This window comes from Prionailurus bengalensis, chromosome B2, assembly GCF_016509475.1.
Source record: "Prionailurus bengalensis isolate Pbe53 chromosome B2, Fcat_Pben_1.1_paternal_pri, whole genome shotgun sequence".
NCBI lineage: Eukaryota > Metazoa > Chordata > Mammalia > Carnivora > Felidae > Prionailurus > Prionailurus bengalensis.
Genome location: NC_057349.1, coordinates 49,940,842 through 50,011,639, shown reverse-complemented (window position 1 = coordinate 50,011,639; position 70,798 = coordinate 49,940,842). Strand labels below are relative to the sequence as shown.

Below are 70,798 nucleotides of genomic sequence, written 5' to 3'. Positions count from 1 at the left end.
ATACCATAATACCACCCAACAAAATTAGCAGTTCTTTACTAATATCTTAACAGTCTGATTACCTCAAACAGGTCTTTTTATAGTAAGTTTATTCCAGTCTGGATCTATATCATGCCCACACATCGCATTTGCTTAGGTTTCTTTCAGGATTTTTTAAATCTGTAACAATTTCCTCTGCATTTTTTAAAAATAAACTTTATACTTGGGAATAATTTTAAATTTATAGCGAAGTTATGAAGACAGTACACAGTGTTCCATAACAGCCATTCAGTCCCTCCTGATGATATCATCTTACATAATCATGTCAAAACTAAGAAATTAACGTTAGTGCATGACTAAACTACAGACTATTTGAATTTAATTAGTTTTGCCAATAATGTCCTTTACTCTTCCAGGATCCCACATTATACTTAGTCACTATGTTTCCTTAGTCTCAACCTGTGACAGTTTCTCAGTCTGTCTTTTATTTCATGACCTTGACAGTTTTGAAAAGTATTGGTCAGGTGTTTTGTAGAATTCTCCATAGTTTAGGTTTGTTTGAAGTTTTCTCATAATTGGACTGGGGTTTGGGGTTTTGGGGAAGAATAGCACAGAGGACAAGTGCCTTTCTCATTGTATCATATTAGGGCTGATATTAACATGAGTATATCACTGGTGCTGTTAACCTTGGTCATTTGGCTAAGACGGTGTCTGCCAGGTTTCTTCATTGTAAAAGGATTTGTTCCCTTTATTTTTTGGAAACGAGTCATTAAGTTCAGCCCACGCTTAAAAGGATGGGAATTAAACTCTACCTCCTGGAGGGGGCGGCATCTGTGTTTAGAATTCTTACATAAGGGAGATTTGGGTTTTTTCTTGTCCATTTATCTATTCAATCATTTATTTTTATCAGTGTGGACTTTAGTATTTATTTTGTGGTTTGGGTTATAATCCAATAATGTTTTCTTGCTCAAATTGTCCCACTTTGGACATTAGCTCTTTCACATTGGCTCCTGCGTCACACCTGTGCACATGACTTCATCCTCCCTTTTCTTTTTTTCCCTTTAGCTCTTCCTTACTTTCTGACACTACAAGATGCTTCAGGCTCATCTTGTATTTTCCTTGCCCTGGCCTTAGAAATTGGTATTCTTCCAAGGAGCCCTGGTCCCTTTTATTAGCAAATGGTATTAGCAACCAACAGCTGAGTGCTAAGTGTCTGCATCTGTTTTTAGTGCCATTTATTTGTGGAAGAAACTACCCTGTAGAATTTCCCCCATTCTGGATTTGACTGACTTACCCTCATTTCAACATATTCTTTTATTCTTTATGTTTCCTGTAAACTAGTTAGACCCAGAGATATGATCAAATCCAGGCTCCTTGTTTTCTTTCTATCTCTAAATCTTTTTTTTTTTTTTTTCCTATCAGACTCCATCACAGGGATACTGGGTGCATATTTTTATTATACGACATCAAGGGATGCATGATGTTTGTCTCCTTTTCAGCAACGCCGGCTTGATCAGTGCGTTCCGGTGACATCAGGCTGGATCCATGCATAAAGTTTCCTCCATCACCTTCTCAACTAGTGGTTTTAGCAGCTATTTTCATCACCATTGTTAAGGATAACAAAATGGTGCTTTTTCTATTTCTGTCTATCATTTTATCTGAATTTATTAACTGTGTTTCTTTTCTGAAGAGTAGTTTTTCACTTAACTATTTAATTACTTTGAACTACAGCTCATATGGGAAGAGTAAGGTAAATGCTTGATATAGTCTCTTAATCGATTTTCAGAATAATTAGGCGTTACCGTAGTAACCTCCAAAGATGATACATGAGGGTTTTGGGGTTTGCGGTTTTGTGTTGTTTGGTTGGTTTTAGTTTTGGTTTCTTTGCATATCATTATAACTCACCATACAGTGTTTTACAGTTTTCTAAGTGAGTTGATATCACTTTTATTTACAAATTCTGACTTCTGACTTCTCTTGAGAAATTTGAAGATCTGATTGATACTGGACCCTCATTTTCAGAGGGCAAGTAATTACTAAGTCTGACTAAGTAAGGAAGGACTGCCACCATAGATGGTCCTTTCTTGTTCATCACAGTCCCCATTATTCCCCCATTGTCTCAGGATATGTTTTCTAATTATGTTAAGAAGATAGTGAAAAAAATTCTTGGTCCGGTGACCTGAACGTGGTTGGCTTATTGATGTCACCTACCTTTTCCCTGCATGCTTCTGAGTTTGCAGTTCTGTCTTATTGAATAGGTTTGCAATGGTTATCTTATTTGTACCTTTAATATAATCTTTTCCCAAATCATCTCTCTTTCCAATCCTCATTCTACCTCATGCCTCCTACTCTCCTATGTATGAGTCAAGATTCTTGGTGACAGCAGTAGAAAACCAACCCTAAGTAAGTTCTACAAAAAAGAAAGTGGGTCACATAACCTACCTCCCCTAGACCAGTCGCAGTGGGCAGGCAGGTGAGGTAGAGGAATTAGCCCAGCAGGTCCCGAACCCACCTTCCAGCCAGTGTGGAGGGAAACTGCAAAGAAATGTATAAAGGAGAAACTGACTCGTGAACTCCCACACAACTTGGTAACCAAATTCCATCTAGAAGAATTATCAGAGGAGGGCTACCTAGCTAAAGTCCAATCTCTTAAATAAAGATTTGTCCTTGGAGAATGGAGCTCACACTTTCAGTTGGGAAGTGAAAGTTAGTCTAGGAAAAGAGAGCCAGGTAAGTGGTAAAGACTGCAGAGTGGGAATGGCAGAGGCGGATCCCTCGAACCTGTTCTCAGATGTTGCATGCTCAGGCAAAACAAAAGGAAACAGGTTTTCTGTAGGTTTGAAAGAGTCTCAGCCATTTTTGTTACAGAATACCCTGCGTCCTGGATTTGCCTGATTTTCACCTTGCAGTTAGATCTGGCAGTATTTTTTACAGTGTTATTGTGCCCTTCTCACTGTCACAGCAGGAAGCACACAATGTCTCAGTGTCCCCCAATGGGGAGCTAAGTTTGACCACTTGGTTAGATAGATGGTGTGATCTCCCAATCTTTCCACCACAAAGATGCTTTTTTCCTTTGTCATAATTAACTTGTGGGCTGATACTTTAAGGTTGTTTGAATATTCTGTTCCCCGAAAGGCAGTGATTTCAGCATCCATTTTGATCCTTTTCAGAATCAGTTGTTATATTGTAGGTTACAAATTGGTGATTTTCTAATTGTATCATTAGCACTAATTCTTCTGTTAAAAAAAAAAAAAAAGCTTTTCCTTCTGCCTTGTTGAATATCATCACTTAAGGACACAGGGATTTTTTTTATTAGAGTGTGTGATGATCCTTAAGTGACATTACCCGTCTGATGCTTGAAATGTCCCTAATTTGGCTAAGGACTCCCCTTCAGGTAGGGTCCTGCCTGCCTTTGCCTTTGCCATATCTCATTGGTCTTTGAGCTCTTCCTTGCTTTCTGATGTATTAGCATCAATCTTTTCTCCCAGGAGTCCAGGTTTCTTTTAGTGATACAGGGAAACCAAGATGTGGGTGCTAAGTGTGCTCCTTCTGCTTCTGAGACAGTTTAACTTGGTATTTTCAGTACTGATCCTGTAATGATATGTGCCTTCATGGGGGATATCTTTTTTTTTTAATTTAGTTTGATGAAGAGTTCTTAGAAACAAAAGAACAGTTACAGAAGTTGCAGGATGGTGAGTATGGAAGTGAAACAACTGTTTGGTAATGCTGATTTTTCTTTTAAGAACCGATATTTATGTGGAAGGTCAAAGATGCTGCTTACACTGAACTCTCAACAGTATCCTAACACCAGGGGGGGAAATAGCTGAAATTGCTCTTCTCTGAGAGCTAAAGGGAGTGAACCATCAGGTGAACAGCCTTTCTCCATCCCTTTCTCCTCTCTCTGCCCCCCTCTTTTCCCGCTTTTTTTCCTCTCCTTCATACCTTCCCTCTTCATCTTCCCCACCTAGCTCCAAATTATCTGAGCCATCAGTGCCTGCTTGAATATGCAAACAGAAGTCCTCATTTAAACTGGGCCGCATATTTGCAGTGAATACTAAACAGAAATGAATTCAGTGAAAGTCCCCCCACCTTTAACTCCTGACCGGCCCCACTCCCTCTATGCCCAGGCTCCATAAGGAATACCTAGTGACTCTGTAAGTAGCCTCCCTCCCAGCCATCAGCAGGGTCTCTAGACCCAACTGAAGGCTGCCTCGAGAGGGACCAACTGTAATGTCACTCTTTCTGTGTGACACTGGCCTCATGTCACTAGGCATGTGTTGAGTAATCATTTTCCCCAGACACTCATGTACCCCCAATCTGTGAGCCCCTTGAGGGCTAGGCTGTATCCTACATTTGCATCTCTCCCCAGGGCTTAGTATATGGAAAGTGTTTGACACAGTTTTTGTTGAAAACAGCAAGTGGTTGGTTTTTGATCCATGACAGCAGACTTGGTAGTATGTGGTCTGTGGCTGTGGAACAGAAAGCCCGGTGAGTACACAGGAGTCTCAGTCGGTGACGTAGGTTTTATGATCAGATTGTTTAAAGCAGTGCAATCGATAGAACAGTCTACAGTGATGGAAATGTTCTGTTCCCAGTCTGGTGTCATAGCCGCTAGCCATACGTGCCTACTGAGCACTTGCAATGTGTCTAGCATGCTTAAGGAATCGAATCCTAAATTTGTCAAAATTTTGATTAATTTAAGTGTAGGTTTAACTAGACACATGCAGCTACTGACTACTGACTGGGTTGGCCAGTGCAGCTCTGGAGAAATATCTTCCCCACATTCTCTCCCGCCCCTTGTCATGACTGTTGGGCACTTTTGCTGGTGTGAACATGAAAAGGGAAGGTTTTGAACAGGGCTTGTTTTCAGGCTTCTTTGGCAGTTCAGTCTGCTACCCTGCATGAAGTTGATGTCATCTGTCATCAGGGAGCTTTCCACTGTTCTCAAGGCTCTGGCCCCACCGTCCCTTTTCATTCAATAGGGCATGTTCAGGGGTTGGGGGACAGGGAAGAGATCAGTTTTAACTCTGGGCTTCCATTCTCAGGTAACCACCTGCTGTTCCAGCAAGTGCCAATGGTTGAAATTGACGGGATGAAGTTGGTGCAGACCCGCAGCATCCTTCACTACATAGCAGAGAAGCACCACCTGTTTGGCAAGGATCTCAAGGAGAGAACCCTGTACTATGGCCCTCTCAAGTGTTCTCGATTGTCACTTACTGAGACCTCAGCCGATTAGCAGTCTCTACAGCACGCCCCGTCTCCTTTATGTCTTGTATCATTAGAGTAAACCGGGAACAAAAACCAGTTGGAAAATCAGCACAGAGAGTCTGGGCAAAACAATAGAGAAGAATTGAGTTCAGATACTAGATCCTCTATTTGGGGTGTGATTGTTTCAGGTTTCAACATGTTTAAATGCTTTGATATTGCTTTTTACGTTTCTTGCAAATTTAATATCACAGAGTATTAAGAACAGGAGGCTGCTATGACATTCAAGGTCAGGAATACTGTACCTTGATTATAATTTGGATTATATTTTTGAACTCAAAGCCTGATCGTTGTACCTTCTAAGATGCGTGATCCAAGGCAAAATGCTGAGTTCCACGGTCCTGCCAAGTATCCTATACAATATATTAATATCATATGCCTGATAATGAAAGCCAATTAATATGGATAATAGACTCAATGAAATATTGGGTGGAGTGTTTAGCACCACGCCTGGTACATACCAAGCATTCCATAAATGATAGCCACTGTTTTTATAAATGTGAAATTCCACCCACACCAAGCGTGGGTTCTGGAGTAAGGATAGACAATTAGGGTCCCTGGAGAGGGGGATGTCATTGCTATTTGCTTTCTGATCTGTGACAGATTTTTTTGAATTACAGCTAAAATTGGCTTTGCATCTTTGCTCTTGAGCCAGGTATAGATAAATGCTCCCGGGTCCTTAAGTTGCCAGAGCCTTAAGAGAAAAGCACTCTGAATTCTTAGTTGTGGAAGCCGATGAGTTCAAAAAAGGGGAAACTGAGATAACTTTTTTTTTGTTGTTATTTTAAGGATTGACATGTATGTGGAGGGGACGCTAGATCTGCTGGAACTGATTATCATGCATCCTTTCCTAAAACCAGATGATCAACAAAAGGAAGTGGTTAACATGGCCCAGAAGGCTATAATTAGATACTTTCCTGTGTTTGAAAAGGTAGGTGGCAGAGCAACTCACGAACACAGCATGACCAGACTACAAGAGAGCTGTCACTGACGCCCCGCTCTGCGCTGGGCAGTGGAAAGGGGAGCCTGCTGGACTAACCTCGGGGATTCCCGAGAGCTGACAGTAGCTGTCAGAGCAAAGCCAGGGTGTCTTGAAGCCCCTCAGGTTCTACTTGGACCATGTTACTCTGGAAAAAACATGGGTTCACCACATGTGCGCATTATTGTTCACCGGGTGCCCACCCTGTGTAAGATGCAGAAAAGCAGAAACTGCCTAATTCCTACCTTCTTTCATCCCATGAACATTTGGGGAAGGGCCATTGTATACCAACATCCTACCTGATAGTTTGGTATGATGAGAAGACCATTGTTTTATTTTTCTCCCCTTTGCTCTCTTTGCTTCCTGTTTTGTTATTTTCCTCATCTTGTTAATATATCTGCTTTCCTGGGCTTCAGACTCCTGTTTTTCTCAACTAAGAGCAATTGTTTTAAATGTTTCTGTTAAAAAAAGAAGAGAGTGTAAACGTACGGAATTGGCAAATCTCTGGCCATCTTTGTAGAATTAGATTTAAGAAGGAGAGGTATTCTCTGGGTTTTTCAGTCACTTGGTTTCATGGTCTCTCACCCACAGGCACTTTGCAAATGTAAAATATGATAATGTAGAAATGTGGTGTGACAAGGGAGGAAGAGGTGCCTTGGTGAGAGGTCACTGCTGGTTCTTAAATTCCTATGGCCCAGACTGAGTCAGCTCCTAATACATACATGAGCTAAAAATTTTTAGCTTTATTTTTTTTAATTTTTATTGTTTTTTACACATAATGGAATGGAATCACAGAGAGACTGAACAACATGCCTAATGTGGGGAGCCGGGATTGGGAACCCTGGCCTCTGACTGCAATTCTGGATTCACTGTGCTCTCCCACTCTGGCTCCAGTAGCTATACTTGATTGGGAGTTGTATGTAGAGCCCCTGTCTGACACCCCCCCCAACCCCCCCCCCCTCCCAAACACACCTTGCATGCATTCATACTCACTTATGGGCATCCAAGAGTTCACTACAAAGGAGATCCCTCCTTTTCTTTCTTCTCTTTTTTCTTTTTTTTTTTTTTTAACTTTTATTTATTACTGAGAGACAGAGAGACACAGAGTGTGAGCAGGGGAGAGGTAGAGAGAGGGGGAGTCAACAGAATCTGAAGTAGGCTCTGAGCTGTCAGCACCGAGCCTGACGCGGGGCTCGAACTCACAAACCTGGAGATCATGACCTGAGCCGAAGTCGGTCGCCCAACCAACTTAGCCACCTAGGCGCCCCAATCCCTCCCTTTTTTACCACTGTTTCCTGCTTCCTCCTCCTCATCATCTATCCCTATGAATCTCTGAAGCAACATGTTGCCCTCACAACAGGAGTCAAGATCAGCCCTTGTGCTTTTAGTTTTCTCTGTCTTGGAAGTTGTGACAGGAAGCCTGCTTTACTAAAAAAATTTTTTTGGGGTGCTTGGGTGGCTTGGTCGGTTAAGTGTCTGACTTCGGCTCAGGTCATGATCTCACAGTCCATGAGTTCGAGCCCCGCGTCGGGCTCTGTGCTGACAGCTCAGAGCCTGGGGCCTGTTTCAGATTCTGTGTCTCCCTCTCTTTCTGCTCCTCCCCTGCTCATGCTCTGTCTCTCTCTGTCTCAAAAATACATAAACGTTAAAAAAAAAAAATTAAAAAAAAAAAAAATTAAAAAAATTTTTTTTTTCAATGTTTATTTTTGAGAGACAGAGACAGGTTGTGAGCAGGGGAGGGGCAAAGAAAGAGAGAGGGAGAAACAGAATCCGGAGCAGGCTCTAGGCTCTGAGCTGTCAACACAGAGCCTGACGTGGGGCTCGAACTCATGAACTGTGAGATCATAACCTGAGCCAAAGTCGGACACTTAAGGGACTAATCTACCCAGGCACCTCGGAAACCTGCTTTTTTTATGGTCATGTCTAGTTGATGACTGCAGGTCCCCATGATTGTAGAAATACGGAGTCAGCAAGTGAGATTAGAGTCCTTGGAGGGGACCTGTTGCTGACTTACATGACATCCCCCAGCCTCCTGCATCTGTCACCTCTAATCATTTCTGTAGGATACATTTATGGAATAGATGTGTCCTTTTAAAGCACTGGATGCTAAATCTAGAGTTCAGATTTTCTTCCCCTTTTCAGTGTTTGATATAAAGCAGGTATTTAATAGTACTTCTGTGTCTACACCTTTTGTGTGTTCTCTCTCTCTGATATAGGGATCCTCCTCTTGATATTACTTATATGCAGAGATACTGCACTGATTCAATAGTTTCATCAGTTTCTCTGTGTAAAGAATTGTTAGCAATGCAAAACATTTATATCCTGCAGGTTTTAAGGGATCATGGGCAAAGGTTTCTCGTTGGTAACCAGCTGAGCCTTGCGGACGTGATTCTACTCCAAACCATTTTGGCTCTAGAAGAGAAAATCCCCAATATCCTGTCTGCATTTCCTCACCTCCAGGTAAATAAAACTGTGTTTTAGAAGATTGGTTCAGATCTCTTAGACCTTCCTTCCTTCAATGTCTGTTAGTTGGTTGGCTAGGGGTGCATGTGTCCTTTTTTAGATTCTAGTTAGTAAGATGAAATGAAAGTAGAAACTTGAAATGGTTTTTCTGGTTCCCAGATCTTACGAGCTGAAAGATAACGTATCTGTGAAAGCAGTTTTACCTAAATTTTATCCCATAACTATGCTCTTGAAAAAATATCGCATACACAGTTTGCTAACAAACTTGCCTTAGGGGTAATCTCAGGGATGAGGCGTTCCTCATCTGTCCGTGCTGTATATATACTGACAGGAGGGCTTCAGGGTCAACACCAAAAACAGTCTCTTTGTCAGGATGTGGCTCCCGATTTTCAGAAATAGGTGCTCTTGAATTGGAAATGTCCCAGCCTGAGTTCTGAAAACAAGTAAGAGGCTCGCTGAATATCACTCTAGAGAGTTCCCACCATACATTCCCCTTCTTGGAAAATCCAAGGAGAGACTTGTGTGTGTCTCCACTTATTCCTCAGTATTATTCTGGTAAGACTGATCATGGAACTTCAAAGCAGAAAAGGGCTTTAAACAACTAATCTCATCCAGAACCTTTGGTGTAGATACGAGGAAATAGAGACCCAAGGTCAAGAAGTCAGCAGCCAAGATGGCCTAGTTAGTGAGCCTCAGTTCTGTCTAGGACCTTAGCCTTTTATCTCCAGGTCCAGTGGGTTTCCTCTATATGGGGGTTTGGCAAACTGCAGCCTCCGGGTCAAATCAGCCCTGCCACCTGTTTGTGTATGGTCCCTGAGCTAAGAATGGTTTTTACATTTTTTTTTTTAAAGTTTTATTTATTTTTAAGAAATCTCTACACCCAACATGGGGCTTGAACTCATGACCCCAAGATCAAGAGTCACACTCTCCTCCAAGTGAACCAGCCAGATACCCCAATTTTTACATATTTAAGTGGTTGAAAAAAAACATCAGAAGAATAATATTTCATGACACATGAAATTATATAAAGTTTGAATTTCACAAAGCCATGGCTCATTCATGCACACATTGTTTACAGCTGCTTTTGTGCTACCACAAGAGTTCAGTAGTTCTGATAGAGACCATATGGCTTGCAAAACCTAAAATATTTACTAACTGGTCCTTTATAGGAAAAGGTTGCCAATCCCTTATATACCCAAATGGGCACATATTTGACTAATTTACCAAAAGTGAAGAGAAATACACTAGATCTCCAAAATCTCCAATGCTTCTTAAAAAATGATAATAATTTTTCCAAGCCTAGCAAATACACTTTGATATACTTACGAGGACAACAACCCTAGTTAAATACATACACCTGGAAAAGAAGAATAGAAGTCTTCAACAAGCCAGTAGCCATTATATTGTTTAGCTGCCTGTTCATTTCCTCTTGTAGACACAGGGGCGAACATTCTTTAACCTGACTTTCATACCAGTAGGTCCCTGAAATAACTCAGGGACCTGTTGGCATTTTCCATCCATGACACTAACGACTTATTTTTAAACCCCAGGTACATCTGTATAAATGTAATTTTTTGAAACGTGGGTCAAGGTGTTTTTTTTCCATATTGAAGGATAGTTAACACACAATGCCATGTTAGTTTCAACACCGTGACCCAGCAGCTCCACACATCATGCTATGCTCATGACAAGTGTAGCTACCATTTGTCCCCATACAACGCTATTACAGTGTCATAGACTATATTGTCTGTGTTGTACCTTTCATTGCCATGATTTATTAATTCCATAACTAGAAGCCTTTATCTCCCACTCCATCCGTTTTGTCTATCCCACCCCCACCCCACCACCTTCCTTCTGGCAACTGTCAGTTTGTTCTCTATTTATGTGTCTGTTTCTGTTGCTTGTTTCGTTTTTTAGATCCCACATATAAGAAAAATCCTATGATACTTGTCTTTTTCTGACTTATTTCACTGGGCATAATACCTTCTAGATCCATCCATGCTGTCACAAATGGCAGAATTTCATTCTTTTGTATGGCCAAGTAGTGTTCCATTGTATATATATAAATACATATCTTATATATCCACATCTTCCTTATCCATTCATCTATGGGTGGACACTTAGGTTGTTTCCATAATCTGGCTATTATAAATAATAGCACAATAAGCACAGGGGTGCATATATCTTTTCAAATTAGTGTTTTCATTTTCTTTGCATAAATACTCAGTAGTAGAATTACTGGATTGTATGGTATTTTTATTTTTAATTTTTTGAGGAACCTCCTTACTGTTTTCCGTAGCAGCTGCACCTAAATACAGTTTTAATCTCTGATGAGATTGGGCATCAATATTAAAACACTTTTTTTTATGTTTATTTTATTTTTTGAGAGAGAGAGAGGGACCAAGCATGAGCAGGGGAGGGACAGAGAGAAAGGGAGACACAGAATCTGAAGCAGGCTCCAGACCTGAGCTAAAGTCAGACACTTAACTGACTGAGTCACCCAGGGACCCCTTGGTATTAAAGGACTTTAGAATCTAACACCAGATCTAAGTTGAAATGAGGATCGTTCCTGCATTGATTAAAGGGCATAAAAGTCAGATGTCACAAAAGTTTTATTATATGTGACAAATATGAATCTCAGGTAAATCTTTAAATGATAAATCCTATAGAACAAGTTTCCAAATGTTAGTATAGTATTTGAAATTAGATGATATAAAGAGTTAAAATAAGGAATAAAAAGAGAAAATTGTCATTTACATAGCTTTAATTGACATAATTATTAGCTTTTGTTAATAGTGAAATATGTATGTATGTTTCTGTATTTCTGTGTGCATGCTTAAGGTTATGCTTTGTATATTATTAACTTTTAATAAATAGTAACTTTTTGAATAAATGACCTCTTTGAAAAATTTTATTAGAATAATTATATATGATAGATATATACTTTTTCATATGGTTCAAAATTTTTATTAGATCGAATAGACTTTTCTTCTCAATTACTGAGAATTGGTAAGATTTGACTGTATGAATGGAAAATATGATTTCCGTAAATATCTGGTATCTGGGGTCTGAACCCCAGGCCGTAAAAAATGCTACTGTCCGTCTCCCGTTCATAGCCATAAAGAGGATCCATTTGCTAATAGGAGTAAAACAAGTCCAAGGAAGCTGAATTTCAGTTGTGCCATATGATGACTTTTTTAAATACTTTTATTCAAATGACTCATTCATTTTCTCTGAGTAGAATAGTATATTTAAGGTACTGATTTTTCCTTCCGTTTTTCTCTTTAAGCAAGCATTATAATCCTAATCTAAGTATCTTTTTTATTTTTCTATGTCTGAAAAGAATTCACATTTTGGTCTGAGCTCTGAGTTTGCGTGAATAAAGCCTGGATAGATCCCAGCCATTGTGGGCAGAGATTGTAAATAGTCACACCAACACTTCTGCTTGGGTTCCTGTAACAAATATGTATTGCAAAAACTTTCATGGGCCATTTTGCACAACTGTATTTTCACAGTAACTTATTACCTTTGCTTTTAACCTTGAATTGTTGTGTTTTCCTTTTTCAGGAGTTCACAGTGAAAATCAGTAATATCCCTACAATTAAGAAATTCCTTGAACCTGGCAGCAAGAAGAAGCCTCCTCCAGATGACATCTACGTGAGAACCGTCTACAACATCTTTATGCCCTAAGACATCACACCCATCTGTGAGTGCGAGCTAGTCCCTAGAGATTGCTGTCTCCACAATAGCATCTTCACTGATGCTGGGCCACTGCGATCCCAGCTCTGTCATGGTGCTATGTATGATTGTTCTTCAGTTGGGTCTTTCATGTCAAGATCTCTTTTAGAATCATTGATTTTTTTTTTTTTTGTCCAGTGAATAATTGTTAAGTGACCTTTTTCTGAAAACCTTTTTGAAGAGGCTGACATTTAAGTTAGATCTGATGTGGTTACTCATTTCCTGAATACCAAGGATGGGCAGGACCTCATGTTCTCCTCTGAGCTTCTTTTCTCCTTTCCTTATCCCATTCTAAATGCCCTCCAATCTTTTCCTAATGTTTAGTGTTTGATAACAACAGAATATCTAGTGAATAATTCCTCTCTGCTATAATAAGTCTGTGGTAGTAATGAAGGCAGTCAGTATTAGCCAAAATAAAGAATTTATAAATCATTGCCCTGTTGCCAGAATTTTTTTTTTAATTAATTTGTTTGGAATTTATTACACACTCTCATGGTTCAAAAATCAAAAGAGCGTAAGAGGGTATAGACTTGGAAGTGTTCTTTTCAGCCCTGCCCCCAAGCTACCCAGTTCTGTTCCCCATAGGTAAACACACTTATCATTTGTATATCCCTCCAGTTGTATTTGATGCATGTATATGAAAATATAAATATATATTATTTATCTTCTTACTACCCAAATGGTTATTTGTAGACTGGTAACTTTTTGCATTTCAAAACTAAAAGTACTGTTTATTAATACTCCTTTATTTTTTTTTTTATTTTTAAGTAAACTTTTTTTTTAAGTTTATTCATTTATTTTGAGAGAGAGAGAGAGAGAGCAGGGGAGGGTCAGAGAGAGAGGGAGAGAGAGAATCCCAAGCAGGCCCCACACTGTCAGCACAGAGCCCAATGAGGGGCTTGAACTCATGAACTGTGAGATCATGACCTGAGCTGAAACCAAGAGTTAGACGCTTAACCGACTGAACCACTCAGGTGCCCCTATTTTTAAGTAAACTTACTAAAGTATAATACACACACAGAGGTAAGCATATTGTAATTTTAAAGTGTAATGAATTGTCACAAAGTGAATACTCCAATGTAACCACCATTCAAATCAAGAAATAAAACACAACACCTCAGAGGCACCCCCAAATGTCTCTTCTCAATAGTTTTTGTATATATAGTGCAATCATATGATACACATTTTTCTATTTACTTTTTATACTTAATAATTTTTATGCCAAGAACGTATACCCTTGTTAAACCACTGTATTAATACTGCTTTAAACATGTGTTGGTTTTTTAAAAAAATTTTTTTTTTCAACGTTTATTTATTTTTGGGACAGAGAGAGACAGAGCATGAACGGGGGAGGGGCAGAGAGAGAGGGAGACACAGAATCAGAAGCAGGCTCCAAGCTCTGAGCCATCAGCCCAGAGCCCGACGCGGGACTTGAACTCACAGACTGCGAGATCGTGACCTGAGCTGAAGTCGGACACTTAACCGACTGAGCCACCCAGGCGCCCCTGATATTTCAAGAATTAAAAAACTAAGGAAAAGCAAGTTTTTGATGAGAGTCTTAGAGGGGACAAACTCATTTCTTACTGCAGAGGAATATTTGTCCAGATGTAAAAAGCAAACAGCAGCCATGAGGTGATCATTAATGCCTATCTTAATCAATGCCAGTACCTCAGTGTTTTGTTAGAAGAAAATCAAGTACAGCCATCAGGGTGATTATTTGTGTTTTCATGTCCACAGGGTGGGCTTCTGTTATCACTATGATATTTAGAATTGCTGGAGGAGCAATGGCTTGGTGGCAGGCATAGTGCCGGGCAAGCCTGAGGAGTAATGATGGGCTAGGCTGCTGCTTCTGAGGGAGAGGCCCAGGCTCCCTCTAGGCTCCTGAGAGCAAGAACACAAGCCAGTAAGAGGAAAATGGGGGAGTTTATAGTACAGTATCACCTCACCCAAAGACAGGTCTGCCCTTTGCTTCTGGGAGTTGATCTCTAAGCCCTTGGAATATCATGCCTGATGGGAACGCCTGTTTGTCTGGAGGAATTGGGCCAGCCAGATCATAACTACATGATTTAGGGTGAGACCCTTGAGCCACACCAACAATAGAGTATAGGGTGGGGTCACATGTCTACTCAACTATGGAGGGGCTGGAGACAGATCAACCATATGGACAGTCAATCATGACCATATGATGGAGCCCTCATACCCACCCCCAAATTCTGGACTCAATGCTTCAGGAGCTGTCCTGGTTAATTATACTCCATTGTCACACATGGTTGTCAGGAGGAGTTAATGCTCTCCACGACTACATAGGACAAGGACATCCGGAAGCTCCATGTTGGGAACCTTCCTGGATTCTGCCCTGTGCATGTCTTCCCCTGGCTGATTTTCATCTGTACCCTGTCCTTATAATAAACTACAGCTGTGAGTATAATAGCTCTCAATGTGTTCTGTGAGTTTGTCAGCAGATTGTGGAACTTAGGCTGGTTTGGGGGCACCCTTCAACTTGTAGCTGGTGTCAGAAGTGAGGGTGGTCTTTTGAACTACTCCTTCTAACCTCTTCAGAGAAGAGAAACATGTTATACTCATGTGTAGATTAATTTATGCATAGGAACCAGACATTGACTTGATAACACCCAGGGTCTGTATGATTGGGTTTTGTGGGATGGCAGCAAATTTGCACTATTTTGTACTATTATTGTGGTGTGATTTTACTATGCAGTGCCATTGCCTGGTGATATGTAGACCTCAAGCCTTTTTGTAACCGGTGGGTTTTAATTCTTCAACACTAGAGGGCCCTCAGGGCTCTGAGAAAACAACCAGAAAGAAAGGTTGGCTTCTGAATTAGAGGATTAGAAAAAATAAATACAAGAGACCATGTGGTGTCAAATGAAGACAGGTTCCTGTTTCTTTCCTGCTCAGGGCTACATGACCTTAAGTTGTGTGGTTCTCTTCCTGTATTGAAAACAACTTTCCCTCCTCCCCTATTTTGCCTCAGGTGGCATTACCCATTTTGTCACAGTCCATTTTTGGTCCAGGCTCCTACCCTTTGGTCTCAGCCCACAGCACTCCACCCCCATTTTCATGAGCCACGAGACTCTGGTAATAGAGTAAGAGGTCAGGAACAAGAAATCGTTTATTCTCAAAAACAGCAGTATGGTAGAGGGTTCAGGGCTGACCCCAAGCCCATGGAATAAGAGGCTCACCATCTAAAGCCTCAGCAGGTGAACGAACAAGTAAAAGTGCCTAGCCCTAAATGGGCCAGTTACAGAGGCTCTGGTGTCTGGACAGAGGAGAAGGTGCAGCACTTAATGAGCTTGGGACCCAGCACAAGCCACTCAGAAGGTTTGCAATACAGATTTACAACTATGCAAAGACCACTTTCAAATAACACTATACTGCCCGATGGGTAGTGCAGGTATCTTAGAGTATTCCCGATTCTTTCCTCTGGTCCCTTATAACATTTCTGTCATAGATGTCACTTATCCACAAGCTATAATCATCTGACATATTGTTCCTACTATTATTTTTAACACACTACATTTACTTGTTCATATATTTATCCTGCCTGTCTTTCCCAACTAGAATGTAAGCACCACGAGTGCAGGAATTGGGGTTATCATGCCTGCCACTGTAGACTCCAGGCCTAAACCACTGACGGGCACAGAGCGGTACTCAGTAAATATTTGTTCAATGCACCAGTGGAATCTTACTTTCTTCTTACTTGGGCAACCTGATGCACTCTCAAATACACAAACAATGGATGTAAAGTGAAGCCCCAGAGGTGTGTACAAACTGGAATGCTCGTTGGCTAATCCCTTGAGTTGGGTGGAGCATTCAGTGGGAAAGGAAAGGGTCATAAACCCTCACTTGAACTTCCTGCAACACTCCAAGACAAGAGCCACGAAGAGGTAAGGATAGTGGTGAATTTCTTATATGATGTTCTTGGGTTTGGCTGGATAGTTCTATTTTGTGGCCAAATTTGCAGCTTACAGTCAGCAATTGTTTTAACTTTGTGGTTAATTTAATGCCTAGGATTTTAAACTTGCCTATATCAAATAAAAGGAACATTTTTTATGCAGAGTAGATCTGTACATGGAAAAGAGATAGCAAATTTTCATCTAGACAGGCCTTTTAGAGACTTTCATTGCCTATGTATGACATATAACATATCACACATTGAAATGCCCCCCCCCCAGGCCCATACTGCACATTAAATGTAATTTAAAAAATAAGTATGTAAGAGTCAAGTGGTATTTCAGTTGATTGGCGGAAATAACACACTTAAGTAGAATTGAAACATTTACCAATTTTTAAGCCATTGCTTCTTTTCCCCTCAGGCAAATCTACTTTTGTACACAGTTGAAAAGAACACAGGTGCCCCCACTCTGTGCCATGGTGGCTAACAGAGTAAATCTCTTCCATCTAGGTGTCTATTCTATGTAGGCTTGGAAGATGTAATCATCCAGTCTGACACAGGGGTCTTCCTCCGAGGTCCTGCATCCCTGAGGGTCTGTGCTAAGTTGAAAAACAGGTGTCTCTCTCTAGTCAACCCTGACACAGTTTTTCTAGGTCTTGCCCAGATCTTTAAACAGCAATCGGCCAGGTGATGGCCTACTTTGTTCATTCCCTCAACAGCCTGAATCACCTGGGCAGCTGAATGTCTCTTCCTTGGCTCAGGTATGTATTTCACCAAGATAAATTTATAAACCTGGGGCGTGTAAGTCGACCTCTTATTAGTTTTGGCAACATGAACCAATCCATTAGGCCCATTAAACCCTAATGGAAAGGAAATACAGTTTCTGAAATATTTAGGAAATATGTATTTCTGAAATACAGGGCTCTTTGGAGAAACTGCTTAGCATGTGAGGTTGGAATAGAGCTACCTTCCTAACCACCCTATTACAGAAGTAACTCCCACCCCCACCCTACCCAGGAATGTGGTTTGGTGGTTTGTGTATTAAAAATGTCAGAGAAATACTTGAGCTATTTTTCGGAGGGGCTAATTCCATGTAAGAGGCTTACCTTTTGATAACATGTCAAATTCAACCAACGTGTCAAATCAACTAATTAAATATTTTTCTAATATGTCATGTTAGAAAAATAGAAGAGAAATAATTCCTACTCAATTACAAATGGATTGTAACTTTAAGCCTATATTTAACTATACTTTAAAGCTACACTGAAAAGTCTTGGTTATGCTGTTAATATTGCTGTTTTCCAACTTTAACATATTCTTTGTCTGAAACACTGTCAACTTAAGGCTAAATTATGCTACATCTTTCCAGTCTAGCAAATTTAAGTTCTGTGGGTGAATACAGGGTTATGTGGGAGAGATTTGGGTTTGTTCTGTTTTGTTTTGTTTTTGTCTCAATGATACATTTGGATCTACTGGTTACAATGAAGATAGGCCATTCAGATGCACTGGAGAAGCCAAAGTAAATGTTACAGATATTTCCATTAATAATAGATTTAGCATCAACATCTTGAATTCTGGCCCAAAACATCTGCTAAAATTGGCAGCTTCTTAAATTAACCACTTAAAATTTTCATTATCCTGAAAATTCAATAAAAGCCTGCCTTTTGCCTAACTGTTCAAATAACTGAGAAAATCGTGTGCTGTTTTGCCCCAGTTATCCAGAATGGCTGTTAACATTGTCAGTAGAATTTCACCTCAAAAAGATGGCCTGTTTTCTCAAGGCATGTGTTCGACAGTTAGAGGAGTGTAGGGCAAAGGATGAAGACAAGTGAAGAAAAGATCAGAAAGACTGTTAAAACTGAAAGAAATGAAGGATTTTATCAAATTCTAAGCCAACTCCCCGTTTGATAGTTCAGGCAAGTGACATTTCTTCCAGACCTACCCCAGGATTGGAGGAAAGCTACACATCTGGTACTCGGTTAAACTTGGGGATGGAAGAAGCATTATATCTCTTCAAAGGGGGTCAATAAAAATTTATTTAGCATGGGAAATTCACTTACAATTATCCCAAACTCCCTTTGCCCTTCTTTTTCTCCATTCTTAGCCACATGCCACTCCAGCACTTCACCATTTGCTCACCCTACTTTTTTAAGTATCTGCAATTTATGTCTGCATGACAGTTCCTGAGAAGAATGACCTAGGGCCACACATGGAGCCCCAGATGCAGTTGTGTTGGGTGTTCACTCCAGACCTGGCTTCTCAAAGTTCATTAAAAAAAAATTTTTTTTAATGTTTATTTTTGAGACAGAGACAGGGTGTGAGCGGGGGCAGGGCAGAGAGAGAGGGAGACACAGGCTCCAGGCTCTGAGCTGTCAGCACAGAGCCCAGCGCTGGGCTTGAACTCAGTGATTGTGAGATCATGACCTGAGCCGAAGTCGGACACTTAACCAACTGAGCCACCCAGGCGCCACTCAAAGTTCATTTTGATATACAACTGAATTGTCTAGGTCTCTTATGAAAAACATAGACTCTGATTCAGTAGCTTTGACCCAGGAATTTAGAGTCTACATTTCTAACAAGCTCCCAGGTGAAGCTGATGCTGCCAGTCCAAAATCCCACTTGTGGAGAATGCCTTCTTTCAGAAGCAAATTTGACTTCTTTTCTCGCATGTGAATGTTACTACAATCTGGAGATAGGGAATGTATATGTGCCTATGTGTGTGTGCGCATGCATGTGTGCATGTCATTTTTTGAGTCCTTACTATGTTCAGCAATTTGCACACATTATCTCATTTCCCTCTCATTAACTACCCACATGAATTAGGAACTATTTGTCTTATTCTACAAATGAGGAAACTGAGGCTCAGAGAGGTTAAAAAACTTGCTTAAGTGAGAAACAGAGCTAAAATTTGAACTTAGGTCTTTGCTTTTATTGGTACCCAGGGCGTAACTCAGATATGAGTTCTTCCACATTTTCTAAAAGATTTGGGGCATATTTTTTACCCAGGTCCACACTCTGACTATGCAAATGTTGTGATGTCATCCCATTACTGTCTTCTGCTGACCCTGTCTTAGGCATGGGCCCTCGGGGCTCTGAGTGGGGGGAGTGCATCCAACGGCTCATCTCACAGGTGAAGTTTGTGAGCCCGAAAAGGTGGCCCTCAGTTCCCAATGTAATAAGCCCTGTTTGGGAATCTTAGCTGGTGCACCAGGTTTGTTTAATTAAGGACATACATGTTGGTCAATATTAGCGGCACAAAAAGCAGACTTGAAGACTGGGGTTTGAGTTTATGGTGAGTTCAACACCTCGGGTTCTGGGTCTTCCAGCAGCTGTGTTTGCAGAATGTCTGCATTTTGGGTGAAATCCAGAACACACTGCTCCTTTGTTCCCTTTATTTCGCATGAAAGGCACAAATATTTCCATTGCACCTGTTCCTTTCAGATTTGACAATGTACTTTTACTTTTTTTTAACAATGAGAATAATGGAGTTTATTTCTTGAAGCACAAACAAACTTGGTCTTCTATATTACCAAGCTGTGACTTATTCTAATCTTTGTTGAAATTCATTAGAGGTCAAAGCAAAAGGATTAAAAGACTTGGTTTAGGCCCTTAACCTATAATGTCATGGGACTGGAAGGGGCAGGGCTCAGAAAAACTTATATTTATATGCTCATTCTGTACGGCTCTGTCCAATTCTTATAATACCATATTGTATTTTTTTTAAACACTATTTACTTCTTACAACTTGGTAGTCTGGATGTTTCCATCACTAGGTATCAGATTTGTAAGGGTTTTTTTTTTTCTTTTTTTTTCAGTTTATTTTTTTATTTAGAGAGAGAGAGAGAGGGAGTGCAATCAGGGGAGGGGCAGAGAGAGAGAGAGAGAGAGAGAGAGAGAATGAGAATCCCAAGCAGGCTCTGCACTGTCAGCGTGGAGCCCAAGGCAGGGTTTGAACCCATGAACTGTGAGATCATGACCTGAGCCAAAACCAAGAGTCAGACGCTTAACTGATGGAGCCACCCAGGCGCCCTTGGTTTGTAAGGTTTTTGATTGCAGGAACTATATCTTATTTATCTTTGTATGCTTGGAGTACTTTACCTAGTACTGTATTCATAATAGGAGCTCAATAAATGTGTGATGTTGAAAGAATGAAAGATCAAACAGACATTGTGGCGAGTTTAGAAACTGGCATCTCAGAGTGGCACACTGAGGTAATAACTATATTCTGTACAACCGCCATGTGTCTGGGATAGTAGTGGGTTGGTTCTCTAGGAGATGGAAGGAAGACACCCTGACCCCTGCCTTCCAAGAGTTTGCCACCTTGTTAGAGTTTTGCAGTGCAGAATCTAGGGGGAGCAGTTGGTTCTTGGCTGGGGTGAGATTGTAAGCAGTATTGGGCTCCTTCCCTGTACTCAACTCTTCCAGGAGAAACAGCTGTTCCTGGGAAGGGTTGGGGATAGGGACTGGACCCAAGAGCCCACTTTAGAACACCAGAACTGAGGCTGAGAGGTGAGTCATGGTGGCTGGTTGGCCAGAACCAGCTGTTCATGGGGTGCACAAACATCAAGATTTTTACAAGAAGTGGTAACGGGTTATCATTTGAGTGCCTGGTTATTAATAACTAGTGGAAAAAGTTTCCTTCTTTTGGACTGGAAAGGGAGGGTTGCAGGCTACAGTCCTCTTTTTCAGAGGTGGGGTCTCCATTGTAACCCTGAGCTTTTAGGGCTCCCTTGAACAACAGGGAAGGTTTGGAGGTGGTGGCAGGGAGGGGAGTGATCCTGTCCCTTGTAATTCAACTCTGGATTCCAAAGATTCATCCTTCAATCTCCCACGTGCCTTGAGAATGAGTAAGAGCCTGGCAGAAGTGAAGTGGGGGAAAGTGATGGGCACAAGGGCATCACATAAAATCCCCAAATTCTCTTCCATACAGCAGCAAACCACGAAAAAGCTCCAATGATGCTCATAATCAAAAAATGAAGGCAAAAGTCACATCCTAATTTGCTTTTAAAATGTCTTATATTGCAATATTGAGTCAAATTTACAAAAGTCTTGTCTTAGCTCCCTTTTACAAAATATCAGTATCATTTGCAACAAAAACTTACAGATCACAAATAAAACTAATAGAGAAGCCAACCAGCATTAGAAACTCTAAGAAAACATTAAATCTGTTTGTAATTCATTTAAAGAAGCACAGAGGACTCTGTTTATGGACCAGATACTGTAGTATGTATTCTATCCATTATTTTGTCCTCGATCCTTGCAATAGCCCTCTGAAGTGAGTAGTACAACCACCATACCCATTCTAAGGATTAGGAGACTGAGGCTTACAGGGGTGGAAAAAAGTTGTACAACATTAGTGAGGACTTGTGACTCTGCAGCCAAGAGCACCTTGCTTTGAAAGATGGGGATAGTAACACACACACGTCATCTCTGTTTTGAGGACTGGACATAGTTGGGTACCATGCCTGGCAGAATGGGATGTAAATGAATGGTACTAGATCCACATCTGAGCCCTCAACTTTTTCGGTGTTCACTCTCTGTGAAGCTAAGGTGGCTTTTCTATCTATATTTCTTTCTTCTTTCTTCTTTCTTTCTTTCTTTCTTTCTTTCTTTCTCTTTCTTTCCTTCCTTCCTTCCTTCCTTCCTTCCTTCCTTTCCTTCCTTCCTTCTTTCTTTCTTTCTTTCTTTCTTTCGTTTGTTTTTTAGAGATAGAGAATCTTAAGCAGGCTCTTTGAGGAGTCTGGAACCCGACTCAGGGCTCATCTGGGATCATGACTTGGGTCAAAATCAAGAGTCGGACGCTCAATTGACTGAGCCAGCTAGGTGCCTCAAGGGTGGCTATTAATCCATAGTCTTGATTATATACCCTAAGGAGCACAGCTTTCCCTTCTTACCCATTGACAATGCCCCTCTCAGCAGAAAACATCACATTCCATCCCTGGTACCTAGACTCCTGTGCACCTGATGTTGCTGGCTCCCATTGTTTCATTCCAGCACCTCCAAAGGCTCATATGCCTGCATCTCTTTGAGTGTTGATTCTGCCCATGCCACCAAGAAGCTTGCCTTTTCTTGATCATTTTAGGAGTACATTTTGCTGCCCCTCTTTTCATCTGAGAGATTTCACCATTACTGGTACCAGGCACAGTACCAGTAATCTTACTCTTACTCTTGACTAGGTCTCTGGAACAAATACAATGTCTGGAGCCTCCAAATTATGACACTCAGTAGTTGTGTTAGGTATCTGTCTCTCATGGGCAATCTGGGGCCAGAATTTTAATCTCTGTAGATTTCAAGTAACTAAGAGAATAATCAGAAGAAAGACCATCCAGCCAACATTTTAAGTGATAAAAGAAACAGCTTTTAGAGGCTACCAGAGATGACCTTTTCTGGATCCAAGGTCTAAATCAAAGGATAACTTTCAGCCTTGTCTAACTGGGGGTAGGGGGGTGGAGGGTAGGGATGTGGGGGGTAGGACAGAATCACTATAAAAGGGTGTTAGCTGGGGCATCTGGGTGGCTCAGTCGGTTAAGTGTCTGACTCTTGGTTTTGGCTCAGGTCATGATCTCATGCTTTTGTGAGTTCAAGCCCTGTGTTGGGCTCCACACTGACAGTGGGGAGCCTGCTTGGGAGTCTCTCTCTCTCTCTCTCTCTCTCTCTCTCTGACCCTCCCTGACTTGTGTTGTCTCTCTCTCAAAATAAATAAACTTAAAAAAAAAAAAAAGGTGTTAGCAGGAGTTCCTATGTCCCATATTCTTTCACCATAAGATTTATTTCAAACAGAATTTGGACTCGTTGAAGGTTTCAAGGAGATGAAATGACAGGAATTAACCTGAGACCAGCCACAGCTAGATTCACAGCCTCATCTCCATCTCTCAGAGCAGGTGGAGAGGGGTCAAACTGGTTAGAGCTCCATGCACTAACCAGAGTGGAAAGATGAAGCTCCTCAAGCTAGACACTGATGTTTAACTTCACCAGTGTTGCTTTATTTTTGTCTGAAGGCAGCAGGACAGACAGATACTTGGAAGGGGTTCTCAGAGGGCTTGAATCATTTGTCGGTCACCCAGGGTTTGCTGTTGTTAATATTGTTGTTGTTTGTTTGCTTTGCTGCCTTCCTGACATCTGGTCAATACCTGAAAAATGGCCCATGTGGGTGTGAATTACTCTAGTGCTGACACCCACTGGGCATGTGTCCTGCCGTGTCTTTAGCATGCTGGTGAACTGCTATGCCTCCTCTTTCTGACTTCCAACAGCACTTGCATTGGCTCCTTAACCATCCTACGTGGGACCTGTAGGAGACCAGAGAATTCAAGAGCTATCTCACTGGGGAGAGGTTAAACAAAAAGGCACCATTTCCCTTCTCCCTCTTGCCATATTCTTTCCACGCTGATTTTATTGTAAGGCTCATTCTAAGTTGTGTTAGTAGTAAGTTACTAGACCCGAACATGTTTCTCTAATCAGGGAATTCGGGTGCCTTTTTAATCATTGTTTCCCAAGACAATAAAGAAGTGGGTTTTTAGGAAGCTCCTGACACTTTCAATACTCAATAGCTAAAGAGGCAACTTAAAAGAAATGAGTCTTAAAAGCAACCCAACATGGGCAGTGCCCAAGAGGTGACAAGACCACAACAAGAAAAGAATTGGTGTGGCTTTGGCAGCACATACGCTAAAATTGGAAGAGAATACAGGGATCAGCATGGTCCCTGTGCAAGCATGACATGCAAATTTGTGAAACGCTCCATATTACAAAAAGAAAGGGATTCAGCTTTTCCAAGAGTTAAACTGTAAATCCAACGTAGAGGAAAATAGAATGATTGAGGGCAACACGGCCTCAAAACACCGGCAAGATTTTGTGAACCTGAGTGACTTTGTTATCATAGGATATAGGGTATTAACAGCCAAATTCTTCATCATGAACCGAGCTACTGATGTTCTGATTTTTTTTTTTTTTTTACTTTCTTGTGAATTTTCTTAGCACAGGCAGCGTCCTTGAGTGGAATCCTGGCTAGGACATGCTGTTTGGCAGTCTGGGGGTTGGTGGGCAGAGGACTATGGTGAGGGCTGCCTTGGGAAGTTGAGGTCGGTCTCTCTGTCCAGGTCATCTGAGCACCCTCCCAGCCACAGCACCATGAGCACTGTGCCAGTAGTTTGGCTTTTTTTGTTGTTTCCTTGGAGCATGCATTGTTACCTATGGGGTCAGAGAGGCAGATGTGGGAGAAGGAGACCAGGCAGTTCTCTGAGTTGGTATAGAGTGTTAACATTCTCAAAGCACGTTCAATAATCCTGTGCGACAGGCAGAGGTCACTAGCATAATAGCCACTGTGGCCCTTGCAGCAGTGAGGTAGAAAGTGCTATCACATATGCCTGCGTTATCATGATACTTTTCTTGAAAAGGCTGCAGGTCACCTAGTGTAATCCTTCCCAGTTACAGATGAGGACATGCAGGTGGACAGACCTACTGAACTGGGCCTAAGGTTGCCCGGCTCCCTGGTGGTCACGCAAGGACTAGAATCCTGGTCCCGACTAGGCGTACATCTGTGCCTGTCCCAACACTCAGAAAAGCCTTGTGACAGAAATGAAAGAGTGTCCCAACTCCCACAGAACATCTCAGTCCAAAATGGCCCAGCTCCTTGCCACTGTTAGAAAAGATTTTCTTTTGCAAGGTTGTTCATGAAACCACCATATTAACACCTGGATCCTTTCTCAAAATACCACAGACAGTCTCTCAAATCTATGGATACCTTGATACTTTGATAAGTATAGTTCTTTTTTCTTAAATTGTGAGATAGAGCATACATACAGGAGAGTGCATTTATGTGCAGTTTAAAGACTAATTATAAAGACCAATTATTAATTCTGTTTAAGAAACAGAATATTGGGGCACCTGGGTGGTTCAGTCGGTTAAGCGTCCAACTTTGGCTCAGGTCGTGATCTCATACTTTGTGAGTTTAAGCCCCACGTCGGGCTCTGTGCTGACAGCTCAGAGTCTGGAGCCTGTTTCAGATTCTGTCTCCCTCTCTCTCTGCCCCTCCCCTGCTCGCTCTCTCTCTCTCTCTCTCTCTCTCAAAAACAAATAAGCATTACAAAAATTAAAAAAAAAAAGAAACAATATTAATAGCATTCCAGACTCACCCTCATTCACCCCCCGCCATCACAACCCTCATCTCCTCCTTGGAGGTAACCACAATCCTGCTTCTATGATCATTGTTTTCTTGCTTTTCTTACTTTTCTTATTTTGCCCTTCAGAAAACCCTGAGCCAGGAGTCATGACAACCAAGCCCAAGCTCTGCTACTTTCGTGGCAGGGGCAGGATGGAGTCGATCCGCTGGCTGCTGGCTGCAGGTGGAGTGGAGGTTGGTTCCTTCCTGGGAAAAGGAAGGAGGGTAATTTGGGTGGGCTGGAGTGGTCCTCTTCCCCACTTCATAATTCAGGGTGGTCTTTAGAGATGGATCCACTCTTTCCCTTTCCATCTGTCTTCCTTTGTAAGAGGTGAGGGAGGGATCATAATCCTCTGTTTAAGCAGGGTTGGGAGGGTGGAAGTGTAGGGAGGTGTTCTGGAAACTTTGTAGGGGCAGAGAGATCATGATGACTCATAAGACAAAGGAGAGAGAGGAGACCCACATATGCATCATTGTTTTCACTGGAACGAACTGATTTCCTGGGGTCTTTCCAGCTCTGGCCTGGCACCATGTTCTACCCATGGCTACCCACTGAAACCTTACCTCCAGCTGCGATCTGGTCTCCTCTTGAGACCAGAAAAGTCTGCCCCACTTGGATCTGTCCTTAATTCTGAATTCCTTAACCACTGACTTTTCCATAGATTTTCACAAGTGCTTTGAAACTGTTTGGTTTCATGCAGGTGTAGACTTCATTTTCCCTCTTTGAATGCCATCTTCTTTAAAACGAGGACTCATGCATGACCTTCTTTGTTTTGTTCACCTTATCCTACCCCCATCTCAAGTCTTAGGGACAAAAAGTCACTCTTTCCCACTGAAGCTTCAGAGATTCCATCAGTAAATGATGATAACCCCACCTGAGTAATAATCTTCAGATCCCTTTCATTGAATGTACAAGTATCGAAGAGAAATTTAATTTGACCTGATACAGAGGGAGAATGGCACAGAAGAGAGAGAAGAAGGGAAAGAGAGGAATAGGAGAAGGGAAATTATTGGGGGAAGTTAGAGAAAAGGACAAGAATTTGGAGAGAAAAAGGAGCTAATGTGAAGAAAAGGAAATAATATGAACGGGGCTGGGGATATCCTGTTAAGTAGACAAAACCCCCTACACACACATGCCCCCTTGCCCCCTACACACACATGCTGGAAGAATTTTCAGCTGTGTCTAAATTGGTAACTTTGTGGTTCCTTTTAAAATTTTCATTCTGGGGGCACCTGGCTGGCTTAGTCAGTGGAGCTTCTGACTCTTGATCTTGGGGTTGTAAGTTCGAGCCCCACATTGGGTGTAGAGAATACTAAAAAATAAAATCTTTGTTGCTGTTGTTGTTTATTTATTTGAGAGAGAGAGAGAGAGAGAGAGAGAGAGAGAGAGAGCACTACCACAAGCAGGGGAGGGGCAGAGAAAGAGGGACCCAAAGGCTGAGCTGTCAGTGCAAAGCCTGACTTGGAGCTCCAACACATGAACTGTGAGATCACAATCTGAGGCACCCAGGCACCCCTACTTAAAAATGAAATCTTGGGGTGCCTGGGTGGCTCAGTCGGTTAAGCATCCGACTTCAGGTCAGGCCATGATCTCACAGTTCATGAGTTTGAGCCCTGCACTGGGCTCTGTGCTGACAGTTCAAAGCCTAGAGCCTGCTTCAGACCCTGTATCTCCCTCCTTCTGCCCCTCCCCTGCTCATGCTCTGTCTCTCTCTCAAAAATAAATAAACATTAAAATTAAAAAAAAAATAAAATCTTAAAAAAAGTAAATAAAAATAAAATTTTCATTCAGGAAGCCATTGGACATTTTATACTGTGAACATTTCTCCCCCTCTCTCTCTCTCTCTCTCTCTGAGGACATTAAAGTTATAACAATGTTTCTTTTATCTAGTTTGAAGAAGAATTTATTGAAACAACAGAACAATATGAGAAGTTGCAGAAGGGTGAGCCTAGATTTATCCAATGCTATCTTACTAGAAAAAAAAATTGTTTCTGGAAATACTCATTTCAATACAAGAACACAAAACTCTACAGTGACAACTATGAGGACAAGGACTGCTAACACTGATTGAATGCTCACTGTATCCCTGTCATAGAGCTAAATGTATCATCTGCATTTCTCCTTAGACTTCATAAAAGCTTATCAAGTAGACTATGACCCTGACCTCAATTAGATATGATAGCATGGGCTAATTGAGCTAATTGGTTCAATACTCCCCACCCCACTAACGAATCCTTTTAGAATTCTTAAATACTGATCCAGTGGGTTGGAGGGGAGGGAGTAAAAGGGAAGAGGAATTTGACCAAAGATATTCTTTAGTTCTCATGGCTCATATCCACTTCCTCTTAATGGTTTCAGCAGGTTAACAGACACCATTTTTTATCAGGTTACAATTATAGAACCAAGACTGTAGAAAAGATCAAAATTTGATTACATTTGGAAGAAGTCCTTCATCCTTACAATGCCCTAGAAAAGTCTCTCACACCAAGACAAAAGACTAGTACTTTCACAGAGCTTCTTAAACTTCTAACCGCCACAAAGTTGTTTTCCTTATCTAAGGAAACCTGGATGTTCCCATTATTGCTGATAAACAGTCATGAAACGAACACAAATTATTTTTTGGAAAAATGTTCAACTAGTAATCAGCAGACCTACCATTTACAAACTGTATGACTGCAGAAGGCCTTTAACTTCTCTGTGTCCTTTCTCCTTACCATAAAATAAAGATAATCTCTGTGGTCACAGATGCAGGATGCCAGTAGCTCTCATTAAATGGGGAAGGCCAGCTAACCCCTCCCCAGTTCTTGTCCAGAAACTTTAATAAATCCCTGAACCTCCTCTTCCTCGTTATTTCTGCCCTACTCCACCCCAAACAAGGCCGGTCACTGGTACATAGTAGGGAGTAAATACATATGTATTGAATAAGTAAATGAAATGTATCTTCAGAAACTCTTCCATGATCATTCTGGCAGGAAGTCCTCCCTAACAGCCTAGGAGATCCTCCATTCCTCTCTGAGTCTGTGATGCTACTCTTGTGCTTCTGATACCCTCCTGGGCATTACTATTATTAGCGAATAAGAGGCAGAAAAGGACAGCAGAGAGGGCCCTCGGCAGAGAGTCGGGAGACCTACTTCTGTTGGTTTAGCTGTCTCCTATGAGTGTGAGCAAGTCACATTTGCCCTCTTGGCCTCCATAGTGCCATAGTCTATAATATGAATGAACTAAATGATTGCAAACATCCTTCCCTGCACTGTTGATCCTAGATTTTTAAAAATCCTTCTGAAGAAGATCATCAGTTCCTAGAAGCATGGATCATTTTTAATGGACTTCTGCATCCTTAAAAGCAGTAGCACAGAAACCAGTTTGGATGATCATTCAGTGTTAGACAAATGTAGCACTATCTATAGGAAGTGGAGATTTTTCAGTCTCTCCATTAATAATTGTACTAATATTTCCAAGGCATGGTCACAAGCATGATTTTATTCCTGCTCAAGGAAACCCTACAATGGGCAAGACAATACTGCTACAGATCAGAAAATAGGTTTAGGGAAGACAGAGACTTGCCTGAATCATCCAACTAAATAGGGACACTGGCTCCCTGAAAAGTTCCTGCGGTGGTTTTCTCTCCACCATCTTCTACTGCCTCTCATTAAAGCAAGCAGCAACAATATTGGAACTAGGGAAATTCATTATGGTCTTTGCCAATGCACTAGTGAAGTCTGGTTCCTATTCTAGATAAAGTTCCTTATTCTCAGCAATGTGCAGGTAGTAAAGGAAATTTAAAGGCTATGTATTTCTTCAAGACCCTATCCTATGAAAAGAGTACTAATTATAGTACACCTTTAAATGCATTACTTTTATAGGCAGTCACTCACAATGAAGAAAATTTAATTTTACTGAACACTGATTACTGACAGTATTCAGTGCTTTTTTAAAGCTATCTCATTTAATCTTTTCAAAAATCCTGCTTGATAGGTATTATTACTGTTTTAGAGAAAAGGAAGCTGAAGCTCAGGTAAGTCATTTGCTTAAAGACACATGGCTGGGGAGGGCTAAAGCTGGCATTTGGACCCAGTCTTCCTGGGTTCTTGTTGTCACATCCGTCCTGCTGCTGTGTAGACCTGGAGTGATACCTGATGTGCTTTTCAAAGAATTCGGGCTCCCAGCCTCCAGCCCTGAATCAGAATTATCTGGGGAGTGGGTGAGTATTTTTAACAATCCATCTCCCTGAGATGATTTTCATAGTATTTATATTATAATACAGTCATAGTAAATGTATAGTGTCTTAAATAGTCGTGATTAACCAATGCACAAAAATGCATGAAACCATCAAGCGAGTCTCAGATTTTCCATAAAGCAAATGGTAGGAATTTCCTCAACAACTGGCATCGTTAGCTCACCACTTTGGATGAAAACTAAAAACTACTCAACAAAATTAGAAGGGACCCTCCTGCAGGCTTACCACAACCATGGAAGGAGAGTACCCTAACCTCTCTTTGCTCAATCCATAGACGGATGCCTGCTATTTGGCCAAGTGCCTATGGTTGAAATTGATGGAATGGTGCTGACACAGACTAGAGCCATCCTCAGCTACCTTGCTGCCAAGTACGACTTGTATGGGAAGGACCTGAAGGAGACAGTCAGGTACCACAGTGTTCATGTCTGTACTTGACTCTTATCCAAGCTCTGTAGTTTTGCACCAGCTGAAATTCAGTTCAGATGTAGACGTTCTGCCTGGGCTAGGAGGAGAAGGCAAGGGGAACAAAGGGGAGATGCTCTTGCTATACCCACATGTGCTGTGCATAACTCTGAATACTCCAGGTTTCCCCTTTTACTACTCATGGTGGTCTGCATTCAACATTCGTATCCTCTCCCCACTCCTCACAAAATAGGTTCTCATAAAATGACCTAGTAAACTTCATTCTATGTAAGGTGGAAATGACTGATTCAGCAAACACGAGCATTGTATCAATGATCTATTACCACAAATACTGTTGTAAAACATACCACAGTGACTTAAATCAGTAGGCATTTATTCTTCCTCACCAGTCTATATGTCACGTGGGCATTGGCATATATGGACCAGGCTTGACTCCTCTTGGCTGGACTTACTCATTATGTCTGTAGTCAACCAGTAGTCAGTCAGGGGGCTCTGGTTTAGGGTGTTAGGGTGTTGACTGTCTACTGAGGGGTAAATGGGCCATGTGTCTCTCATTCTCTCATGCCAAGCTTGTTCTTGGAGCAGCTAGGGAGGGTTCTAAGAGAGAGTAAAAGCATACAAAGCTTCTTAAGTTCTAGGCTCAGAACTGGTCATCAGTTCCGCCTCATTCTATTTGTCAAAGCAAGTCATGAAGTCATTCCAGAAAACGGGCCACAACTAATGATGGAAGGGACTGTCAAGTTTTATCACAATTACTGAATGGTGAAGTTTTGTGTCCATTGTTTTGCACATATATACCACAAGCATCTCCTCCATGCTGGGCACTATGCTAGGCTTGGCTGAGGATGGCTGGAGTATTACTCCCAGGAATACATAGTTCAGCTTCACATGAGATAAGTAAACTACAGACAAAACAAAGACTTATAACTATAAAGGTTTTATCTGTATTTGGGGTCAAAGGGCCATTTCAGTGGTCCTTGAAATCTTATCCCCACAAGCATGAACACTATGGGTGGTCTGTACATATACATAGAAGACATGGTAGGACAAAGGCCTAAGTTCAGTTGTTCAGAAGAAGGAGAGAGAGTAGAACATAGGAACGAAAAAGTCCATAACCAGAAGCAGTGCACCCAACTCTTCTCTAGATCCACCTTTAAAATGAATTTAGTCATCCTAACTTGCAGTCCCAAAGGTTTACGGGAAGAGAAGCAGTTTCAAACAGTGTATGAAAAGCATCCTTTTGTAACAATGTAAATGAGTAATACCATGCAAAAGCCATCTGTTTCTCACTGTTTTGATGCATGTGTTTGTTTTTTACAATTAAAGGTGACAGGCTAGGTGACAGTCGAACATGTAAGAAAAACGATTTGTAATTCAGATAGACAACAAAGTAAATTATGCTTTTATATAGGTTGAAAATAGAGATGATCACTGAACCAAATCTGTTGGGCAGTTAGCATATAGTGGGGGATACACAGACACACAACCCTTAATGTTTGCATACTGGTTGTAGAGAGAACTTGCACAGCATAACTGCACCAATAGTCTAATAAATAATGGTCATATATCTACCATTCTTAGTTTTTTGGTTTTTTTAACCTTTTTTTTTTTTTTTTTTGCGTTTGTCAATGCAAGGGAAAATTTTAGAGAATGAATCAAGGTATTTGTCTGATCTGACTAGGAAAGCAAACGTTTCCTTCTCAGTTGCCAGGTCAGGGGAAGACCTGCTAAATTATGCATCTTTCCTAAACAACTGAAGAGGTTCTGGTGCTAATAGTTTCACACTTCCGGTAAACTTCATTCAGTTGGGTTTTTTTTTTTTTAATTTTTTTTTTCAACGTTTATTTATTTTTTGGGACAGAGAGAGACAGAGCATGAACGGGGGAGGGGCAGAGAGAGAGGGAGACACAGAATCGGAAACAGGTTCCAGGCTCTGAGCCATCAGCCCAGAGCCCCACGCGGGGCTCGAACTCACGGACCGCGAGATCGTGACCTGGCTGAAGTCGGCGCTTAACCGACTGCGCCACCCAGGCGCCCCCAGTTGGGTTTTTAAAACCACAATAATCTATTTATTTATGGCAGATATCAACTTAGAGGCACTTATTAATTTTTTTCACACATCCCTTCATTCAATAAACATTTCCAGAGACGCTAGCATACCCTGGTCACTAGGATGGCTCTGTTGGCAGAAATCATTCCTGAGCATGGAATCTTAAGGGAGGGGGCATGAAAAGTCATTTGCCCCAATATTGACCTACACCACCACTGTGGCGAATTAGGGAATCCCATACTGAAAGGGTCGCGTCGGAATGAGAGTCAACACGCTGTTTTGTCAGGATCAACATGTACGCTGACGGCACCCTGGACCTCATGATGATGACCGCGCAGGCTGCGTTCAAACCCCCTGAGGAAAAAGAGGAGAATCTTACTTTAATCGTGAAGAAAGCTAAAACCCGTTACTTCCCCGCCTTTGAAAAGGTAGGGGGATACCATTCCACTTTGGACCTCACTGAGGCCTTATCCTGGCGGGCCAGATGTGCCAGGGTGCTCTCGCGAGAGGCAGGCTCGCCCTCCGAGACGGCTGCGCGCGCAGGTCCTGCTAGGGGAGCAGGGGGCGGGGCTGGCGTCTTCAAGAGGCCTGCCGGTACCCCTTCCTACGCCAGAGGGGAACTGGGGGCGGGGCGGACGAGAAGTGGGAAGCCGAGCGCGGGCAAGGCAAGTTCCCACCTGCACTTTCAGGATGCAGGCATTCCGGACTTACTTCCTGTTGCTAAGAAGACTATTTCAGGCGTGAATATCTGTTAAAAATGTTAAAAAGACAGAAGCTGTGGTAGAGCTTTACTGCACCTGGAGCAAAACTTTAATAAGGGTTACGTAATTATGGAACCTCTAACAAAACTGAATGGGAATAAGCCAAATGCAATGAAAGGTACAGCATTTCTGTTCTGATTTTTTAAAAAGCCATCAGCCCAAGGCATCTTCGCCTTAAATTTCCTGTCAGATGTTTCTTTACGTGTAATACCGGTGGGTAATCGTGCCTCAGTAAAAAGATAAGGTCTCTTAAAGTTACAACTTTTCCGAAGTCATTTTGGAGTGAATCATTAGGAATGTCCTGGAAATACATCTGGTAAGGTACCATGTATGCATAGGGTTCCATAAATAAAGGCTTGTCAGACAGAAGAATTCTGTGGTATTTCTCCTCAGTCTTAGTCTTGGGGAAAAATTATTTATTACTGATTAAACCACAGTGAAGGATTCTGGCAGTACCTCAGAACTAGACAAGCAAGCTCCTCTTTATCTGGAACAATGTACAGTGTTGTTGAAATGCCTTTCATGTAAAACAAAACAAAACAAAACAAAACAAAACAAAACTAGTGTGATTACTTGAGTTATAATGTTAAATGGACATTATCATACTACAGATTTTGAAATCTGTGTGGCCTAATCCAGTACTCCTCAAAACACTTAAAATAATGTATTTGTTCAAATCAGGATCAGACTCAAGTTTATCTGAAACTAATGTAACATTGTGTGTCAACTGTATTTCAATTAAAAAAAAAAATAACCCCGAAAACAATGAAACAAAAAATCCTCAAATTCATTCTCTGTCATTAGTCAATTACATTTTTAAGCTTCTTTTAATCTATAAGGTCCCTTCCTCTTTTTTTCTATTTTTTAAATATTTATTTATTTTGAGAGAGAGAGAGTGCACAAGGGAGGGGGGCAGAGACAAAGAGAATCCCAGGCAGGCTGCCTGCTGTCATCACAGAACCCAACTCGGGGCTGGATCTCATGAACCATGATGTCATGACCTGAGCCAAAATCAAGTTGAATTGGACACTCAACTGACTGAGCCACTCAGGCTCCCTTTTTTTCTCTCCTTCTATTCCTCTTGTATTTATCTTGTCAAATTTCCCATAGCCTGGATTTTACTAAATGCAGCATACTCCTTTATTCTCTAAAATTCCTGTCAATTGGAAGTTAGAATTAGAAGCCTAATCGTGTCCAGGTGTGATGATTTTGGCCAGACCGTCATAGGTGATGTTGTGAAGGTCATTAGGAAGCAGACATTATCTGGTTTTCCCTCTTCTCACAACTAAATGCGACTGATGATTAATGCCTAGACCCACTGATTTATTGGTGAATGCAAAATGCTGACACCCAAATCTGTTAACCCCTCTTCATTTATTAGCTGGAATACTTTCTATAAAATGAATCTTCCCATCATAATATATTTAGTTACTTTGGGGTGTGGTTTATGTTAGGAAAGGAGGATAAATCCTTGATTCTTGCTCTGTGTTCACTGCTTTTCAAAATGATTTAGTTACCTAGCATCTTCAAAGGGGACTAATGAGTTTATTGATTTTTCCTTCTTGTTTTTGTTCTTTAAATAACATGATGATACTGTTTATTGCCATGAATTTAAACATTGGCTGTGCTTTGATTAATGTTAGAGCTCTTCTTCTTCTTCTTCTTCTTCTTCTTCTTCTTCTTTGAGTATAGGGGTGCCTGAGTGGCTCAGTCAGTTAAGCATCCGACTCTTGGTTTCAGCTCAGGTCATGACTTTGTGGTTCATGGGATTGAGCCCCATATCAGGCTCTGTGCTGACAGCTGGCAGCCTGCTTGGGATTCCCTCTGTCCTCTCTCTGCCCCTCCCCCATGCATGCACATGTGCACATGCATGCCCACATGCGCTCTCTCTCTCAAATAAATTTTCAAAAATACATAAATAAAGTAAATTTGAGTATAGGTGACACACAATGTTACATTAGTTTCAGTAATTATGCAAGTGATTATAGAAGCTCAAGTATCTTATCTTTTGGACAGTGGTAGCTTCGTCAGGTTTGCTTCTGGTTTTTGACATGGTCCCAGCAATCTTTGATTCCTCCCTTTTTTTTTTCAGTCTGAAGAATCTCCCTCTTTTTTTTGTAAATTTTTTTTGTTCTCTTTTTTTTCAATATATGAAATTTATTGTCAAATTGGTTTCCATACAATACCCAGTGCTCATCCCAAAAGATGCCCTCTTCAATGCCCATCACCTACCCTCCCCTCTCTCCCACCCCCCCATCAACCCTCAGTTTGTTCTCAGTTTTTAAGAGTCTCTTATGCTTTGGCTCTCTCCCACTCTAACCTCTTTTTTATTTATTTATTTTTTTTCCTTCCCCTCCTCCATGGGTTTCTGTTAAGTTTCTCAGGATCCACATAAGAGTGAAAACATACGGTATCTGTCTTTCTCTGTATGGCTTATTTCACTTAGCATCACACTGTCCAGTTCCGTCCACGTTGCTACAAAGGGCCATATTTCATTCTTTCTCATTGCCACATAGTACTCCATTGTGTATATAAACCACAATTTCTTTATCCATTCATCAGTTGATGGACATTGAGGCTCTTTCCACAATTTGGCTATTGTTGAGAGTGCTGCTATGAACATTGGGGTACAAGTGCCCCTATGCATCAGTACTCCTGTATCCCTTGGATAAATTCCTAGCAGTGCTATTGCTGGGTCATAGGGTAGGTCTATTTTTAATTTTCTGAGGAACCTCCACACTGTTTTCCTGAGCGGCTGCACCAGTTTGCATTCCCACCAACAGTGCAAGAGGGTTCCCGTTTCTCCACATCCTCTCCAGCATCTATAGTCTCCTGATTTGTTCTTTTTTAATTTTTAAATTTTACTTAAATCCAAGTTAGTTAACAAGAATGTCCTTCTTTTTAAAAAGATTCTGGAAAATCCTCCACCAAATAATAGGGAAAATGGCTTCCTCCCTATTCTCTCTGTTCTGTCCTTCTGGGCTCCTCTTAGACTTAGGTTGGAGCTTCCTTCTATATTACATGTCTCTTAACCTCTCTCTCATATTTTCAGTATCTTTATTTCTGTGGGTTTCCTCAGATCTTTATGCCAAATTATTTTTTTCAATTTTTCTATTGAATATTTTCATACCATTTATATTTTTCATTTAATAATATTTATTTCTTTTTCAAACCCATATGCTCTTTTTTTTCCACATGCCTTCCTCCCCCATTTTCTCTTTGAACATTTTAAGCATTTTTAACTCCTTAAAGAGTCCACTCTTGAGGCACCTAGGTGGCTCAGTCAGTTGGACATCTGACTTCAGCTCAGGTCATGATCTCATGGTTCATGAGTTCAAGCCCCGCACTGGGCTCTGTGCTGACAGCTCAGAACCTGAAGCCTGCTTCAGATTCTGGGTCTCCCTCTCTCTCTGTTCCTCCCTTGCACTCTCTCTCTCTCTCTCTCAAAAATAAATAAAGATTAAACAAAAAAATTTTAAGACTCCACTTTTACATTTGGCTCTGTGACCCAAAATTCTTCTTTGTCAGCGTGCTGCCTCTGTCTTATAAAAGAGTTATCTCAGGTACAAATCATGTGCTTTGTAACTTGTGTCTGTGAGCTTGTCTTCTGCAGGAATCATTTTCCATATATTTGGCATATTTGATATATTCCATCAACTGTTTTTATGTTTGCCATGGCTGGAATACTCTAGAATTCACTGATTCAAGTCATTTTATTCATCCATACTAATACTTTATTTTTATTCATGTATCACAGGAAGAGATGTGGTGCCTGAATTTATCTTTGTTCCTTACCTATGGAGTAAACCCATATTTTGTACATCTGCCACTCAAAGCTACACCTGAGGGATTTTTATATTCACTTTTCATTGGATAGTAAGAAGGCTCAGGTTTGGGCTTCTGATATCCCATTGATGATTTATTTCTACTTGTGGGATAGTAGCCAGATTCTAGTTAATCATGACCTTAGTGTCTCCCTATACTAGTGGGTTCAGTTTTACTTAACCAGCTCTAAGCTTATAAGAGAGAACTCCGTTCTAACACTTTACTACCCCAAATATCTTGATAATCACTGACAATTTTCCAACAATATTGTGCCAATTTGCAGCAGGTTTAAGAGTGTTTAAGAGTTGGTTTCATCTGACCCTTTCTAACATTCTTGGAGATTATCAAGAAAAAGATTCTTCAGTACATATGATCTTTACAAAAGAGTCTCTGCTTTTATAAGTGTTTAGCCAGGCAAAATAGTCTTTACTTTTATATGATATTCTTTGTCATCTTTCTTTCTGCAGATTTTGAATGACCACGGAGAGGATTTTCTCGTTGGCAACAAATTCAGTTGGGCAGACATACAACTGTTGGAAGCTATTTTAATGGTGGAAGAACTCGATGCTTCTGTTCTTTCTGACTTCCCTCTACTGAAGGTAGTGTATTAATATCCACATGAAGCCCAAGAAAAAGTGAATAGAAACAAAGACTAAAACAAAATGCATCTCCAGGTCATCTTAAAAGAAGACTGCTAAAAAAAATTTTTTTTAATGTTTATTTATTTTTCAGAGAGAGACAGAGGATGAGTAGGGGAGGGGCAGAGAGAGAGGGAGACACAGAATCGGAAGCAGGCTCTAGGCTCTGGCCTGTCAGCACAGAGCCTGATGCGGGGCTCAAATTCATGAGCTGTGAGATCATGACCTGGCCTGAACTCTGAGGCCTAACTGACTGAGCCACCCAGGGACCCCAGGCATCTGATTCTTGATTTCAGCTCAGATCATGATTTTGCAGTTCATGAGATCAAGCCTCACATCGGGCTCCATGCTGCCAACTGCTAATGCTTGGGATTCTCTCTCTCCCTCTCTTTTTTTGCCCCTCCCCTTTTTTCCCTTTAAACTAAACAGTGCATTCTAGAGCTCTTTCCCTGTCAATACAGGGGTCTTCCTCTTCTTCTTACATATTATATCATTTTAAATTACTGAACTGTATACTTTGTAGGGATGTACCATAGTTTATATAACCAGTTTTCTGTTCTTGGAAATATAGGTTATTTCTGACTTTTCACTGTGCTAACATTCTTATCATTATTTCTTCACTCATACATTATGTTATTTCTTTGCTCACCCTTATAAGAAATTCCTAGAACAGGAATCAGTAGGTCAAAGAGTATGAATTTTTTAGAGTTTTTAATATGAACCTCTTTGAGACAATGATTTTTTATTTTTTCAATTTTTGAGAGAGAGTGTGTGTGGGGGGGGGTGGGGAGGGGCAGAGAGAGAGAGAGAGAGGGACAGAGAGAATCTTAAGCAGGCTCCATGCCCAGCATGGGGCCCAACATGGGGGCTCCATCTCACGACCCTGGGTTTATGACCTGAGCTGAAATCAAGAGTCGGACACACTGACTGAGCCACACATGCACCCGAATGATTGTTTAACAAAACAGTTTATTCAGGCTAAACATACTAGCAATTGTATTACCATCCTGGGAACATCCAGCAAACAGGCCTTAAGAATTAATTCAGATTCAACACACTGAGCTCCATAAGCTGGCAGCCTAAGCACTCTCCTCCCATGACAAAGTTATGATTTTCTTAAAGGTTGTGGCTGCTATGGAGGCTTTCATTTTACTGGTTCTCATTTCAGGCATTTAAAGCAAGAATCAGCAACATCCCTACAATTAAGAAGTTCCTGCAGCCTGGGAGTCCGAGGAAGCCACCCTCAGATAGCCACTATGTGGAGGTAGTCAGGGGCATCCTGCAGTTCTGATGAAAGTAGGTCTTACAGTGGCAAACAGCCATGATCCAGTCACAGGATCAGTACGGGCCTCTGCAAACTGAAGCAAACTATAGATTCTAGGAGTAAAGTGTCTGAAAAGAACAAAACCATACTACTAGGAACAGCAAACACTAAATGCAATACGAAACCATTCTGATGTGTGAAATTTTTTTGAGCTTGTCGATTGTGGATGATGGTTACAACCTTTATGAAATCGGTGTTGTGTGTAAATAAATAGGAGGCAGTATGGGCGCCTGGATGTTTCAGTTGGTTGAGCATCCGACTTCAGCTCAGGTCATGATCTCGCAGTTCATGAGTTCGAGCCCTGCGTCAGGCTCTGTGCTGACACCTCAGAGCCTAGAGCTTGCTTCTGAATCTGTGACTCCCTCTTTCTCTGCTCCTCTACCGCTCATACTCTGTCTCTAAAAAAATAAACAAATGTTAAAAAATGTTTTTTTTTAAATAAGAGGCAGTGTGTATTTAGGGCAGCGGCCTACATAAGGCACTGTTCTCGCTGTCTGTACCAAGATCAGGACCACTGTTGGAAGAGTGAACAGAGAGATTTGGGGGCCAGGATCTCTCCAACACCCACACTGACGCCGAGTACTTGGGTTAGATAAAAAGTGGCAAAAGACAAATCAGGAGTGACATGATGGCTGATGCTAGTGAATCCTAAGAGGAAGGATGGGGGACAGAGAATGTCCAGGGAACATCATTCTGTGGCCCCAAAAAGAACTTGGACAATTAGACAACCCTATTCCCCCTAACAGAGCCTCCTTAGTCTGGGTTTTGCTTTGCTGAAACAATTCCAAGTAACACTAAGATTAAGATGTAACCGATGAATATTTGTACAAACTGACCCAAAGATTCCCTGTCCTTGATAAACATGCTTTAAGTGTATCTACTGCATTCCCAAGTTGGGTATTTGGAACTCAGCTCCACATCAGGGCCCTGTTTGGTGGGGGATGGAGCAGCTGTCCAGGGTGATCTTACAGGCACGGTGGTGCTTTCCAATGGGTGGTCTGTGGTCTGGAGCAGGGCTTCTGTCAATGCTTTGAGGTACATGACTCTACCAGCTCTAAACTGCTGCTGGGCCATCCTGCCCAAGCCACACACTTGATCAGCTTTTGAGTATGTATCCAGGTACATGTCCTTACTTGTGAAATGACTTAATGGCTCACCAGACTTCATGCTACCTGAAGGGCACCACAGGGCATCCCTACACTGTACCTCACCATCCCTACACTGTACCTCACCTCTCCATTTTACCTCCCCAACTCAGATGACAGATTGGTCAACAGAGTTATAACCATGTAGACCATTCAGCATCCCCCAGCCCAGCCTGTGTATGACCTGAGCTCTTGCCCCCAAAGTAGTCAAATCCCAACCTGGGGATTCTCATTTAGCTAATTGCCCTGTCTCATTCTCCACTCTGACAAGTCCATGGTCACTACCAGATGATGAATCAGAGTGGGAGAAAAGACTTCTCACAGGGAAACTCTGCCCTTCTCTCTGTGGGATGACTTTTTCCTCTGACCTCCGCCAAAGCCAAGAGTCTGACCTGACAGAAATTAAGTAAGGAAAGGAAAAGAACTTATTTTTTCATGATTCAAAATGGTAAGCCAATCTCTTTTTGTTATAATCACATGGTCTTGGTAAATAATTCAAATAGTTTAGAAGGCTTACACAGTGAAAAATAAAATCCTCCCCTCTCTGGATTGTTCTTAAAAACAAGCACTTCCTGGGTTCTCACTCCCTGCCCTGATGTCTCCCTTGAGAACCAAGCACCATGTGGTTGAGTTCCCAAAGCCTTAAGCCTGTGTTGCCCAGGGTCCTACTTCCTGGGTTATGAAAACAAACCCTAGGTCTGACCCCAACCCGGCACATTCTCTGAGCACACCCTAAAGGCAACTAACAAAGGCACATCCAACCAGTGCCAGAGAATGATTCATTATAATACATAAAAGTTGCTGTCTTTCTTGTAATAGTCTTTATCCCTTCATCCTTCCCTATAGGGCTCTCTTTGGGCCAACTGCCTAGCTACCCAAACTAGTAGAGGTAACTCTGGGTGTCCAAGGAAGTGAGCCTCAGAGAGCCTATAGCAGTCAGCAACATTCAAGGCCCCACTTCTCTTCCATCACTAGGGAGTCGTAGCTTTGGACAGAAAAAGATGGGCAAGTGAAGACAGTCAGCTCAGTATACCCATAGAAAGGGAGGTATAGGGCTTCAAAGGTCCTTGGTCTTCTCTTCCAAAAGATTCTGGGATGAAGACCCTCTAACCATCTTTCTTTGCCCATTTCAAAAGGTTAGCCCTCTGAAAGGTGAGAATTTCTTTCCTTGGTGACTATGAATCTGTCCTATTTCAGTTAAAGCCTATTTGCTTTGTTTGCTTAGACCTCAGCATACAAAGAATTAAAACCTGGGCAGTGACCCCATAATGACCCTTCCTAACTGGATGTTGATCATTAATCCTCCCTTTGGACTCCAGCTTGGACTTTGCAGCATGGGATTGCTGCATGAGTTTCTCTGATAGGTCCAGAGGGCAAAAAGACACAGCCAGAGATGGTTGTTTCCATTAGCTTGTAAAATTGGGAGAAAGGGGTTTTTTTTTGGTTTTGGGATTTTTTCATTTGGGGCAGGGGCATGTCAGAGGGTGTACTTGTAGTTTTTAAGCAAAGAAGGAGGTTTATTAGCTCATACATCTGAAAGAACAAGTATGAATCCAGAGACTTTCAGACCATCAGGATTGCCCATATTTCACTCTGTGTTGGTCTTAGGTTCTTCCGAGGTTCTGTGATTGGCTCATCCTCATCCCAGGTGGGCCCTGGGGCTGGCGATGCTGCAGCCACAGTGGAACCACAGGGAGGAGGCAAAGGAGGTTCCTTAAAGGAGTGGGCTGGTATTGCAAGGAGGAGAGGGGAGACGTGCTGGGCAGACACACCCACAAAGGTTTACTATCTCCCCAGTCTACAGAGAGGGAAAGTGAGGTTCAGCAAGTCTGTTACCCCATACACAAGGCTCCCACTGTGTTGTGCTACCAGTAGGAATTACCTTCCAGCTTTAGAGATGGGAAAAATTAGACCCACAGAGAGGAGGCAAATTCATTTAAGATCGCAAGCTGATGAGTGGCTGAGCTGTAGCCCAGACCATGGATCCATGGTCTTTTAAATAGACTGGCAGGAGCCTGGTGTTCATTTTGTGAGATTGAGGAGAGGTAGGAGATAGTCTTTCCTGATTGCTTAAGGAATGGCAGATTTGGACACAGTGTTCCCATGCCTCGCCCTCAGTAGCCATTACAATGCTGAATCAGTAAATTGTACTTTCTGGTTTTTGTTTTTTTCCCATGGCCCTTTCCATCCAGTATCTATTGGACCCTCCCCAAAACCTTGCAAGGATAAAGCTTCTTTCTTTCAGATTGTAACACTACTGGAACTTGATGATTTTTTTAATTTTTTTATTTTAGAGAGAGACAGTGGGTGAGTGGGAGAGAGGGACAGAGGGAAGAGAGAGAATCTTAAGCAGCCTCCAACCTCATCATGGAGCCCAAAGTGAGGCTCGATCCCATGACCATGAGATCATGACCTGAGCTAAAATCAAGAGTCAGATGCTCAACCAACTGAGCCACCCAGGCAACCGATTCTTTCTTTTCTTTTCTTTTCTTTTCTTTTCTTTTCTTTTCTTTTCTTTTCTTTTCTTTTCTTTTCTTTCTTTCTTTCTTTCTTTCTTTCTTTCTTTCTTTCTTTCTTTCTTTCTTTGTTATTATTTTTGTAAAGCTTTTTATGGAAGTAAAGCAAACAGTGAAGGAGGCAAATCTTACATTTACAGCTCAATGTCCATTGTTTTTGTTCTTACAAATGTCACATTTCTGTATTTTAATAGGAAGCAGTGCTGGAGATACTGTATATGAAATGTTCAATGAGTTTTAGTTAGCGTATATAATCTTGCAAACATCACCTCACTCTAATGACTCTCATTCTAGTCATAGAATGCTCCCATTCCACAAAGTTTCTTTGTCCTAGTCAAAGGCTGCCCCCATTCCAGTGCCAGGCCATCCCTAATCTGCTTTCTGTCACAGCCCATTCGCTTCTCCAAGATAAAACTGGCATGAACCCCCAATGCCAAAGGTAATAATCCTGGGTCATCTTCCTGTGACTGTCTCTTCCTGCAGAAAGGTCCAGCAGACCTGCCCTTTTCAGTGAGAGGCTGTCCTACCCGAATCGGTATCTCCTTCTCTCAACAGTGAATGAAGTAAGGTAGTACAGACAACACTGGGCAAAGAGAGAATGTCAAGGTCCTGTGAGGAAACCTCAGACACTAAGTCAATTAAGGATGCTGAGGTGTAACCTCAAGGAAACAGGATTTAGTGCAAAAGTGAGTTATAATTCACTTAGCAGTTCTATATAGCAGTGTGCATAGAACAGGAATTCACACACTGTTCCAACACTTGAACATGACTATTCTGGACCCCCTGGGCACAGAGCTTCCCAATCTGTGTGTCCTGGATGGGTTGCAGGAAGCCAGGAATTAATCAGCTCAGTCCTTGGGGCTGCTGGAGCCATGTGGTGGTTTACTTCCAGGGCTTACAAATACCACCATTTCTTCTCTCTACTGGTTTGTGAAAGGTTGGGAAATTGCCCTGGGGAGTGCAGGTGGTGGACTCCGAGTTCATAGTGTCATGAGTCAAACCGGCTCTCAACATCAGCCCACTTTCCTACCTTGGGTTATGCTTTCATCAGAGCTTCGTTTACAGACTTCTTTTCCCCCCTCTGGGTGTGGGTGTGTTGGCCAGTTATCAGGAACCTTCAGATCCTCCGGGCAATAATTTTCTTCTTGTAAAGTAACAGGTATCTCTGGTTTGTATATATGTCTCCTGGGTGTGTTTTATTGTGGTAAAATATGCATAACATAAAATTTACCATTTTAACCATTTTTAAGTGTACATTTCAGTGGCACTAAGCACGTTTACATAGTTGTGTAACCATCACCATTATCCATATCTAAAATTTTTCATCATCCCGGGGAGCCTGGGTGGCACAGTTGGTTAAGCATCTGACTCTTGATCTCAGCTCAGGTCCTGATCTCACAGTTTATGAGTTTGAGCCTTGCATCGGGGTCTGCTCTGATGGTGCAGAACCTGCTTGGGATTCTGTCTCTCCTTCTCTGTGCCCCTCCCCTGCTTGTGCTTTCTTCTTTCTCTCTCTCAGAATGAATAAATAAACATAAAAATAATTAAAAAAATTTTTTCATCATGCCAAACTGAAACTGTATACCCGTTAAATAATAAATTCCTATCCCCCCTCCCTCCCTGCCCCATCAGGCCAGCCCCTGTTAAACACTGTTCTATTTTCTGTCTCCATGAATTTGCCTACTCTAGGTACCTCAAATAAGTGGAGTCATATGATATTTGTCCTTTTGTGTTTGGTTTCAAGGTTCATCCATGTGTCAGAATTTCATTCTTTTGAAGGGTGTCTTGTGTATTTTTCGTGAAAGGAAGTTTTCTCCTGTTGTATTACCTCTGGAGGCACATTTACACGACTGTATTTTAGGACCTGAATTGCTGATACACAGACCCTGGGCTCATGATCATACAAGACGCCGCCATCTTTGAGAAGCAGGCTGGGATCCTGTTCTTTCTGGCTTCTCTGGCCACAACACTCTTCCCCTCCACAACTAGTTCTCAGCTTTATGTAACCTCCCTCTGCACAATTTGTATGCTCTACCTCGTACTTAATTGTAAAAAATTTGTCCCTTCTAAGAGGAATTTCAGGTATCAGGAAACAGGTATGGATATATCAGGGATCAAAGGTCCTTCATAGTGAAACTACACAGCACAGAGATTGCTTTAGACAACTGTCATGAGTGAAAAGTAACATTTACTGGGCATTTTCTACGGACCAGGTTCTCTTCTACGTGCTTTACATTCATTATGTGATTTAATCCTTTAGACAACTTTTCAGGAGACATAGGGTCATTTGAGATTGTACAGCGAGGAAACTGAGGCCCTGAGAAGCCAGAGGACCCAGGTTCCCAGAGACAGGACCAGGACTAGTGTAAGAGCCAGGCCTGCCCATCCCAGGCCCAAGGTGCCTTCCTTTTCCAGGGTTGAGAGCAAATGATTATAAAATATAAGGCTTTAAAAAGATCCAGACCCTGGTTGGGGAGAGATTACTTCATCTTATTTCCCTGCATGGCCTCTAATACCATCAAGGAATCCAGTCCTGCAGGGACACCCTTGCTCAGACGAGCCTTCTGGTGAGAGCATTCTAACAAGCCAGGTCCACCAGTCCAGTGACCCCAGAAGGGGCCAGAGCGGCAATTCTATTTTGTTTTTCTGGTAGTGATGGTACCTAACTATGGGCATCCTGGGTGGTGGGTGTATGTGGCCCCATTCTCCCTGGTAGGTATCCCCCAAGACCTGCCTGGTAGACTGAGGTTGTCTTCTTGTCTAGATTTCTAACTACCTGAGATAGCAGCCATTCGAGGAGGCAATTGACTTTCCTCTCTCATCTCCACTTTTTGTTTTCTCTCCTCAGTGCTTTTAAATTCTCTTCCCATAACCTCTGCTATTTATATTGATGCAGTCATCATAATGGCTACTGTCTTTGAGTGCCTTCCTTGTGTCTAGCTTCGTGCAAGGCAGTTTTTATCTGTTACTTAATCTGCAAAAACACCTTATATTGTCAGTCTCACTAGCAGGGGAAGGGCAGGGGCAGGAAGGACCGCCATTGTTATTAGACTGTGCATACCAGGGAAACCAGTCCAGTGGACAGGGGTGTGTGGAGAACTCTCAGGTTCTACTTAAAGCCGGATCGCCTCTTCACAGGCCTGTAATGCATACCTAGAAGTATACATTTGCTATTTCCCCAAAGTCTGAAGGCCCCTGTTGTCTCTTTACAACTGCAAAAGAATTCAAGAATCTAGTTAATTTGATTGTTTTTCCTTTTGGGTCTTTGTGGCCAAATTAAAAACTATAATTTAGTTGTATTTCTTATTCCCAGAAGGCATCATAGAGAACAGCTTTATATAGTCATAAAGCATCTGGTCAAGTGTGAAAGAAGCAAACAAGAGTCAAGGGACTAGAAGAGATGCTGGAGTTAAATTGGATGATGCCTCCAGAGACAGGTCCCCTCGAATAGGCGGGCAGCCCCAGTCTCTTCTAGGGAATGGAATTGCAAAGTATTTTTCTCATGTAAGATTATACCCTACCTGACCAATTTCCAAAATCAAATTTTCTGTTTAATCAGGACATCCACATCAACAAAAGCAAAAAGATTTGGAGAGTGTGTCCATCTGTAGACTCTAAAGATAGATATTTATTCTCACAAATGAAATGAATTCAACAAAAATTAAAAACCAGCTGCTTTCTGCCTCTTACTTTGACATGGATGTGTGTGTGTGTGTGTGTGTGTGTGTGTGTGTGTGTGTGTGTGTGTATGTGTGTGAATCCAGTGACAGATTTAGGCACAGTGCCTGCACATAGCAGCCCCTTGATGCATTGCAGTTTTTCTCCTTCTTTCCAAACGCAGAAAGGAGAAGTAGAGATTTTTCTGATAACCCCAAAGCCAATATCTGTTTTCGAGTTTGCCAAATATGAGGTGGGAGGCCTTGGAATCCAGAACAGAGTTACACTCTGTAGCATCATCATTGCTGATGTTGGGTGGGGAAACCTCTCTGCTCCCAGATGCTGGCTCAGTCCTGGTACAGCTGGCTTCTTACCAGCCTCTCTGGGTCTGGCCCCACAATTGGTGCCGCTCCCTATGTCAAAAACAACGAAACTTTGAAAAGTGAGATTGTGGGAAAGGAGTTCCTTTGATTTGGAAAGATTAGACCCTCCTCATCTTTTGACATAAATAACCCCTCAAAACCTCAAGGCCAGCCCAACCACTGTAGAAACCTTTCCATCGATAGAAAAGAGATAAAACCTCCAAGGTCAACAGTTCTTGTAGGTCTTTTGCCAAAAGTAAACAATTAAGCCCACAGCTGGACTGTAACAGCAGCAGAAAATAACAGACATACTCTAGACTGTTGTGTCTGAAGCAGAGATTCCAGTGGCACTTCAGTGGCTGTTCCCCAGTGCCTGTGTCCCCCATCCTAGTGTGGAAGGCTCCATCTGTAGAGGGCACTTGTGTCTGAACTTCTCGTTCAGCTTACATGGTTTACACTTCCTACTTAAAGTATGGAACCAGACTAGCACTATAGATAGCACCTGGAAGCATGTTAGAAATGCAGAGTCTTGGACCCTACCCAAGACCCACTGAATGAGAATCTGGATTTTAACCAGATCCTGGGTGATCTGTGTGCCCACTGAAGTTTTTTTTTTTTTTTAATGTTTTTTTATTTTTGAGAGACAGTGAGAGACAGAGTGCAAGCAGGGGAAGGGCAGAGAGAGAGGGAGGGAATCTGAAGCAGGCTGCAGGCTCTGAACTGTTAGCACAGAGCCTGATGCAGGGCTCGAATTCACGAGCTGTGAGATCATGACCTGAGCTGAAGTTAGACGCTTAACCAACTGAGCCACCCAGGTGCCCCTGCTCACTAAAGTTTTTGACATGGCCTTGTACTAATACTTGTCTTTCCAAACAAACACAGTCTTGGCTCCACATGTAGAATGCTATCCTTCCCAGGTGTGAGAATGTTCTATTTCCTTTCATCCCCTACTTGCTGTCTATACCATGGGTGTAATCAAACATTTACTTAATAAGAACAACCTCAAGGCCTTGTCTCCAACTCAAACCAGATCCAAAAGGCATTCAGAAATAGGGTTGCTAATTTACCAAATAAAAATACAAGATGTCTAGTTACATTTGTGTTGCAGATAAGCAATGAATAGTTTTTTGGTATAAGTATGTTCCAAATGTTACATATGTCCTGTATTTTATCTGGCAACACTATGCAGGAGTCAAAGTACTAGGCTGCTCTGACGGTTTCCCACTTCCTCTGCCGCCTGCTTTAGGTTTCAGACCCTCAAATTGCTTCCAGTGGTGGTGTCTTTGGTTCATGTTTTCAAGCCCCAGATCATGGTTTGCTTCCTTCTTTCCACTCTGGGTGAGGCAGATGGTGAAAATAGCATTGACTTTGGCATCAGAAAGACCTGGGGCTGGCTGTGCCAACCCCGTGACTAAGCAAGTTTTCTTTCTAAGCCTGTCTCCTTATCTGTAAACTCAGTACCACAGAGAGAGTTTCCGGGACAGAATGCATCTGCTTGCCCAACGTCCTTGGTTGGCTTTAGTTATCTCTTGATAACCAGAGCCTTGGCAGGCACGGCCCACCTGTCCTTGAGTCTCTACCCTTTTCCGGTATCAACTCCAGAGAATCAGATGTGAACTATTCCATACACACCTGGGCCATCCTCACGTGGCATCCATTACTGGGCTGCCGTGAATTCAGCTCTGATTGTGGCAGTTCCCGGGTTGCAAATTTAGGATGAGATCCTTTACTCAAGTTGCTTACAAGCAAAGTGTGGTAATCATATGGTTGGTATGGGCAGCTGTGGCAACTTTTTGTTTGAGAGGAAACAGTATTTAACCCTCACCAATGGATGAGTTTTCATCATTTTTTGTTTGTTTGTTTGTTTATTTAGCGCTAGTGGGGGAGGGGTAGAGAGAGAGGGAGGGAGACAGAATCCCAAGCAGGCTCTGCCCTGGCAGCTCAGAGCCAGACACCGGGCTCAAACTCACAAACTATGAGATCATGACCTGAGCCAAAACCAAGAGTCAGACGCTTAACCAACTGAGCCACCTAGGCACCCCTCATTTTGGTGGTATAAATTGCATGTCTAACAAAAACATGTTTGGGGCATTATAAATTCCATGCATTCCACAAACACCTCATACTTTTTCTCCCTTTGCATTTCCACTTTTGTTTGCTCCTTGAAGCACTACTGTTGACATCACTAGAGCTGTGATGTCAGCAGAAGTAAGAAGGCACATTCTGTTCAAATGATCTTTGCCTGTTGGTAGTTCAGTGAGAGGGGAAGTTGAATTTTTCTAAATGGCTGTATCCAAACAATAGTTATTTTTACTAGGTTTATTACACAAGCTGTATGTATATCTGATATGGCTGAATAATCAAAAAGGTAAAGAAGTACCAATCTTATGAAGTGTGTTGCCTCTAAAGTTTAATAAGATTTTTTTTTCAATGTTTATTTATTTATTTTCACAGAGAGACAGAGTGAGTCAGGGGAGGGGCAGAGAGAGAATGAGAAAGAATCCCAGGCAGGCTCCAGCTGTGAGCACAGAGTCTGACCAACTGTGAGATCATGGCCTGAGCCAAAATCAAGAGTCAGATACTTCACTGACTGAGCCACCCAGGTGCCCTGAAAGTTCACTTGGATTTTAAAGTCAAATTAGCAGCAAGCCCTAGCCCCAACCATTACTGTTGCACATGCAGTGTAGGGGTCTCATTGCAGTTAAGGAAACAATATTTCACAATAATAAGAAAGAGGAGGTGGGATTTAAAAGTTACATCTGCTATGAGCACTGGGTAAGATATGGAATTATTGAATTCTATTTGTATACCTGAGACTAATAAAAAACTGCATGTTAACTAAAATTAAAATTAAAAAAAGATAAAAATTAAAAAAATTTTTTAAATTAAAATTAACAAAATTAAAATTATATCTGCTTGCTTTTCCTCATTTAAGGTTTTGGTTGTGGTTTTTGGCTTTCAGCTGGCTGTATTTTTGTCCACACAGATATTTGTCTCCATAGGTTTGCATTGCTCATCATTACCAACATACTCCTTCTGTGCCAGTAGGCCACTTTTACCCTCTGTATAATTCCAGGCATGTTCTAAGGAGGGACAGAGGCCCTCTTCACAGTGCTTCAGACCTGGTGTGCAGAGATCTGATGGTTAATCTTAACCTAAAGCCATCTGGGCTTTAACAGAGGCGCAACTTGATTGTTGATGAGTTTCAAATGGTTTGTGTTCAAAGTAGAAGGCTGTAGCAGAGGGAAGATGTATTGAAATAAACACTCGCTTCATTGAAATGAATTTGGAATTTTTTGTTCCTGTTGTAATATGAGCAGACAAGCTGAATTTTAAACATAATGGGAAAAAGTGATCAAATGAGGCCATTGTTTGCTTTTGCCTTAGTATATGTCTCTAAAAATGTTGGATAAAAATCTCCTTAATGGTAATTTGATGGCTTCCATGGTCATTTTTGTAGCTTTCCTTCTGTACTAAACTTCTACATTTCTGGAGATGACCAAACATTGAAATCAGAGATTCCAGTGACCACCTGTCAGATTCCAGGCATGTTGAACATGATCCAAAACCTTCAGAACCTGACTGAACCAAGTTTTCCTAAAGAATTTATTTCTTCCCTGTAGACTAAGTCTGGACTGTCCTAGACCCACACTGTATATACTGCACAGGCTTTCCATCTGCTGACTGGAGCTCTTTCCTGGAAGCACTTTTAGATTCGAAGAATGCACTCACCTAGTCCAAAGGAAACAGGGATCACCTGGTCCAGGCTCTCATCCATTTTATGGATGTGAAAACAAAGACCCAGAGAGATTAAGAGATTTGCTCTATTGAGAGAAAACACCAAGTTACCAAGTGATAAAGAGGGAAGCTGATATCCCCAAGAGCTAATCTGTATACAGAGCCAATGTTTTTATGACTGGTGGAGTCCTCTTTGTAAGGCTGCTCCACTGTGTGGGTTCATTGGCCAGCCGCATTTCCATCAGGGAGCTTAGAATGCTATTGATTGATTGACTGATTGATTGCCAAAATACATATAACATAAACTTTACTATCTTACTGATTTCTGAGTGTACAGTTGAGTGGCATTAAGCACATTCACATTGTTGTGTAACCGTCACCAGCTTTCATCTCCAGAACTCCTTTTAATCTTGCAAAACTGAACCTCTGTACCTGTGAAACAACTCTCCATTCTCCTCTCCCCCACCCTGAGCAACCACTGTCTCTCTGAATTTGGCTACCCTAGGCATCTCGTGTAAATGGAATCATACAGTACCTGCCTTTTTTGGTGTCTGGCTTCTTTCACTTAGCATAATGTCCTCAAGGTTCATCCATGCTGTAGCATGTGTCAGAATCTCCTTCTTTTTGAGGCTAGACAATATTCTATTGGGTGTGCACAGCATATTTTGTTTGTCCATTCATCTCTGAGTGAACATTGGGTGCTTCCACCTGTTGGCTGTTGTGAATACTGTTCCTATAAACGTGGGCATACAAGTAGTTCTTCAAGACCCTGCTTTCAATTCTTTTGAGTATATACCCAGAGGTGGAAAGGCTGGGTAGAAGTGCAAATTCCTGAACTCCATCTGAGCCAACTAAATGAGAATCTCGCCTCAAGGAGGCCCAGGATCTGTGCTTCTACAAGTTCTCCAGGTGATACTTTTGTCTGTCTTTCTTTCTCTTTCTTTCTTCCTTCCTTCCTTCCTTCCTTCCTTCCTTCCTTCCTTTCTTTCCTCCCTCCCTTCCTTCCTTCCTTCCTTTCTTCCTTCCTTCCTTCCTTCCTTCCTTTTTCTTTCTCTTTCTTTCTTTCTTTCTTTCTTTCTTTCTTTCTTTCTTTCTTTCTTTCTTTCTTTCTTTAAATATAAAATGGAATGTAGTGATATAAATGGCCTCAGAGGCCCCTGGTGGCAACATCTGAGTTGGTCACGGCTCCCAGTGGCATAGCCCACACTGGGGCACACGCAATGTCCTGTCTGTCTCATGTGGTGAGACTGGCTTTTCTGAGATATTAAACTCATAACTAGAAGGACTTCTCAGTTCCTTCCCTCCAAAATGACATCCCCCTTCCCAATCACAACCTAATCATTGCCAATGACAACCCCATCGCCAAGCGGGTGGAGGTCAATTGAACTGACAAGAATAAGCTGTTACGTGCTGCAGCCCATGCTGTTGTCTTGATGGGTCTAATCTAAATTTCCAAATGGCCATGATCATGCTCCTCTGCATTCCTGGCCACACTCAGAAATCTTACCTTCTGCATAGTATGTACCAGACAGCGCCATTCAGGTTTCAAAGTTCTATAATGTTATGGAATGAAATAACAAGAACTCATTTAGTGTTTCTGCTTTCCAGTCCAAAGAGAAATTTATAGAAACTCCAAGAAGACTTGGGGAACTTAAAGAATGGTAAGACCAGGTATCTAATTCCTCGGATGAGGGGGTCAGGTAGAAGTCATAAGTTAGGGTTTGAACACCTACTTGTGAGTGTGGTGGGAGCTGGGGGTGGTGGAATGGAAGAGGAGTGGTTCCAAGGTAAGGGGCGGGGCTCCTTGGGCAGATCTTCCACCTCACTCAAGGCTGGGTGGGCTTGAACTCTGAGTGTTTGCTAAAGGAACTATCCCCACCCCCCTACCCCCCCCCCCACCATGTCCTGTGAATGCCCTCCCCTTGCACTCTCTAACTTTTCTGCCCCCAAGTGAGCTGAGTTCAGGATCCCACATAGCCTGCCCACGCAAAGACTCTCAAACACATGCAGTAGAATGAAAAGAGTAGAAATAGGCCAGCAGTTATGTGAGTTCTTTTCTCTGATGGGTTATTGCAAGCTAATATCCTATCAAATAATGCAGATTTTGAAGAGCAGGGAAAGGAACCCCTCCATAGAACTCTGTTTCAAAACTCATTTAAGTGCCATGAACACCATGAGCTTTGTTTATGAGCTCCAAGCCTGTCATTCAAAAGGCCAATACTCAAGAGGTGGGTTTTGATTGGAAAGGAATATGAGCTTTATTCAGGAGGCTGGACACATGGGGAGAAGCAGACTCTTGTCCAAAAGCCGACTCCAAGGTTTCCAAAGGAATTTTTCAGGGGGGTCAGGGTAGTTAATCAGTAAAGGGAATGCAGCGGTCTGCAACATTTCTCGATTACGCACAGACTTGATGCCAGCTGCAAATGTCATCTCACTGCTCAGAGTTGTGTGAGCGGGTCTAGTTCCTGTTTCATAATACGCAGGAGTGCTGTTCTTTCTGCAGAGGAGGTTAAGGTCTACAGATACACAAAGGGAGGTTAGTAAAATCATTTGTATGACCTAAAAAATAAAAATTATTTTGCTGAAAAAAAAATTGCTGTGTTAATCAGAAAGCCAAGGCATCTTCAAACAAACCCACTGGCTTCTGCAGCCTGGGAAAGGTCTGATCCCTCACTCCTCAAGGCCCGTGGCCAGTCTGTAACAGATCCAGGGACTTAGGTCAGCAAGGAAGGAGTGTATTAACTCAAAGCAAGTTAACCTTTAGGACGGGCTGGAGTGCTGTTGCAGACTTACTTGGGAACTTCCCATCTGAAATGACATCTGGTTGGCAGCCTTGTAGCCCTCTTCCAACATCTTCCTAAAGTCTCCATGAAGATAAATTGTCACAAAATTATGTGGGACTTCTCATCGACCTGGATGAGAAATCAAAAGATAAATGAAATAAAGAGGGTAAATGATAAATGAAATAAAAGGGTAAAAAGACTGAGAGGAAAAACAAGGACTCCAGGAACCTAAAAATAAAATGCCATTCTGTTAAAGTGTTAGCAGGTCATTTTAGTTTCATTTTTAAAAAAATCTCTAGTCATTTCCACAAACTTTTTTTTTCATCCAAAAAGAGTATAATCCATAAAACATTTAACTCTGCTTTTTTTTTTCTTTTTTTCAAAAGATGGAAGTCTGTAAGTTCCAGTAAGTGCCAATGGTCGAAATCAATGGAATGAAGATGGTACAGACCAGAGCTATTCTCAACGACATTGCCACCAAATATGACCTCTGAGGGAAAGACATAAAGGAGAGAGCCCTGTTTGGTACATTTTATGGGTTTTCAGCAACAGTTAAGAGGAACAATCTAGTTCCTTCCCTGAATGAACAAGACTGTGCTCACAGGTTTTATGGCCAACAGCAGTAGAGGCCTTGGTGGTATAACTGAGGTCTAGCACAGGAGAGACCTACCAGGGAGAGGAAATAGTAAACTTGGCGTGGGCTCAAGTGAGTGTGGTTATATAAGGGGGTGTGTCTAGAGGTATAGCAGAATGACAGAGGTTTCCAAAACTGATGAACTATGAAACCAAGAAGATGGTGCAACATGACTCATGTACTCAGGCCTTAGGAGCTGAAGATAGCCAACAACTAGAGACAAGGGACAAGTGTCTGAGTGTCTAGAGAATAAGGCTCGAGAAAGGAAGGATCCAAAGGAGGACCCTTTGGATTCTCAAGTTTCAGAAATTACAAATTAAGAAATTACAAGTTTCAGAAATTACATAAATTATAATGACTAGGACCCTAACTTATCAGCCAGTTACATGAACTGGCCATTTGACCAAAGTTAGCAGAGGCTGGTCCTCAAGGTGCCACGGTTACTTTGAACACTTTGATACAGGACTGAAGCAGCCAGATTTAGTCAGTATGCTGTCTGGACAATCTCCTGTCTGTTGTGATGGTACCCCATGATTGAAATTTAAATCTTATAAAGGATTCTCAGCAAGTACACAAAAATTACACATAGTTGTCATATTTCAGTAATTCTACTGCTGCATATGCACCCAGGAGAATTAAAAAAAATATTCACACAAGAACTTGTTCACAAACATTTATAGCAGCACTGTTCTTAGTAGTCACAAGGGTGAAATAAATAAAATGTCCATCAATGATGGATGGATGAGCAAAAGGTGGAATATCCATACAATGGAATATTATTTAAACACGAAGAAAATAAATTACTGATGCCTGCTGCAACAAGGATGAGCTTTGAAAACATACCATATGAAAGAAACCAGACACAAAAGGCCACATATTGTATGATTTCAATTGTATTAAATGTCCAGATGTTTAAATCAACAGAAACAGAAAGTAGTTGAGTGGTTGCCTGGGGCTGGAGGGATGAGATTATGGCGCGTGGCTGTCACGGGCACAGAATTGTTTTGGGGGTGATAAAAATGTTCTGGAATTAGAATGTGTTGATGGTTTCATAATGTACTAAAAATTACAGAAATACATTGTAAAGGGTGACAATTATGTGAATATATTTCAGCAGAACCGGTATTTTTATAAGTAAGATAGAAAAGCCAGTTTGAAACAAAAGAAAAAGAGATCCCTTATAATATGCACTGGTTGAAACTGTATTAAGAATTTCACCATTTCAGGGGATATTTTAGGTGAAGACTTGAGAAATGCAAACAAGGCCAGAGTTGGGCAACTGCATATGGACGGAGTGTGGAACTTGTGCTGTGGAAAATAATTGGAAAACCTGCTGATGTTGGGCACATAAACAGGTCTGTGTGGTGTAACAGGATGAGAGAGGAAGGGAACATGACTGAGATGGCTGTTCCAGGGACTCTCTCTGGAGATCACTTAGGGGGCAAGTCATAGCCACATAGAGTCACACTCCATTTGTGCACAGAATAAGCCATGGCAGAGGTGACAGACCCTAGGTATGGTCCTAGTGGGTATTTGCAGGATTTCACTGATTTGTCTGTGACTCTGTCCCTCTATTTGGTCATGAGTATAATGACAATTTTAGACATGTATATGTACCTTGATGGCTTGTTCCAGGATGAAATGGTCAAATCAAGTAAAAATCAGAGCTGAATGACTGGCATATAAAAATGAATCCAGGGGTGCCTGGGTGGCTCAGTCGGTTAAGCATCTGACTTCAGCTCAGGTCATGATCTCGCAGTCATGATCAAGCCCCACATTGGGCTCTCTGCTGTCATCACAGAGCCTGCTTCAGATCCTCTCTCCCACCTCTCTCTGCCCCTCTTCCACTTGTTCTCTCTCTCTCTCTCCCAAAAATAAATAAACATTTAAAAATTGAATCCAGTGGAGCTTATATACTTTGCTACCTCCTGATGCCCGTTCTTATATGTTTTTCAACTCTAAAAACAAGGCAGAAGGCACTTGATAATTCAGTCATTTTGTCTTTCAGGACAGATATGTACACAGAAGGTATGGCAGATTTGAATGAAATGATCCTCGTTTTGCCTCTGTGTCCACCTGATCAGAAAGAGGCCAAGGTTGCCCAGATCAAAGAGAAAGGAACAGATTGTTATCTCCCCGTGTTTGAAAAAGTAAGTGGACAGTCATTGAGCACTTTGGGTGCTGGACATAGAGGACAAAGAAAGACAGTGGCTGGCATTCCTTGAACCTTTACCTTCACTTCCAATGAGCCTTCCTGAATACTGACGCAGCACCCTGACTCTCAAGGCATTTCATAAAAACTGACTGTGAGGAAGAATTGCACCATTGATACCCAAGTTTTAATTTTCCAACAAGACTTCAACTTACCAGGAGCCAATCGAGAATTCTCTATTTGGCAGACTTTCATGGTCATAGTTAGAGCCTGGGCTGCTGAAGGCTCTGAGAGCCACACTGGACATTGGAGTAGGTCCTGCAGACAGAGCACCACATAGGGGCTTTGATCCAAGAGGAACACAGTGAGAGCAATGCATCAGGAGATACTGTGGCAGCATGCGTAGGGAGATAGGGAGACATGAGACCAGCTGCCCTTCGGGAGAAAGTGGCAGTGTCTTGGGGGTGGACAGATGAGGTGTGTCTAGTCAGAGATGGGGGCAGTGTGATGAAGAGGAAGATACAGATGGAGAGCTGTTAGGGAGAAAAGAATTGACCTACTCGAAGGCATGGCTCTCACACTTCAGAGGACAGCCATGCAAACTAAGGAAATAAGGTTCCATCATTATAGACAGTGCTTATCTCAGTTAATGTTTCTCCTTGGACGTAAGAAGAGAATGTTTCAGGATCCAAACTACCTGAAATCATGCTAAATGGAAACTATGGGCTGGGGCACCCAGGTGACTCAGTTGGTTAAGCATCCCACTCTTGATTTCAGCCCAGGTCCTGATCTCACAGTTGGTGAGACTGAGCCCTGTGCTGACAGCCCAGGGCCTGCTTGGGATTCTCTCTCTCCCTCTCTTTCTGCCCCTGCCCCCACTCGCTTTGAAATCAAAGCACCCTATGGTAAGTTAAATGAAAAACATATGTTACCATAGGGCATTTAAAGTGGTCTTATATTCTTTGCATAACAATTATCCATGTTTCTATATGTGTACATAGTGTGAAAGGGTATTTACCCAAATTGCCTTAAGCTGGTGATGCCGTGGGGTTTTCTCTTCACGTTATCATTTGCATATTATTGGGATGTTTCAATAAATTTTGTGAATTTCCCCAACATTTTATTAGGAAAAGTTGCATACATCAGAATAGTTGAAAGGGATACACAGGAGCACACGTTTCAGGGAAACGGTAGCTGGGGCTTCAGCTGAGGAGCAGGGACAGAACAGCAGAGACCTGCTGTCACACTGAGTCAGAGCGCAGCGAAGAGGGTCTGCAGCCAACACCCCCTCAGTGAGGCAGCAGAGGTGGGGAGGTTGGGTTGGAGAGTGTGGGGAGGGGCAGAGGGACCCAGCCTGACCATGCCTGTGCTCATGATGTAATTCCTCAAACCTGCCAGGTGTTAAAGAGCCACGGACAAGACTACCTTGTTGGCAACAGGCTGAGCAGGGCTGACATTCACCTGGTTGAACTTCTGTACTATGTGGAAGAGCTTGACCCCAGCCTTATGGCCAACTTCCCTCTGCTGAAGGTAATCTCTCTCACAGCCTTCAGGAGGGAAGGCTCGCATCTCCCCCTCCAGAATCTAACATTTACATTCGGGTCCCATCGTTGCCCAGGACTTGGCTGTCCCCACGTCTCCAGCATTAATTACCTCCTGGGTGCTGGTCGAGGCATGCAGAGAATCTTGTCATGCCCAGAACATCTGAGGTGGATGCTTCCCCAAGAAGAACACTTTGTCTTTACCATGAGAAGGACCCAGGGCTCGGCATCAGTCTCCCCATCCCCATTGCTTTGTGGCATCTGTCCTTGGTTTCTCTGGGATTTCCCTTATCCACCTGTGTCCTTCTCTTTCCTTCCTGTGCCTGTCTGAGCAGGTTTCCTGCCTTCTGATTTCTTCCCTCCGCACCTGCTCCTAAGGGCAGACATCATGTTTCCCTGGGCCGAGTCTCCCTCTCTCGGTCCCTCTCTCAGTGGGATGCCTGGTTTTGACCAGTCTCATGGTTCAGCTTTCTATATTTTCTGTCTCTCGTCCAGGGCAATTTTCCTACATTTTCATTGTCTGTTTGGAGACTTGATGTGTGTGGATTCTGACAGACACAATCCTCTTCCCTGTATTGCACAAAAGCCATGAAGCTACAGGATTTTCGTGTAGGGAAGAAGAAACTGAATAGAAACTGAATAGAGCCTGAAAGAAAGACATCTTTGGGGAAAATGGGATCGAGCTGTCTTTTCTTCCTCCCATCTTCCTGTCTCACTGGCTGTGCATTTCCTAGCCTCACACTGGTGCTGATGGAGGGCACTCAGCTGGTCCTTGTCTAGGAGGGTCTCTGGCTTGTGCCAGGGATGGGGCTGGCCCTGGCTCCGTCTGAGGCTGTGCTTTTGTGTATTGCAGGCCCTGAAGACCAGAATCAGCAATCTCCCTCCCGTGAAGAAGTTTCTGCAGCCTGGCAGCCAGAGGAAGCCTCCTATCAGTGAGGAAGATTTAGAAAAAGCAAGGAAGATTTTCAGGATTAAATGAAGCGGGCATGGATGGCCAGCACTTGCATCTGGGGCTTCCAACAATGACGTGCGTTACCTGATGTAAGATGCTGATGATTGTGAGGCTAGTAAAGTTTTCAAAAGTATATAATTTCATCTACTATGAAGATTTGCAAAGCAATTTATTTTGTTTTTACCAAATATCAAATCATGATCAGCCCCTAGGACATCTTTTGGACTTAAAAATAAATAAAGGGAGAAAAAAATTTAATGGATTCTTTGATGTATTAAAAAATTGTCATAACATCTATCATATACCTTGTCAAAAAGATTGAAGTGGAAAGTTTCATGTGACCCATATTTAGTAACACAGAAAATGCTCTTTTTTTTTCCTTTGTATTTGCTGTATTTCTTTAAAAAAATTTTTTTTAGTGTTCATGTAGTTTTGAGAGAGACAGAATGCCAGCAGAAGAGGGGCAGAGAGAGAGAGACACAAAATCCAAAGCAGGCTCCAGGGTCTGAGTTGTCAGCACAGACCCCAGTGTGGGACTGGAACCCGTGGACTGCAGACCATGAGATCATGACCAGAACCGAAGTTAGATGCTTAACTGACTGAACCACCCAGGCACCCCAAAACTGTTTACATTTTAGAGATAATGTACTAAATGTTTGATAGATGGAGTGATACACTGTCTAGGGTTTTCTTCACAAACTCCCATGATATTGGGGGGCAGTAGATGGGAGTATACAGTGGTTTTTTATGGTTGCTCTCACAAAGTACTACAGAGGGAAGGCTTAAAACAACAGAACTCACACTTTGGGAGGCCAGAAGTCTAGAGTCAAGATGGTGGTGGGGCTGCTCTTCCTCCAGCGGCTCTAGGGGAGAATCCTTCCCTGCCTCTTCCAGCTTCTGGTGGCTTTTTGCACTCCTTGCTTTTCTTGACTCATGGCCACACCGTCTGCATCTCTGCCTCCATCTTTGTACCACCTCACCTTCTGTGTATCTGTGTTTTTCCTTATGTTATAAGGACATGTGTTATTGGATTTAGGTTCCACTTAGATCATCCATGATGATCTCATCTCAAGTTCCTTAACTTAATGACATCCGCAAAGACCTCTTCTCCAAATAAGATCACATTCACAGGTTCCAGAGATTTGGACATGGACCTATCTTTTTAGGAGGCCGGTATACCACCCATTACAGGGTGTTGATGAAAAAAGATTGTTGGCAATTGCTGAAGCAGGGGGATGAGTACATCGGGATTTATTACTCTGTTCCCTCTACTTTTGCATTTGCTAGAAATTTTCCATTTAATTATTTTAAAACAGCATATTATTTATTGAGCTCTACATGCCAATGTGTGTCTGATGCTGTGCCAGGCAATGGGGGCTTGACTGAAAACAAGATGAAGACTCTTTTCCAAGAGTTCGTAGTCCATGGAGAAAACTGGTAGTAAACATATAATGTCAAAATACTGTTAGAAAGAACATAATTGGATAAATACAGTAGCTTTAGGTAGAGTATTCCAAACTGAACAAATAGTAAGTGCAAAGGCCCAGAGGCTAGGAAGGCTGGTTGGAGTGTGACAGTGAGAAAAAAGCATACAAACTGGATTTCTAGATTTAGCAGAAAAAATTCAGGATACCAGTTAAATGTGAGTTTCTTTTTTTTTTTTTTTTTTTCAACATTTATTTATTTTTGGGACAGAGAGAGACAGAGCATGAACGGGGGAGGGGCAGAGAGAGAGGGAGACACAGAATCGGAAGCAGGCTCCAGGCTCCGAGCCATCAGCCCAGAGCCTGACGCGGGGCTCGAACTCACGGACCGCGAGATCGTGACCTGGCTGAAGTCGGACGCTTAACTGACTGCGCCACCCAGGCGCCCCTAAATGTGAGTTTCAAGTAAACAATAATTCTTTAGTGTTAAGTATGTTCCAAACAACATTAAGGCATACTTATACTAAATGAGTATTTATTTTTTGAAAGCTTTTATTTTTGTAATTAAAAATTTTTTTAATTCTAGCATCATCAACATACAGTGTGATATTAGGTTCAGGTGTACAATACAGTGATTCAAAGATTTTATATATTACTCAGTGCTCATCACACTACTCATACTCTTAATCCCCCACTGACCTCCCCTCTGATCACCATCTGTTTGTTCTCTATAGTTAAGAGTCTGGGTTTTTTTTTGTTTTTTTTGTTTCTCTTTTTACTTTTGTTTCTTATATTCCACAGATGAGTGAAATCATATGGTATTTGTCTTTCTCTGACTGACTTATTTCACTCAGCTTTATACTCTCTAGGTCAATTTGTGTTGTTGCAAATGACAAAATTTCATTTTTTTCATGATTGAGTAATATTTTTTTGTGTAAATACACAGAACATCTTTGCTTTAATTATTTATTTTATTTTAGAGAGGCAGAGAGAGAGAGAGGGTGAGTGGGGAAGTGGGGCGGTGGGGGGAGAGAGAGAGAGAGAATGAGAGAGAGAGTCTTAAGCAGGCTCCACACTCAGTGTGAAGCCTGATGCAGGGCTTGAACGCACAACCCTGGGATCATGACCAGAGTCCAAATCAAGAGTTGGACCCTCAATCAACTGAGCCAGACAGGCACCCCACACCACATCTTCTTTATCCATTTATCTGTCCAGGTACACTTGCGTTGCTTCCATATCTTGGCTATTCTAAATAATGCTGCAATAAACATTGGAGTGTGTGTATATATATATATATACATATATATATATACATATATATACACACACATATATATACATATATACATATATATACATATATACATATATATACATATATATAAATATATGTATATGTATATGTATATGTATATATATTTGCATTGCTGTCATGTTCCTTGAGTAAATACCCAGCAGTGGAATTACTGGCTCATACTGTAATTATAATTTTAATTTTTGAGGAAACTCTATAGTGTTTTTCACAGGGGCAGCACTATTTTGCATTCCCACCAACCACAAGCCTTCCTTTTTCTCCACATTCTCACCAACACTCATTGTTTCTTGTGTTTTTGATTTTAGCGATTCTCGCAGGAGTGAGATGATATCTCATAGTGGTTTTGATTTGTATTTCCCTGACGATGAGTGACGTTGAGCAGGTTTTCATGTGTCTCTTGGCCATCTGGATGTCTTCTTTGGAGAAATGTCTGTTGATATCTTCTGCCCATTTTTAAATTATATTATTTGTTTTCTGGGTGTTGAGTTGTATAAATAAGTTCTTTAGATATTTTGGATATTAACCCCTCAGCAGGTGTATCATTTGCAAATATCTTCTCCCATTCAGGAAGTTGCTTTTTTGTTTTGTTGATTGTTTCTGTTCTGTGCAAAGCTTTTTATTTTGATTCAGTCCCAACAGTTTATTTTTGCTTTTGTGCCCTTGCCTTATGAGACATATTTAGAAAAATGTTGCGGGGCACCTGGGTGACTCAGTTGGTTAAGCGGCCGACTTCAGCTCAGGTCATGATCTCAGGGTCTGCGAGTTCGAGCCCCGCGTCAGGCTCTGTGCTGACAGCTCAGAGCCTGGAACCTGTTTCAGATTCTGTGTCTCCCTCTCTCTGACCCTCCCCTGTTCATGCTCTGTCTCTCTCTGTCTCAAAAAAAAATAAACGTTAAAAAAAATTTTTTTTTTAAAAAAAAAGAAAGGGGCGCCTGGGTGGCGCAGTCTGTTAAGCGTCCGACTTCAGCCAGGTCACGATCTCGCAGTCCGTGAGTTCGAGCCCCGCGTCAGGCTCTGGGCTGATGGCTCCGAGCCTGGAGCCTGTTTCCGATTCTGTGTCTCCCTCTCTCTCTGCCCCTCCCCCGTTCATGCTCTGTCTCTCTCTGTACCAAAAATAAATAAACGTTGAAAAAAAAATTAAAAAAAAAAAAAAGAAAGAAAGAAAGAAAAATGTTGCTAAGGCTGATGTCAGAGAAACTACTGCCTGTGTTCTCTTCTAGGATTTTCCCAGTTCACGTCTCACATTTAGATCTTTAATCGATTGAGAGTTAATTTTTCTGTAATGGTGTTAGAAAGTAGTCCAATTTCATTCTTTTGCATGTAGCTGTCCAGTTTTCCCAGCACCATTTGTTGAAGAGACTCTTTTTCCTATTGTATATTCTTGCCTCCTTTTTGAAGATTAACTGACCATATAATGATGAGTTTGTTTCTGGGGCTCTCTATTCTGCTCCATGGATCTATATGTCTATTTTTGTGCCAGTACCAAAAGATAATGTATTATGTATCTGAAATTCACATTCAATTGGGTGCCCTGTATTTTATTTAAAACCCAATATAAAAGGCATTCCCGAGATCTGCTAGCCTCGTGGTAGAGGTTTTTCATCTGTCTTGGTCCTAGTATGCAATTCATGAAAACCTCACTGTAAATTTCTTCCCAAAGCCATACCTCACTAACTAGCAGAGAGAGTCCAATCAGTCAGAAATTGTTTAATCTTTGAATTGCCAACCTTGAAAAGGAACATATTAAATAGTTGTTTCATAAGAAGGTGACTCGCCATTTCCTTCAAATCTGTCACAGAAGCCAAGGCCCTGAACGTTGTGGGAGTGACTTTTCCCCCACTGAACTCTACCCACCTCACAGAGGAGGAGTTACTAACTATCAACGAGCTTATAAACGCAGGAAGGATTGGCACGCAGCTGCTGAGCCTAGTGGGAAACAGACCTCAGTAAGGTAAGTACTGCTTTTCTAAGTTTTCAGACATTGCCTTCCATCCTCTTCTCTAGGTCACCAGAAAACTGCATTCAAATGTGTCCTTAGCACAAGGAAAAGCCTGTTTTATACTCATATTACACTTCTTGGTGTGTCTGGGGAACAGTTTAAGAGCTGTTTGTTTTGTTTTGTTTTTTGAATGTTTATTTATTTTTGAGAGAGAGAGAGAGAGAGAACACAAGCAGGGGACGGGCAGAGAGAGAGGGAGACACAGAATCTGAAGCGGGCTCCAGCTCTGAGCTGTCAGCACAGAGTCTGATGCAGGGCTTAAAACCATGAACTGTGAGATTATGACCTGAGCTGAAGTCAGATGCTTAACCGACTGAGCCACCCAGGTGCCCCAAGAGATGTTTATTCACTTGCTGTTGGATACATCTTTACAGAAATATAAAAATAAAGAGATTAGAAACCTAGGACATAAGGATTTAGGTAGAAAAAACTGAATGATATAAGGGGAAAAAAGAACGATACCATTTCAGCAATCTGAGAATATGACTAGTGCAGGAGAGAGTGTGAGTGTTTTGCCAGACTTACTTTCTCTGTGGAAGCATAGTGGCCCCCTTACGTGTCGTTTGCCTTCTGCGGTTTCAGTTACCTGTGGTAACTGCAGTCTGAAAACATTAAATGGAAAATTCCAGAAAGAAAAATATTCGTATGTTATAAATTGCCCATCATTTTATTATAGCGTATCATTAGAATTGTTCTATTTTATTATTAGTCATTGTTGTTCATCTGCTGCGCCTCATTTATGAATGAAATTTCATCGTATGTATGTATATATAGGAAAAGAACATAGTATATGTAGAGTTTGGTACTCTCCTAGGTTTCAGGCATCCACTGGGGGTCTTGGAATGTATCCCACACAGACACAGAGAACCATTATAGTCAACACGCAATAGTTGTGAATTATGATACAGTGATGTGATGTAGGCTGTAAAAATTAAAAATTAAGACTTAATATAAGAGAAAAAATTAATCTGAATGTCAGCAGAACTAGATTCTAAGTCAGTCTCTGCTCTGATTAGCTGACTGGCAAGCCCTATTCTCTTTCTGGGCAACTCATGGCAAACCTAGAGAAGGGCTGGAACAGGGTTTCACAAGCTTGGCCTTCTTGACACTTTAGGCTGGCTTATTCTGTGTTGTGGGGAGCTGTCCTGTTAATTGTTCTTTTGTTGCCATTGTTGTTTAGTTAAAAATATTTGTTATAGAAATGTACATTTAATTAAAGAATGTACTTGTCAATAGTGTTAACATACATATTTTCTCAAATTTGTGAACTTCGACCTTTAAAATATCTACAATGAGAGCTTATTTACAAGTTTTGCAAGAAATGGTTACTTCAGCAGTACTGTTGACACAGTTAAGATTCTCATGGTTTCTTTCTGTTTCACTCAGTACTTCTAGAAAGAGCACAGTGCAGGGGTCAGGCTCCACCCTAGGACCAGTGACAGGCAGCCTGTGGAGCAGAATAAGTGCCAATGGATAATGGAGAATTACTGTGTTTTCCCAAAATGGCAGTGCATCCTATCCTGGAAAGACTACATAGGTACAGTAGCTAATTGCAATCAACCATAAGACGTTTTCAACTAAGTATCCATTAAATGTGTCTGTTAGGATAACACGTTGATGAAAAATAAGCAGATAAAATGCAGAATGACTAGTAGGAGACAAAAAGCATTCGGAGGCACATCAAGCATGGTCTCATGCCATATCAGAGGCATCTCTGATCCCTACCCAGCTGACAATGCAACACTCTCCTTTCTGGTTTTGATACCTAACAATGTCTCTAGACATTATCAGATGTCTTCCAAGGTGTGGGGAAGCAAAATCACCCCTACTTAAGAATCACTAGATTATGTGACTTCTCCAACTCCCAAACTCAAGAAATCTTGATGGGAAAAGTAGGTAATCAGCAGAACACTTAATTCACCTTTAAAAGGCACAGAAATTCACCTAGCTAGAATGCACAAGTCATTGCAATCAGAATATAAGAGTCAACGATGTGCTGTCCTAAGTGTTAACATTGGTGGGGAAAGACAGGTTTGGACAGGCGAGACTAGAGTTTCAGTGACATCACTGTAACAATCCAGAAGTTGTCCAGGCATAACAGAATCCACGGGAAAAGATATAGCATGTATGGCAGAAGATATTGAAATGACAGTGAAGACAAGCACTTTGCAAGATGCTCAAGAGAGCAGGGTTGACAAGGATAAGGCACAATCCTAATTTGAAGAGCAGGAAAACAGACAAATGGTGGTCAAAGAGGCAATGAGCATGAACATGTCATGCTGTCCTGGGAGGCAGGAGCCTTGGCTTTCAGCCTGGCAACCTTCACCTTGCTCTGAATTACTTGGGTAAGAGAATCATGATTTGGGGGTTGGACCCAATTAAACTGGAGTCACCACTGGGCCTTTTGTGTGCTGCCAGTTATCTAAACCCTATCAGGCTCCTGTCTTGTTCCTGCGAACCATCATTTCTTAGTACATGAAACTGATCAATGATGTTAGTCGAGAAAGTTTGAAGGAAACTTTTTGAAAGCAGGATATACGTTACATGTCACCAGAAACAAAGTGTTGAAGAAGGAGCAGTGAAAGGTCTGTTACCAGGTAAGAAACAGGATGTTGGGAGAGAAGGGATCATTTTCAACCCGAGTTGACAGTGAGGCCTTGTGCTAGTGCTGTGACCAGCAGCAGGGAGAAGCAGTGGCTGGAATCCATGCAAAGGGCTGGGGCAGGAAAGACTCCATAGTGCCTGGATCAGGGAGCCAGTGGCATGGGGGATGGGCCAGACACGGAAGACATAAGGGACGCACATGGCCGGGGCAGAACCAGAAATCTGCTGTTGTCTTGATCAGGCAAAGTTCTCTGATAACCTTTGCCCCAGCCTTTATCAGGCCTCTGGAGACCTCCCCTTCAGAAGGTGAACAAAGCTGCTTATCAGGGGGAGTCCTATGATAAAATATTATGTAAGGTAAATATCATTTCCTTTAGTAACCTGATCCTCAGTCCATGGGTAAGCAGTGTGAGGGTTTGAATCACAGCTCTGTGACCTGTAGTTCAAAACACACATAGCATGAGCGCTATTCTTTTCATTCTGCTGAGTCATAGTACCTCTATTCCCTGTGGTAAAAAAGTACAATGAACAAAATCTCTAATTACAGATGACTTGAGTAACTATGTTTCCAAATGGTTCTTTACTTTCTAAAGATTTGACTGTTGAGTCCCAAATGAAAAATGTGGACATGAAAAACATTTTGATATCTAAAATTCTAAAATTCAAGTCACACAGTTTTTCAAAGATGTATCCACTGGGTAAGGGAGGTATATTTTTGTCCCAAACTCCACAACAAAATTTTGCAAGACAATCTTAACGTTTTGCAAACAGAGCTTGGGATTTGCATAGAAAAGGCAACTGTTCCTCCTTAAGACCTGCCTTGGGGACTCCACCTTTTAATGAGTTTTGTGTGTTTCCATTCACACCTATGATAGCACATCCATTGTTTGAGCCGCTGAGTTTTATTATCTGGTTCCCTGCTTTGTTCGCAGCCTGGGATGGACCAAGGGCTTTCAAACTTCGTTGACCAGACACAAAGTATCACAAAGTACCATTACACTGATCAAATGAGTATGTACTCATGCACAGGCCCCTATACACAACAAACACATAATTGAAGCTAAGGCCTCATGAAACAAATTTTGTGTTTCTACATGAATGCACTCTGATATTTTCTATTTTCTCCTACTTCATTTTAAAAATTAGTAGATTTCACAATCCACTGAAGGATTGTCACGCATTTTTTAAAAACACCAGTATAGAAAATAAAGCCTTTGTCTTTGAGTTAGAGGTAGGTTTGAGTCCCAACTTCACCACTTACTTTGGGCAAGTTACTCAAGAAACCTCAGTATCCTCAACTTTAAAATGACACTAATAACAGAATGTATCTCAGGTGATTTTTGTAGGATTAATTGAAGATAAATAGGCAAGAATACCCATTGTATGATAGACATTGAAGAAATGTTAGTTCTTTTCCATTGACTGTAATGTTAATATGGTAATATCCCGTTTTTCAGATTATAAAGTGCACCAAGTAAAGGCAGAATGTAGAATCAAAAAAAAAAAAAAAAAAAAAAAAAGGAAGGGAATTGAAGGAAATTAGCAATTAGCATCCTGTGTCTATGGAAAGAACCAGGGTCGGGGCGCCTGGGTGGCTCAGTTGGTTAAGCCTCCGACTTAACCTCCGAGGTCATGATCTCGCGGTTCGTTGAGTCCAAGCCCCGTGTCAGGCTCTGTGCTGACAGCTCAGAGTCTGGAGCCTGCTTCCCATTCTGTGTCTCCTTCTCTCTCTGCCCCTCCCCTGCTATGCTCTGTCTCTCTCTGTCTCAAAAATAAATAAAACATTTAAAAAAAAATTAAAAAAAAAAAAAAAAGAACCAGGGTCTTCTGAGCTGCAGTTAAGCGAGTCTTAGTCCTAACTTTGTTTTAAACAAAAGCAGCATAACAGTCAGGAGTGGAAGCCTGACTCTGCTCCTCATCCTGGTCTTGTCAGAGATGTCCTCTGCTTTCAGTGTCCCTCATAGGCTCCCAGTGCCAGCACTGGAGTGGATTCCAAGCCTGCTCTCTTTTTAGTCCTAGGTGTGGATTTCCATGTCCATCACTAACTAGAGAAGACTATGGACAAGGCTTTTCACCTCTGAGCCTTGGTTTCATTAACTGAAAAATGGGTCTGATAACAAATAGTTCATAGGGCCATTTTGATGATTGAAGATATAATGTATCCAAAAGGATTGGCATTGGGTCAGGATCATTAGCAGAGTTTCAACAAATCGCAATTCTCTAATCCTTCTCCCTCCTCCTTACACCCACACCTGCATCCTTACCACACACTCTCACCTATTAGCCTGCCAAGAGAATCAGACTTTACCTAGTGGAGGTAACAAGCAGGGTTTGGAAGAGTTTCCCAGGACTGGCTAATGATGTATGAGAATTGGGCCTTGAAAGACATTCTAGGGTCTCTTCTAATTCTTCCATGAGGAAGGCAGGTACTCCTTAAGCACTGTTGGTGCTATTTGACCAACATCAAAAAGTATGTTTTTGCTTCTGTGATATCGTTCATCTGTTCACTCATTCATTCATTCGTTTGTTGTTTCATTCATGTTTAGAGAAATTCAGAGTCTATCATGGCAGGGAAGCCCAAGCTTCACTACTTTAATGGACGTGGCAGAATGGAGTCCATCCGGTGGCTCCTGGCTTCAGCTGGAGTAGAGGTTAGATCTGAGTTTTGTCATCCTAAGTTAGACCAAAAATTGACTCTATCAGAATACATTTCTCACATAAGTTAGGAGATTCTTCTACTTCTATAAATGACCTGTCAAGAGTTTTATGTTAAAAGAAAAATTGTCAGCTATTAAGAGATGAACAGATTTCACCTAATATATTATTAAATTTCTTCTCATCAAAGAACTTAAACTCAGAAGCTAAGCATAATGTGTAAGCCTTATCTGGATTTTGATTTAAACAATCTACAAAATATCATTTTTGACATTTGTGCAATAATTAGAAACATGAATCTTTTTCAAATATCAGATGATTTTAAAGAAGCATCCTTGATATTTTAGGTATGCTAATTCACTGTTTCTGCTTTCCAGTTTGAAGAGAAATTTATAGAAACTCCAGAAGACTTGGATAAGTTAAAGAATGGTAAGACCAGGTATCTAATTCCTCGGATGAGGGGATCAGGTAGAAGTCATAAGTTAGGGTTTGAACACCTACTTGTGAGTGTGGTGGGAGCTGGGGGTGGTGGAATGGAAGAGGAGTGGCTCCAAGGTAAGGGGCGAGGCTCCTTGGGCAGATCTTCCACCTCACTCAAGGCTGGGGGTGGGGGGACCTTGAACTCTGAGTGTTTGCTAAAGGAACTATCCCCCCCCCCGCCCCCGTGTCCTGTGAATGCCCTCCCCTTGCACTCTCCAGATTTTCTGCCCCCAAGTGAGCTGGGTCAGTTCAGGATCCCACATAGCCTGCCCAGGCAAGGACTCTCAAACCCACGCAGTAGAATGAAAAGAGCAGAAATAGGCCAGCAGTTGTGTGAGTTCTTTTCTCTGATGGATTATTGCAAGCTTATATCCTAGCAATATCATAGACTCAGATAATAAGATGGTTTAGTTGGATTAATTGAAAGGCCAAGTGACAGTATGAAGATGGAGATGAAGAACAAAGTTCAAGTACTACTCGCATCAGCAGAGTCAGGAAACCAGGGCTTGCCCGATACACACTGTCCAGTGGTAGAACTGGGGGAGCAAGCAAAACACCCTGCATAGAAATCTCCCTTCAAATTCGTCTTAATGGCATGAATCCAGAGACTTACTTTGGAATGTTTCATTTGAACTGAATGCGATGTTGGCCCTGGTGTAGCCTCTCTCAACATTTCCTAAAACACCCATGAAAGTAAATCAACCACAAAAAATACAGGAACCTACCATGTATCTGAATGGTAAATAAAAAGATAAATGAGGGTCGCCTTGGTGGCTTAGTCGGTGAGTGTCTGACTTTGGCTCAGGTCATGATCTCACCGTTCGTGGGTCTGAGCCCCACATCAGGCTCTGTGTTAACAGCTGAGAGTCTGGAGCCTGCTTCAGATCCTGTGTCTCCCTCTCTCTCTGCCCCTCCCCCATTCTCGCTCACCTCTCTCTCTCTCTCTCTCTCTCAAAAAAAAAAAAAGAATTAAAAAATTTTCCAAAAAAGATAAATGAAATAATAGGTGAAAAGTAAAATGCAGACTGAGATCAAAGAGGATTGGAGGATGCAAAAACCAAAATACAGATATGGTGAAATGTTACCAGGCAATAATTTTTGTTTCCTTTTATATCTTCAGTCATGGCAACAAACATTTTTCATGTTAAAAGAGTATGATCCATGAAGTATGTCACTCTGCTTCTTCCTTCTTTTTTCAAAAGATGGAAATTTGATGTTCCAGCAAGTGCCAATGGTTGAAATTGATGGAATGAAGATGGTCCAGACCAGAGCCATTCTCAACTACATTGCCACCAAATACAACCTCTATGGGAAAGACATAAAGGAGAGAGCTCTGTACAGTACTTTTTTTTTATTCTTTCATCAGCAATTAATGTAAAAATTTGGGTTCTTGGGCAGGCAGGACTGTGTTGGGGGGATCGTGGCCAGCAGCAGCACAGGACTTGGCGGTATAGATTGAGGTCCAAAACCACAGAGAGCTGTGAGGATGAGGGATTCCCCTAGGAGTGGATTCACCAAGTGGGATTACAGAAAAGGAACTGGTCCACATATAGAGCACATATGATGACAGTCTTTTGCTAACGCTGATGAACTAGGAAGCCAGAAAGATGGCGGAGTCACTATTCTCAGTACTCAGGCCTTTAGGAGCTGGATATCAGCCAACAGCTGGAGACAAAGGATGAGTCTGAGTGTCTGGCAGATAAGACTGGGGAACAGAAGGATCCAAAGGCGCTGATTCTGAAGGTTCAGAAATGATCAAAATGATGATCAAGAACTTCACTTACCAGCCTGTTATATGGACTGGCCGCTTGACAAAGGTTAGCAGAGCATGGTCCTCAAGATGCCAGGGTTATCATGAGCATTTTGATACAGGACCGAAGTAGCCAGATTTAGTCAATACAACCATATCTGTGGGTTCTCTCTGTGGTTATGGGACCATATGATTGAAATTTAAATCTCAGAAACTGTTATGAGTTGCTCAAAAGTGAACCATAGAGTTGCCATATTCCAGCAACTCCATTACTAGGTATGCAAATAAGACTACTGAAAACACATCCATGCTAGAACTTGTACACAGATGTTTATAGCAGT

General features: G+C 41.8%; 4 protein-coding genes and 1 non-coding gene across 6 annotated transcripts in view; all 5 read left to right on the top strand.

The window, feature by feature from the left end:
- The window catches only part of GSTA4 (glutathione S-transferase alpha 4), a 14,686-nt gene extending 1,829 nt beyond the window's left edge, over nt 1-12,857 (top strand). The window contains exons 3-7 of the mRNA XM_043591652.1: nt 3,620-3,671; nt 5,025-5,157; nt 6,034-6,175; nt 8,552-8,683; nt 12,254-12,857. Of these exons, the coding sequence (XP_043447587.1) occupies nt 3,620-3,671; nt 5,025-5,157; nt 6,034-6,175; nt 8,552-8,683; nt 12,254-12,376 (582 nt within the window). The 3' untranslated portion in view covers nt 12,377-12,857. The remainder of the gene's footprint in view (nt 1-3,619; nt 3,672-5,024; nt 5,158-6,033; nt 6,176-8,551; nt 8,684-12,253) is intronic.
- An 11,121-nt stretch (nt 12,858-23,978) lies between these two features.
- Nucleotides 23,979-24,081, top strand: LOC122490681. Its single transcript, XR_006299221.1, has one exon. It is a non-coding gene; the product is annotated as a U6 spliceosomal RNA (small nuclear RNA).
- A 1,518-nt stretch (nt 24,082-25,599) lies between these two features.
- On the top strand, nt 25,600-38,878 carry LOC122490469 (glutathione S-transferase alpha-4-like). The gene is made up of 6 exons (XM_043593168.1): nt 25,600-25,686; nt 27,383-27,434; nt 30,004-30,136; nt 32,489-32,867; nt 37,256-37,387; nt 38,595-38,878. Exons 1-6 carry the CDS (start codon nt 25,600-25,602, stop codon nt 38,715-38,717), a joined length of 906 nt encoding a protein of 301 aa, XP_043449103.1. The 3' UTR covers nt 38,718-38,878.
- Nucleotides 38,879-53,449: 14,571 nt separating this feature from the next.
- On the top strand, nt 53,450-58,485 carry LOC122489628 (glutathione S-transferase A2-like). 2 transcript variants are annotated; one of them, XM_043591653.1, is made up of 4 exons: nt 53,450-53,471; nt 55,594-55,735; nt 57,136-57,267; nt 58,132-58,485. In XM_043591653.1, the coding sequence occupies exons 2-4, from the start codon at nt 55,601-55,603 to the stop codon at nt 58,255-58,257; spliced, it is 393 nt and encodes a 130-aa protein (XP_043447588.1). In that variant the 5' UTR covers nt 53,450-53,471; nt 55,594-55,600; the 3' UTR covers nt 58,258-58,485. The 2 variants fall into 2 exon arrangements, with proteins under 2 accessions (XP_043447588.1, XP_043447589.1); XM_043591654.1 differs by lacking the exon at nt 53,450-53,471 and adding an exon at nt 54,817-54,940.
- A 4,309-nt stretch (nt 58,486-62,794) lies between these two features.
- The window catches only part of LOC122489625 (glutathione S-transferase A2), an 11,817-nt gene continuing 3,813 nt past the window's right edge, over nt 62,795-70,798 (top strand). The window contains exons 1-4 of the mRNA XM_043591650.1: nt 62,795-62,920; nt 68,119-68,223; nt 68,605-68,656; nt 69,910-70,042. Of these exons, the coding sequence (XP_043447585.1) occupies nt 68,137-68,223; nt 68,605-68,656; nt 69,910-70,042 (272 nt within the window). The 5' untranslated portion in view covers nt 62,795-62,920; nt 68,119-68,136. The remainder of the gene's footprint in view (nt 62,921-68,118; nt 68,224-68,604; nt 68,657-69,909; nt 70,043-70,798) is intronic.

What these genes read in the sequence shown, in the direction of transcription:
- LOC122490469 (XM_043593168.1), top strand. Translation starts at nt 25,600, where the DNA reads ATGACAACCAAGCCCAAGCTCTGCTACTTTCGTGGCAGGGGCAGGATG. An exon ending in TGGCTGCAGGTGGAGTGGAG is followed by an intron (nt 25,687 to 27,382) that starts GTTGGTTCCTTC and finishes TCTTTTATCTAG; the next exon opens with TTTGAAGAAGAATTTATTGA. An exon ending in GGAAGCCGAGCGCGGGCAAG is followed by an intron (nt 32,868 to 37,255) that starts GCAAGTTCCCAC and finishes TTCTTTCTGCAG; the next exon opens with ATTTTGAATGACCACGGAGA.
- LOC122489628 (XM_043591653.1), top strand. Translation starts at nt 55,601, where the DNA reads ATGTACACAGAAGGTATGGCAGATTTGAATGAAATGATCCTCGTTTTG. An exon ending in ATCTCCCCGTGTTTGAAAAA is followed by an intron (nt 55,736 to 57,135) that starts GTAAGTGGACAG and finishes CAAACCTGCCAG; the next exon opens with GTGTTAAAGAGCCACGGACA. An exon ending in CCAACTTCCCTCTGCTGAAG is followed by an intron (nt 57,268 to 58,131) that starts GTAATCTCTCTC and finishes TGTGTATTGCAG; the next exon opens with GCCCTGAAGACCAGAATCAG.